General features: G+C 52.3%; 5 protein-coding genes across 5 annotated transcripts; all 5 read left to right on the top strand.

Annotated features, from left to right (window-relative positions):
* The first annotated feature begins 12,075 nt into the window (after nt 1–12,075).
* CTU1 (cytosolic thiouridylase subunit 1) lies at nt 12,076–19,238 on the top strand. Its single transcript, XM_081216826.1, is given in 4 exon segments — nt 12,076–12,162; nt 15,852–16,396; nt 17,869–18,353; nt 18,356–19,238. Coding segments are annotated over 3 exon segments (1,050 nt in total). The 5' UTR covers nt 12,076–12,162; nt 15,852–15,888; the 3' UTR covers nt 18,413–19,238.
* A 12,431-nt stretch (nt 19,239–31,669) lies between these two features.
* On the top strand, nt 31,670–36,196 carry KLK14 (kallikrein related peptidase 14; the record flags this gene model as incomplete). The annotated part of the gene is made up of 6 exons (XM_081216073.1): nt 31,670–31,770; nt 31,907–31,968; nt 32,815–32,980; nt 34,534–34,787; nt 35,308–35,444; nt 36,041–36,196. The coding sequence occupies exons 2-6, from the start codon at nt 31,929–31,931 to the stop codon at nt 36,194–36,196; spliced, it is 753 nt and encodes a 250-aa protein (XP_081072199.1). The 5' UTR covers nt 31,670–31,770; nt 31,907–31,928.
* A 9,567-nt stretch (nt 36,197–45,763) lies between these two features.
* Nucleotides 45,764–54,255, top strand: LOC308605801 (kallikrein-12-like; the record flags this gene model as incomplete). The annotated part of the gene is made up of 7 exons (XM_081216072.1): nt 45,764–45,788; nt 46,220–46,306; nt 46,408–46,477; nt 50,135–50,299; nt 51,147–51,403; nt 53,040–53,173; nt 54,100–54,255. 7 exons carry the CDS (start codon nt 45,764–45,766, stop codon nt 54,253–54,255), a joined length of 894 nt encoding a protein of 297 aa, XP_081072198.1.
* Nucleotides 54,256–57,395: 3,140 nt separating this feature from the next.
* Nucleotides 57,396–59,965, top strand: KLK11 (kallikrein related peptidase 11; the record flags this gene model as incomplete). The annotated part of the gene is given in 8 exon segments (XM_081216243.1): nt 57,396–57,462; nt 57,897–58,057; nt 58,060; nt 58,430–58,455; nt 58,459–58,603; nt 58,606–58,683; nt 59,259–59,395; nt 59,813–59,965. Coding segments are annotated over 8 exon segments (741 nt in total). The 5' UTR covers nt 57,396–57,422.
* Nucleotides 59,966–62,812: 2,847 nt separating this feature from the next.
* On the top strand, nt 62,813–65,826 carry KLK10 (kallikrein related peptidase 10; the record flags this gene model as incomplete). Its single annotated transcript, XM_081216238.1, has 5 exons — nt 62,813–62,903; nt 63,609–63,792; nt 64,507–64,778; nt 64,966–65,099; nt 65,674–65,826. The coding sequence occupies 5 exons, from the start codon at nt 62,813–62,815 to the stop codon at nt 65,824–65,826; spliced, it is 834 nt and encodes a 277-aa protein (XP_081072364.1).
* Nucleotides 65,827–68,233: the final 2,407 nt, after the last annotated feature.

Genomic DNA, 68,233 nt, shown 5'->3' with positions numbered 1-68,233 from the left:
TTCTATTCATATTTTTTCACTATCAGCTGCTTCCTGATGCCTAGTTCCCACCCTATCACTCAGGGGCTAATCTATCTCAAGATTTATAGTCTCACTACATAGGTATGATAAATAGGAAATAATAACATTATTATTACTGTTATTATTAACAGTGCTATTGTTTTTTAAATTTTTTATTTATTTATTTTTGGCTGCATTGTGTCTTCGTTGCTGCGCATGGGCTTTCTCTAGCTGTGGCGAGCGGGGGCTAATCTTCGTTGCAGTGCGCGGGCTTCTCATTGCGGTGGCTTCTCTTGTTGCTCTAGGCACGCGGGCTCAGTAGTGGTAGCTCGCGGGCTCTAGAGCGCAGGCTCAGTATTGTGGCGCATGGGCTTAGTTGCTCTGCGGCATGTAGGTACCTTCCGGGACCAGGGCTCAAACCCGTGTCCCCTGCATTGGCAGGCGGATTCTTAACCACTGCACCACCAGGGAAGCCCCGCTATTGTTAATCTTAATCTTATTACTATTTTCCCATTCCACTCCCTTCTTCTCTGGAAGCTGATAGGGGACCCTGACACTTACCCTCTCTATCCAGTTCTTACTGTACCCCCATGAGGATGTAGACCAAGAACGGCATTGCCGCCTTTCACAGCTCCATGGCTCCCCCTGGCGGTCGGATGCACTTGGGGTGATGGGGTTTGCCCAGGCTGGTCCACAAGGATGGGGGCTGGGGGTATTAGGACTCCACCTTGTTTACAGTTCCACAAAGATTCCGGGTTAATAGTCCTTGTGCTCTCCAGGCCTGATACATAGGTGGGAGTGGAAATTTATTAATGTCCATGCTGGCTACACCAAGCAGGACTTTGCCCTGGGCGGGGCTGTGACGTTTTGCTCTTCTGATAAGAAAGAACAAAGCTGGGCTCCAGAAAGCGATTAAGGTCTCTTCGAGACTGCTCCCCTGGCTGCCACCTGCTCCCAGGTGAGCCCTGGGGCTGGCTAAGGGGAGCTATACCTGGTATTAGCGTGTCTTTCCGGAGGGAATCAATTCCCCAACATCGGTCAGACTTCTCTGATTCCGGATGTTCAGGGGCTGATGATGTAGGAAATCTCATGCTCTTGACTAGGGTTCAGACAAGATGCTCCAAGTGATAGGGAATCCAGGATGGAAGGGGCCAGGGCCAGCTCCGGCGTCTGCTTGAAGGCAGGGGAGTGAGTCTCTGGAGGCCGGGAGGTGTTCCAAGCCTGCAGTCACCTCCCGAGGGTCTCATTGCATTAAACTCTCAGGTTCGTGCGATGAACCGGAACTGGGCTCTGAATGAAACCGGTTCTATCTATCTTGGTTCCGACTCATCGGACCAGTCATCGCTGATCATGTACAGTCTGAATAAAAGGGAGGGACATTTCCCTGCAATAATTTGGCACAAAACTCTATCTAATGGGGCTGCTCCATGTCGGATGTCGCCAAAGAGGTCCGGTCAGAAGCTCTCTGTGAGAGAGGTTGCTGGTCTCCTCCTATTATCCCCCACTTGCCTTTAGTAATAAAGACCCCCTCCCCACCCCACCCCCCACCATGGACACCTGTTCCTTCCCACCCCTTTTGCATGTAACGTTCAAGATGACCCAGGGGCAGGATTCTGATAGCATCACAACGTGTGGGAGTTCGGTGAAACTCAACGTGAATCAAGGTAAGTGTGTTCCAGCAGGAGAGGTGTTAGCTCTTCTCTAAATGTTTGGTAGAATTCGCCTGTGAAGCCATCTGGTGGCATGGACATATATACACTACGAAACATAAAATCGATAGCTAGCGGGAAGCAGCCGCTAGCACAGGGAGATCCGCTCGGTGCTTTGTGTCCACCTAGAGGGGTGGGATAGGGAGGCTGGGAGGGAGACGCAAGAGAGAGGAGATATGGGGACATATGTATATGTGTAACTGATTCACTTCGTTACAAAGCAGAAAATAATACACCATTGTAAAGCAATTATGCTCCAATAAAGATGTTTAAAAAATATAAATAAATAAATAAATAACTCATGTAGAAGAAAAAAAAAGGTAAGTGTGTTCTAAGACTGAAAAAGTGGGGGGAGTGATAATGCCCCCCAGAAAGGCTATGCTTTTCATCCAAGTCAGAACTTGCTTTGAACGCAGGAAGAAGGCAATGACATTCTAAGAAACACAAAAGACTGAAGAATTCTATGACATCCTTTCTTATCACATTAGTTCCCTGCCTTAGCCAACAACTTACACTGAAAATGATGCCCTCGGAGGAAACGGAAAGACAGGGCCCCGGAGTTCTTCCCCTTCTCATCCTTCCTTTACTCATCAGGAAGCGGAAGGCAGAGCGCGTGGGCAGAACGTGCCTGTATCCGGAAGTGACATAAAAACAACGGAGGGCTTCCCTGGTGACGCAGTGGTTGAGAGTCCGCCTGCCGATGCAGGAGACGCGGGTTTGTGCCCCGGTCCGGGAAGATCCCACATGCCGCGGAGTGGCTGGGCCTGTGAGCCATGGCCGCTGAGCCTGCGCGTCCGGAGCCTGTGCTCCGCAACGGGAGGGGCCACAACAGTGAGAGGCCCGCGTACCACAAAAAAACAAACAAAAAAACCCAGCTGAGGTAACAGGGAATGTTATGAACCTACTGTTTCCCCCCAACTAAATTCATACGTTGAAGTCCCAGTCAGGACCTTTAGAGACATCATTAAATCAAAATGAGGTCATTAGGGTGGGTCCTAGTCCAATGTGCCTGGTGCCCATATAAGAAGAGGAGATTAGGGCACGGTCACACCAAGAGGCAAGACCCTATGAAGACAGCAAGAAGACCGCCGTGCACAAGTCAAGGAGAGATGATGCCTCAGAAGGCACCAACCCTGCAGACACCTTGATCTTGGACTTCTAGCCTCCAGAACAATGAGGAAATAAATGTCTGTTGTTTAAACCACCCAGTCTGTGGTACTGTGGTACGGCAGGCTGAGAAGACTAACACAAAACATTATTGTATAATACGTGCAGATTTCCAGTTTCAGAAGATGAAAAAGGTTTGGAGAGTGATGGTGGTGACGGTGCACGACAATGTGAATGTACTCAAGGCCACGGCACTGTATATCACTTAAAAATGGTTAAAAGAGTCAATTTTATGCTGCGTATACTTTGCCACACACACACAAATCTGAATTAGTGCAGTGCAGTGTTTCCACTATTCTGTTAAGAACAAAATACATACACCTGTACCACTGACAAATTAGGAATCGTGCAAACTCCAGGATTTCATAGATGAGTTAAATGTTCTTGTATTCAAAACTGGCATTGCACAGTATAAGACGAATGGTAAACTAATGCTAATAGTTTAAATTTTAATTTTTCTTGGAGCGACATTAAATAGAAAATATAAATCACCACGATGAGTCAAGAGAAGCACAGCAGAAAGAAAAGGAAAAGATTTATATTTTAGTACGCTTAATGACACCTTTCCCCTGATTTTTGAACAAGGAGCCTGTATTTTGATCTTGCACTGGGCCCCACAAATTATATAGCTGGACTTCCACCCATGTACATGTCTATTTATTGGGATTACTTTAAATCAATATGGAGAAAACTGACATCTTTCCAATCCTTAAACATGATATATTTTTTCATTCATTTGAATCGTCTTTAATTTCTCTCAGCAATGTTCTGTATTTTTCAGTGTGGAAGTATTGCATATATATATATTTTAAAGCTGCTCCTTTATGGGTTTTGGTGCTATTATAAATGGGCTGGGGTCCACTTTTAGGACCAAGTTGATCTGCACTGAGGGTGGAAAAGTTTACAGGAGTAAAATCTTATCAGAGCACCTGGCACCAAGTGTTTGCTGAACACAGGCTGGATCCCTGAGCTTTGAACAGAAAGGTCCTACTGGGAATTTCTCCTGACTCTGGAGAAAACCAGCATCAGACCTCAGTCCTTGCATGTTGGGTCCCTCCTGGAAATGCCCACCCACCTGGCCTTCACCTGCCTCTGTCTTTGAAAGCCGAACTCAAGAGGTGGCTTTAGTGCCTCATCCAGTTCTTTGATTTCTTTCCACCAAGGCTACTTTATGAAGTGATTGCTGTGATATATCCGTTTCTTCGCGTTGGTGCTATAGGTGAATTTGGGGATCATGTTGTTTCATTCATCAGATGGACGTGTGATCACTTGGGAACCTTCCTCAGTCATTTGGTTTGTCTCTATAAGGGGGGAGATCATGAGCTGCTGCTTGATCCCCATCTCAACCCAGAAACCCACCTCTGACTCCCGTTAACTTGTCCACCCTCAGTGCAGATCAACTTGACCAGATCTCTCTAAATTGGATCATATGAAGCAGCAACCATTTTGCTTTTAGGAACTTATCCCACAGACATACACACACACACATGTGAAAGTAGACACAGGATTATTCCTTGCAGTGTTTCTGTTAGTAGATTAAATGAATCCCATGATTTTCCGCTAACAGACAATACATACAAAATCAGAATCCATCCACGTGACGGAATACTCCACAGCCATGGAGAAGAAGGAGGCCAGCCTTACTACTGGTATCCATGACCTATTAGCTTTTAGGTGAAAAAACCAAGGCTCAGAGCAGCATATGGACCCTGGTTAGTTCCCGCGAGGGGACTGTGCTTCTGAGGACAGACTCTGCTGAGCATTTTGAATTTTGCGTGCTCAAAGGTACTTAAATAAACAATTGTGGGCTTCCCTGGTGGCGCAGTGGTTGAGAGTCCGCCTGCCGATGCAGGGGACACGGGTTCGTGCCCCGGTCCGGGAGGATCCCACATGCCTTGGAGTGGCTGGGCCCGTGAGCCATGGCCGCTGAGCCTGCGCGTCCGGAGCCTGTGCTCCGCAACGGGAGAGGCCACAACAGTGAGAGGCCCGCGTACCACAAAAAAAAAAAAAAAAAAAGAAAAGAAAGTTAGAGGTGCAGCCCTGAGAGAAGCCTCAGGCTTGGGTCCAGCTACTCCCTCTGAGCCCCCACCTGCTTTACCCCAACCCCCATCTCAGGAGGAGTGTCTCATCCCAGCCCTACCCAGGGACCTCTAAGGCCTTCCCCTGTGACCTCTCCTGGATCCTACCCGTTATCCATCACATACAAGGAGACCAGGTTAGACGTGAATTCCATTTCATTCTTCCTCTCTCTATCCTAAAAAAAGTATTTTCCATTGTCCCTCTCCTGTCATCTCTGATGTCCAGGGAGCAGTTGGTCTGGGGGTCCCCAAGGAGGAGGATTCAGCCCTGAGTTTCCTCCTGTAGTTTATGATCTGGATTGTCTGTGGCCACTGAAGCCTCCCAGTCTGTATCTTGGAACCAGTAGCCATGAACTGGGGCAGAGTCAGTCTAGCATCTCCTGGGACAGTAGAAGGAGAGGGCACATGGACACACAGGCCCTCCTGCACCGTCACCAGCCCCTGCACCTGCAGCATGTTATCCTTCCTGGACTCCCTCTGGCCCTCGCCCCCTCCCTCTACCAGAGCAGGGCCACCAGCAGCAGCAGAAGCATGTCCGGGGTTGACCGTGCCAGGGTCCCCCAGGGAAAGTTTGTTTCTCAGGGTTCGTCTTTCAGAAACTAAACATTGCAAGATTTAGAGGAGGCCCCAGCAGGAAGATGTGGGTGAGGTCAGAACAGTGAGCCTCCTCAGAGGAGGAACTTCACAGCCAAAGACTGTTGACACCAGGAGAGCCCTTAGAGATCAACCACGCACCACCCCACGTCCACTCCTGGGGACACTGGACCAGGGAAGGTGAGGGACTTGCCCAAATTCACACTCCACGCTGGGCCTGAGCTCCATTTCCTGCCTCCCTGTCAATGCCCTTCCCCTCAGGGGCCATTTTCTGCAAAGTGAAAGTTGGCCCCTTCTGGCCAGACCCCTCGAGTCGCAGGGTGTAGTCTGTGGAGGTCGGTCCAGCCAGGGTGGGACGTAGGGACATGGGAGGTGGAGGGTGACCTCCCTCAGTGTCCAGGTGATGGGCATCCCCTCTCTGCTCATGAGGTCACACACCAGACCTAGACGCTGTCCCTTGAGTCACTGTCCAGTGGGGAGACAATAGATGTCCTAGCACCTGGAGCTGTGATGGGGGATGCACAGCGGGGTAGGGTGTCGCTGTCCCCACAGGGCTGGAAGTTGAGTGTCAGGAGGACTGGGTAGAAGGGAATCTCGGGCAGTGGAGTTGAGGATTCTGGGTATTAACACACATGGAAGACTTGGAGAGGAGGTGGGCTTTCAGGATGCCTGAGAAACAGAGCACGGTTCTCTGTACGGATTTCGAAAGGGATGGAAACTAGCCCATGTGTTGTGGCTGTCCAGGCGCCAGGATTATTTCTTCACTTCTGGTCTGTCTCATGACCACACTTCTCTTTATTACTCTGGAGTGTGGTGGGGTCTGTCAGCCTCTGGGGCTTTGCCCACGCAGGTTCTGCCCCCAGAAGTACAGGTGTGCAGGAGACCTGGAGCGAGGAACACCAGCCTGGCAGGTGCCCACCCTCGGGGATGGTGAGGATTTCATGAGAGGAGAGACATGCACTGAACTGACTGAAGATTATTTTTAACTGTGTGGCTGGGAGGAAGTGGTGGGAAGGCATGGCAAGCGGTGACTCCTCAGAGCCACGCTGGGTTTTTTTGAAATATTATTGGGGAGAGATTTAAGACAACTTAGTGATTCATCACAAAACGAACACCCTCCAAGAAATAGAACGCTGCCAGTCCCCCAGGATCTCCCTCTTGTTTCTCCTCCCCATTCCCACACCCCACTCCTTCAGTAAGCCTCTAGCCTCACTTTAGTGCTATTTGGTTCCTTGCTTTTCTCTGTAGTTTTAACATCTGAGCATGCTGCCTTTAGTACTATGGCTTTACACTTGTTTTTCTTAAGACTTCGTATAAAGAGAGAAAACTGCCATCTGTTTTCTTCCATTCAGCTTCATGAATCTGCCCGTCCTATATCATCCCCTTCCTGGAACCATTACCCATAACACGGGGTAGCGTCGGTGCTGGGATAATTGAGAAGGGAAGGTGCAGGGTCTAAGCATGCATGGCACACGCACGCCATCACCAACTCCTGCATTTTCAGCTGGTATCTCATCCTGCAGCCCTATTCCCCTCCTGTGCTCCCCCCCCCCGCATCCTGGCCAACTCACTGTCTCCTAGCAGGGGCAGTTACAGCATCTCTGTGCTCAGAGGGGCTGGGCTATGCCCAGACTATTTCCCATGGTCCTCAATTTGCAAAGAAAAGCAGAATAATTGGAGGAGAGACACAGGGAAGCCACAGAGAATCTAACAGTGTGCGAAAGAGGAACTTATGACCACAGGACATCAGAGCTAGGAGGACTTTTAGCCCCACTTATTCAATTCTCGGAAGAATACACTAAGGTCCAGAGTGGGCAAGTGAATTGTCCAAATCACACAGGAGCGCTGTCTCATGCACCATTGACTGCACAGGGAGACACTTCATCAATCTTTGCCCAGGGTTCATTGGCTGGGTGATAAGAAGTGTATGTTAATATGAGAAGGAAGAATTGTCAACTCTTACAACGAGGCGAGGGAAGAAATTTCAGTCATTCATCAACCATCCACACTGTGCCTTTAGGTTTCTAGTAAAGATTCAGCTCTTGCTCTTGAGGAAAGCAGCATCTGATTGGGGGACAGGTTACCTGACAATTTCAGTGCCATGGGGTAAACGCCTGTGATGGGGGAAACAAAGGCAGGTGATGGGTGGGGCTCTTGTTCTTCTGGACTAGAAGGTGAGTGCCCAGAGAGGAATAGGCCAGGTAGACATAGTAGGGACTTTGAGGCACTCACAGGGTGCGTGTGAATTCTGCAGATGGTCCTGCACTCTCAGGTACTATGTTCTCAATCCCACTTACTCTCCCACTGTGCTGGGGATCCTTCACCAGCTGCCAAGTTCTGTGCTCTGTTTGTGACCACCCCCACCTCTGTCCCAGCAGGGGTCGGGCCTCTGCCCAAGACTTGCTCCTAGGGATCCTGGGGACCCCTGGGAAAGGGCGATGTCGCTGTCCGTGGTGCTGATTCAGAGTCGAGTGCTGACTCAAGATGTCTGCAGCTCTGGGGCAGAGGAGGGGGAGCTGATCACAAAGAACAGGGACCCTAGGTCTGTATTCAGGAGGGTCAATATGTCAGATGTGCTGGAAAGGGTCCAGGTCTACCTGGGAGGAAGCGCTCCGGGGAAAGGAAGACCTCTGTTTCTCCTCCTTGACCTTCTGGCAACCCTCAGGAATGTCCTACGGACACTCAACAACATAGGCTGTTGACACCGGCCCAAGCTCAGGGAAGGTGAAAGCTTTGTGCTACCCTTTTACAGATATGGTCCCATTTCATTTTCTGAACACCCCTGACAGAAAGGGGTAATCCCCCCAACAGATAGAGGGTGCAGGTGACAGACGGATGAGTAGCTGTAGGTACTAGTCTCCAAAGACCACTCCAAACGATCCTACCCCTGCCTTATGTAAACATGGCTATCCTTTTATTACATAATGGAATTTATTATGTCTTCCTCTCGAATCTGGATTAGGCCCATGACTGCTTTTCCCAATAAAATGTGGAGGACAAGACGTCCTGAGATTTGTATGACTCAGATTTTAAGAAGGCCTGGCAGCTTCTGTTCCTGCCTCATGGATCCCTGGGTATCTGTGTAAGCAATCCAGGGGACTCTGATGGAAAGAGATGCTACACAGAGAAACCCTGAGGGGTTAGACCTTCATCCCCAGCCCCAGCAATCATTTCAACATGACTGCCTGAAAGAGCCCGAGGAAAAACTAGAAGTGAAACTGCCCACCTGGTCTCTGGCCAATTCATAGCACCATGAGATGGAATTAAATGATTGTTTGGGCCATTGAGTTTTGGGGTGGTTTGCTGTGCAGAAATACATAACCAAGATAGTAGCCCACACGAATTATAGCGAATAGGGGAAAAGTGAAATTGGAGGCTTACTCACCACCAATTTTCTCACGTACTGTATGTAAGTATGTATGTATGTACGTATGTATTTATTTATTTGCTGCAATGCACGGCTTGCGGGATCTTAGTTCCCTGACCAGGGATGGAACACGGGCCATGGCAGTGAAAGCGCCGAGTCCTAACTACTGGACAGCCAGGGAATTCCCCCACATACTGTATTTAAAGGATGACTTTTAAATGGTAACTTGAAGCCTTCAGTGAAGATAACCTGTGGAATCTTTGTCAGGCTGGTGAGCTCCAAGCAACAGGATGGCGCTGCCCGTGGTGCTGAAATAGAGCCAGGTCCTGAGCTCAAAAATCACCCAGCTCCAGGAGGGGTCTGATCCCTCAAGCATGGGATCCAAGACTCAGGCCAGGAAGGCAGCCATATAACCTGGAGTGGTGAAAAGATAAGGTCTTCTTAACAGAAAAGGATTGGGGGACAAGAAGACCCTCTTATCAGTGGGCTGGGGTTCTCGTATTTTTCTCTCTGCTTCCTAGTTCATCCTCAGGGATGCTTCTGCATGTCTGCCTGTCCTAATTGCTTAAGGGAATAGAGGACAGTGAGTCTACAGGAAAGACCATGGGGCCTAAGGTTGAGGACACTAATGGGGACCAGAGAGAGAAGGATTACAGGAGAGTATTGGGCCTTATGTAGGGAGATTGAGAAATGAAACGATAGGAACTCATCGGGGAGAGACCGTCAGTTTCAGCAAGTAATTATAATAACAGTGAGAAGTATTCATAATCCTCATTAACTGACTATTATATTTCAGGAAAAATGTTAAAATACGTTTTCTCATAAGACCTTACTAGGTATGATTTGTACTTATTAAATAGAATGTTTAGATCTAGGCTTTGGAGGGGCCAGCTGACTTTCCCTCATTCTTGAATGTTGATTGAACACCTACTCTATGCAAAGCACCATCCCACACATGAGGTTAAATGGAGTCACGGTATGGTCTATAACATCATCAACACCAGGTCCAGCTTCCCAGAGCCAACGACATTTGATTACCACCTTGGTAGACTTCCTTCTTTTTTTTCTGGGCATTCGTTTTCTCTATTATATGTCCTATTGGAAGTATGATTTTATGTTGTTCTATTTTATTTTTCTGGGCAATTACCTAGTCTTCTAAATTCAATTCTCACTTTAAAAAAATATTTATTCATTTAGTTGCACCAGGTCTTAGATGTGGCAGGCAGGCTCCTTAGTTGTGGCATGCGAACTCTTATTTGAGGTACGCATGTGGGATCTAGTTCTCTGACCAGGGATCGAACCCCGGCCCCCTGCATTGGGAGCGCAAAGTCTTAACCACTGCGCCACCAGGGAAGTCCCCTCACTGTTTTTTTAAAAAAGAGGAAATGTGCTATATTTAATAAAACTTTCAAATGAGGTTGGGCATTTATTTTGCTTCCACTTTATCTTGAGTGAAAGTGCTTTTCTTTTCTTTTCTTTTTTTGGCTGTGCCATGCAGCTTGTGGGATCTCAGTTCCCCGACTAGGGATCGAACCTGTGCCTCCTGCAGTGGAAGCGCAGAGTCTTAGCCTCTGGACCTCCAAGGGAAGTGCCCCAAAATGCTTTAAATTCACCACCTCTGGAGATTCATTTTACCAGTTCTTTCTAATTTGGCAACTGGAATAAACTTTCTAGAGCACAAACCACTCTTTGTAGGTGTTGTTAATTCAATTTGACTTCACATAAACCCTTTAAGGCAGGTATTGCTATTATCATCCCCATTCTACAGATGAGCAAACAGACAGTGCATGGAAAGTGCTAAGCACACTGTCTAATAACTTCTGCTTGAATTTTCCCCCGATGCCCTGGCTAGCAGTGATTGAGGCTCAGCTTCCAGAGTTCCTAACACCCACGTCAAGCTTTGCCACCTGTATTAACTATGTCTCTCTCACCCCCACCAGGCAGAGGGCTCAGAGGACTGTGACTTCGCTTGTGTCACCAGAACCTAGCACAGGGCCAGCCTGGCACAAGGAGACCTCAGGAAATGTCCATTCAACAAATGAACCAACGAGCTAGTGATGACAAGAACTGGCCCTTGATGGTGACTTCACGGAGGCCATCTCATCTTAAACTAAGACATCATGGCTCCCCTGTCATGAGGAAAACATGGCCTCCACAGTGCCTGTCAAGTCACTCGTGACATCACTCACCACAGACCCGCACACCCTGGGGCTGTGCACCTCTGTCCTGGGATCCCTGAGGCTCTGGTCCCTTCATCGTGAGGACCTTTGAGCACTAGTTTTGGGGGGATCTGGTTTGGGGACCCTGGGTCTCAGCCTCTGAGGCCCAGGATCTCTGGTCTTCTGCGTCTAAGAGATCTGAATCTTTGGTCTTCTTTGGCCCCCAGATTTCAGTTTCGAGGGCCTGGGGGGTGAAGTCTCCAGGTCTCTGGGCTTTGGTTGGGGAGAGTTGTCTCTGGAGTCCTGGTTCTCTCGGCTGCTTGAAGTCTCAGGGGTCTGGGTCTCTGGGTCACAGGAACTCCGACTCTCTATGACACTTAGCCTAGGGACTAGTGAGTTTCAGGGATCTGAGTCTTTGGAATCCTCAGTCTCAGAAGTCAGAGGCTCTAGGGCTGACGCACGCGCAGAGACCTCAGCTTACCCACACACTGCTCCCTCTCCCCACCCTACACGTCCACACGCACCATTACCACCCCTGCAGGCCATGCCTAGATCCATTCCGAACCCCCACCCTCAGGCTCTCTGCGCTGCGCATGCGCTGTCTCCTTTTACACCCACGACCAAACCCCGCACTCCCACCTTCAATTCCCACCCGCAGCCCCACCTCAAAGGGTGAAAATAATATGCTCTATAATCCTTCTAAAAGCCTATAATAATCCCACAAAAGCAGATAATCCGAATACAGCCATTTCGCCTTTTAAGCCTCCTGCATGGTAACAGATTACTACCACAGCGAACAGTACACGCCCCACCTCCCTGGCCCGTGCGCAGGCGCAGAAGGAAACAAGGCAGTGCATTTTGGGAGTGGTAGGCAGAGCGAAACAACGGGCCGCAGGGACTGCTGGGAGGTGAAGGCCGAGGGCCCAGTAACCACAGGTGCTTCGGGTGGAGCTGTTGCATGGGGTTCTGGGAGTCGTAGGCAAGACAGCCCCCAAGGCCTTGTGGTAGTCGTAGTCTCTGGAGCCACTTCCGCGCCGGAGTTTCGCGTGTTCGGCAGTTTGGACCGTCCAGCACCGCGTTCTACTCAGGTATTTCCTCACCAGCTGGTCGGCTCGTGAGCGCGCGCTCTTTGTTGCGGTGCCGTGTGAGGGTTGAGGGTCTCTCTGGGGTGATGACACTCGCCTTTGATTTCCCAACGCTTGTATCCCAGAGGCCTTCTGACCGGGATCCCCACCTTGGGCACTGCGGTCCGGCCTCTTGCTCGCCCATCCCCTCCCCCAGGTTGCAATTCGACCATTTCCCTGCCCCCGCCTCCAACTGGGTACGTCCGGGAGGTCCCTACTCTGCCGTCCTTCCGACAAGGCTGCGATTCGGAGGCATCCCTGGGGGTCTGGGTCTCGTCTTCCGGGCGCATTTATTATTCCCTCAGCCTACAGATCTTTCCTGAGCACCGACCCTGTGCCAAATCCCGTGCGAGGCAGGGGAAGTCAGTGGTGGCCGAAGCAGACCCTGTCCCTGCCTTTAGTGAGCTCACAGTACAACGGGGGAGACAGGCCTATCACCATGAAGGATACCGTCATGATCCGGTTGGGATGGGGGCATACATGGGGCTCTGCGAGCCCAGAGGAGGCGCCTGACCCAGCCTGGGGTCTATAAAGTCTTCGAGGGGAAGATGCTTAACAGACACTTCAAATCTGACATGTCCAAATGGAATTCTGGTCAGCGTCCCCTCTAAGTGGTCCCATCATCCTCCCAGGTGCTCAGGCCCAAACCTCCAAGTCATGCTTCTTTCCTCTTTCCTCATGACCGCACCCTCCACCCCAATCCAAGTCCTGTGCAAAGTCCCGTGGGCCCTACCTTCAAAATAGATACAAAATCCCACCTTTTCTTGTCATTTCCACTGCCAGCACCCCAGTCCAGGCCACCATCATCTCACTGACTATTGCCATAGCCTCTTCCCTGGCCTCACTGCCGCTGATCCTGTCTGCCACGGCCTGTTCCCCACACGGCAGCCAAAGGGAAACTTTTAAAACCTAAGTCAGATCGTATCCCTTCTTCGCGCAAAACCCTCCCATGGCTCCCATCTCTCTCTGAATAAAATTAAAACTCTATCATGGGGCTTCCCTGGTGGCGCAGTGGTTGAGAATCTGCCTGCCGATGAAGGGGATACGGGTTCGTGCCCCGGTCCGGGAACATCCCACATGCCGCGGAGCAGCTAGGCCCGTGAGCCATGGCCGCTGAGCCTGCGCATCCGGAGCCTGTGCTCCACAATGGGAGAGGCCACAACAGTGAGAGGCCCGCATACTGCAAAAAAAAAAAAAAAAAAACCCAAAAAAAACAAAACTCTATCATGACTTAGGAGCCTCTGACAATCTGCACAGACTCATCGCCTGCCAGGGTCTTCCTCACTCAGGAGGTAGACCCCTAGGACCGAGTGACCATAGATTTAGGGGGAGAAGAGAGATGAGTCCAGGGTGACTTTATGTCTTGTCCTGGGGAGGAGCTGGAAGGAAGTGGCAGTCCTCTCAGGAGACAGGGAACAGCTGGGCAAGAACAGGTTTCTCCCTGTGGGGAGCAGGGTGATTGGTCAGTTTGGGCACCTAGGATCCCAGAGGACCAACGGGGATCCTCAGTGGGGCATTTGGAGGACCAGCCCGATGGACGTCATTATTCAGAGTCACCCACAAGGAAAATGAGCTGGGCAGGACCTGAGAACCATAAAGAGGGCTCTCCAAAAGAGACTGGAGGCTGAGCAGGAAGCAGACCAGGAGAGCGAGGGAGAATCACGTCAAAGCCGGGGGTGGGATGGGGGGGGTGGAAAGATTTCAAGGGGGCGTTGCTCAGCTGTGACGGATGTGCCGAATGGTCATGGCCAATGGGTCCTGAGGGCTGCTTACTGGGCCCAGTGGCAAGGAAGAGTACTTGGGCAGAGGGAAGAGCAGTGCTAACACTTTCCTGGGTAGGTGTTTCCTGGGGTGTTGGAGAGGAGAGGCCAGAGTGGCTGAAGGAGAGTGGAATGTGAGGTCAGAGACAAAGGGAGCCTCATCAGCCATAAGCTTTTACGAAAGTGAGATGAGATACATGGGAGAATGCAGAGAAGACACTGGGCAGGACCCCACTGGCTGTTTTGTGGAGAATTGTGTGTGTAGAGGAGGGGAGGGTGGGGCAGAGAGACCAAGGAGGAGCCTCCTGCAGTCAGAGACATGGCTCAGCTCAGACTAGGGTCGCAGTTGTGGAGATGCTAAGGAGTGTTGGGCTTCTGGATCCGTTTTGAAGCTACAAACAGGATTTGCTCCATTCTGGTTGGGCATATGGGGTTTGAGGTCTGAGGAGGATGCCCCAGGTGCATCTTCAGTGGCGCACTTGGAGGAAAGGCTGGGACTTGACATTGCAGTTGGGAGTCACCCACAGGGAGAGTGAGAAGAAAGAGCAGGCTGGGTCCTGGACCACAAGGCTCCTGCCCTGAGTAGCTGGAGGGATGGAGCTGCCCTTTACCGCGAGAGAAGCAGGTTTGGGAAGGGGAATCAGGAGTCTAGGTTTTGAGATGCCTGTCAGACGTCTGGCTTGCACTGGTCCTTAATTGGTGTTACAGGCAGTAAGCATACAAGTCACATAAAATGATTCCACACATTGTGGTAAATCCTGGAAACAGGGTGACCTGCTCAGGGGCTACTACACTAGTTCAGCCTGGAGATGATGGTGGCTTGGGGAGGAGGGGCTCAGTCTGGTGGGTTTTTATGGGTTCCCCAAGCAGGTGGGTCCAAGGAGAGAGGGTTGGAATTTTTGGCTGGGTGGGGAGGGATGAGGTGGGGGGGAACAGAAATGAGTCAAAGCTGGGCTGATCCAGGTCTTGGTAAGGCCACAGAAGCTTTCGGGAGATTCTGAGACCACATCAATCCTGGAGCACCCCCCCGCCCCCCAAACAGAAGCCGCCACAGTTGATCTCCTTGGAGGTACGACCCATGCTGCCTCTGTGTCTCCCTGGAGGAGATGACTGCCCTGCCCTTCAGAGGGTACAATCGGGACCAATGCCTGGAGACAGTATCCCACCCCCACCAAAGTGAAATCCAGTTGGTCTTTTCTGTTCATCCCCCTTCCCCTAACAGGGCTGCAGTTCCCTTGACTCCCTCTGTTCTTAGATCACTGACCCCTCCCAAGCTCTCTGAACAGCCCTGGAAGCCCAGGTCAGTGATAACCACCCTGTCCTCTGATCAGGGTTGTAAAAGGACTGGCCTCCCTGGAGACTGTGCAACCGGTCCTTAATAGGCACCTCCGTCCCTCCAAACAGAATGCGACCTAATTCTGGGTGTAACTTGCCTGTCTCTCCCCTTCCCCTCCACCTCTCCCAACCAGCTCCTTCTCTTCTTGGTGTGTAATGGGTGTAATCCAAGAAGCCTTCCTGGAGGCACTAGCTTCCTTAAACTAGAATACAGTTGACCCTTGAACAACGTGAGGTTGAACTGCGCTGGTCCCCTAATACTCTGATTTTTTTTTTTCAATAAATACATACAGTACTACACCATCCGCAGTTTGGTTGAATCCGCGGATGCGGAACCAGGAAGGCCGACTGTAAAGTTATGCGGATTTTGGCCGCGTCCCTGGCCCCCGTGTTGTTCAAGGGTCAACTGTCTACGTATAACCCTCCCTTACTCTGGAAAAGGCGTACTCGGCCTTCACTAATCCTGGCAGAGACACTACGCAAGCAGCCTCTCTGTAGGCAAGGACTCCTGCAATCCGGAATCCACGTGTAACCCGCCTCCTCTCTCCACCCATCCAGGAGAAGCCGACCCCTCCCGCCTCGCCAGGAACCCGCGATGCCCGCCCCGCAGTGCGCCTCCTGCCACAAAGCGCGAGCCGCCCTCCGCCGTCCGCGCTCGGGCCAGGCGCTGTGCGCCACCTGCTTCTGCGCCACCTTCGAGGCCGAGGTGCTGCACACGGTGGTCGCGGGCCGCCTGCTGCCGCCCGGCGCCGTGGTGGCCGTGGGCGCCTCGGGCGGCAAGGACTCCACTGTGCTGGCGCACGTGCTGCGCGAGCTGGCCCCGCGCCTGGGCATCTCGCTGCACCTCGTGGCCGTGGACGAGGGCATCGGCGGCTACCGGGACGCGGCGCTGGCGGCCGTGCGGCGGCAAGCAGCACGCTGGGAGCTCCCGCTCACCGTCGTGGCCTACGCAGAGCTCTTCGGGGGCTGGACGATGGACGCCGTGGCCCGCAGCACGGCCGGCTCCGGCCGCAGCCGCTCCTGTTGCACCTTCTGCGGGGTGCTGCGACGCCGGGCGCTAGAGGAAGGGGCGCGCCGCGTGGGAGCCACGCACGTCGTGACGGGTGAGCGCAGGCGCGGCACAGAGGGGCGTGGTGGGAGGAACGGGCGCATGCGCGGGCGAGGGGCGGACACTGTAAGGCCACTGAGGCGCATGCCGCAGAGGTCGTAAAGGAGACTGCGTGTATCCTAATTGGGAACTTTAAACAGGGAGGGGGGGGTGTGCATGCACACTGAAGGTTCATAGCATGTGCGTGTCCTGAGGAGGGGCATGGTGAGCTTTTGAGTCACTGCCATCAGCTTTGTACACACACGCTGGCAGATAGAGCGGTGACAGGGTACTCTCTAGGGGCTAGGGCTGTGGTTCTCTGCACTTTTTTTTTTAATGACACTGTGTCCCTTGTCACAAAAGGAGGAGTATGAAGGGGCATCTCCCATCAGAAGCATCTGTAGTCTGAACGCAACTGTGTCCTTTCCCCTATTCGCTTCTCCTCTCTGATAACACTTTCTCTGTACCAAATTGGTAATTACCAAATACCAATCATTTGTACCAAACAAATAATTGTTGACCATTTATTGTGTGCCAGATGCAAGCTATATGGCCTAGAACAAACTACCTAACCTTGGCTTCCTCTTTTATATAATGGGGATATTAATACTATCTAGGTCCTAGAGTTACTGGGAATTAGACGAATTATGGGAATTATGTATGAAGCACTTAGACAAGACACTGAGAAACAGTCAACATATAAATGTTTGCCGTTATGATGATGCACAAGACAGTCTCTGCTCCTGTCCGTTTCTCACATACGTAATTATAACCTGATTATAATTATTTCCTGTGCCACTAAGGAAAGTGACACAGGAGGACCTAGTGAAGGGAGAAACGGGGGGGGGGGTAAGGAGGCGTTTCCTGAGTGAGCGGAGACCTGAAGCCGAGTGGGTAACTAGGTGAAGGACAAAAAGGGGGTGGGAGAGGTTCTGAGCAGAGGAAACAGCTTATGCAAAGGCCCTGAGGAGGGGAAGTATGGCCGACTTGAGAAGCCCTAAGACCTGTGTTTTACTATAGACTCAAGTATATGACAAGTTGCAGAATAAGTAGAGATTTAGCTTCAAATTTATGGTGACTGTTGTGTAAATATACACTTACTTTCTCCCTGGTCCTTCTAAATACCATAATCTGCATTCCCAGAGGCACTTGTGTCAACAGCCCACTTGAGCATCTCCATCAAATGCCATTTTGATGTCTGTGCAGTCTAAAGTACACTTTTCACTAAGACTGAAATTATATGTGTAGCGTAAAGCGGTTTTACTCACTACCTGAAAGGGCACCGAGCACAGAGCCTGGTTTGCAATACGAGGGGGGCAAACGAGGGCACCCCAAGTTGCTCCACGGGAGCCTGGAGTGTTCCCCTCTCCTTTCTCGCGGGGTCCACCCGCAGCCTCCCCCTGGCCGCCCCACGGTACCGCGGGGTCTTCTCCCGCGGACCCGCCGGCCCCCGCGCCCCCTCCTCACCGGCTCGCGTCTCTCCCCCAGGACACAACGCCGACGACATGGCGGAGACGGTGCTCATGAACTTCCTGCGGGGCGACGCGGGCCGGCTGGCGCGGGGCGGGGGCCTGGGCTCTCCGGGCGAGGGGGGCTCCCTGCCGCGCTGCCGCCCGCTGCAGCTGGCCTCGCAGAAGGAGGTGGTGCTGTACGCGCACTTCCGCCGCCTGGACTACTTCTCCGAGGAGTGCGTGTACGCGCCCGAGGCCTTCCGCGGCCACGCGCGCGACCTGCTCAAGCTGCTGGAGGCGGCGCGGCCGTCGGCGGTGCTGGACCTCGTGCACTCGGCCGAGCGCCTGGCGCTGGCCCCGGCCGCGCGGCCCCCGCCCCCCGGCGCCTGCTCCCGCTGCGGGGCGCTGGCCAGCCGCGCGCTGTGCCAGGCCTGCGCCCTCCTGGACGGCCTGAACCGCGGCCGGCCCCGCCTGGCCATCGGCAAGGGCCGCCGGGGGCTGGACGAGGAGGGGCCGCCGGGTCTCCGCGGGAGACACAGCCGTCCGGACCCCCGACTTCGGAGCCCATCCCCGGCTTCTAGAGACTCCAGTTCTCCCCTGGGATCCGACGACGTGGGAGTGCGGGGCCGCCTGTAAATGACCCTGTGAAGGAACCCGAGTTACCTTAGCCCGGGCTTCGGCGTGAGGTTGGGAAGGGGTCGGAACCCCTTACCTGTGGTCCTGCAGAAGCTGGGGCTCTGGGCTCCTGGGGCTGCGGAGGACTCCTGGGTGTCTGGGGGACCCCTGGGCCTCAGAGAGGAGAGAACTAAACAAGTTTCCATTCCTGAGCGAGTGGGAATTAGGGGGCCGCTTGCCTGTACCTCTGTGGGGCTCTGGGCATGCTCAGATAGTCCTAACCCTTCTTGAGCGCCTACTGTGTGCCTGATGTTTCATGTTTGCGTGTAGTGGGATAAGCAAAACCGTGTAACTTGATGGGCACATCAGGTACAGCAATCGTGATGCTTCTGTGTGAGCGCTGTGTACAGGGCAGGCGCTGGATCATCTCATTTCATCTGCACCACGATCTCATTGGCTGTAGCCTGAGCCTCATAACTGGCCTGAGGTCACCTCGCTGGAGCCCCAACTGGGGGCTCACACCCAGGTCTGCCTGGGGCTCCTCAAGACAGTGTATTTAGCCCTTACCCCCCCCCCGCCCACCACCACCTGAATCTCTGTGTGATGGGTGGGTAGCCGCTGGGTGAGCTCCCCAGCCCTCAGATTTCTGGAGGCAGAGCTGGGTGAGCCTGGGTCAGTGACTTAACCTCTCTGGTCTTCCATTTCCTCCTCTGAGAATGGAATCAAAGCCTCCCACTGAAGCACTGTTGTGAATATTTGATAAAGTACTCAATAAATGGTGTCCGACTTGGTTGTTCGTATTAAAGTTTGGCCCCCCGGGGGGCTCTGGGTTGCAGGGTTGCCTCCCTGCCGGTCCAGACAGGTGTGAGGCTCAGAAACTTCCTGCCTGACCCCTGGGAAGACTTGGTGTCCTCAGTCCCACCTCCAAGCTGTGCTGGGCTGGTTCCCTGTCAGGAGTGCCTTCCTTTCCCATCTTCCAGCTCACAACCTCCAGGGGCCTCCTGGAAGCATCCCTGATTCTCTCCTCCCACCCTGCCCAGCCCGGGACATTAGGACTCTCCCAAACCCCAGCCCCTGGGTCCTGTCCTCCAGCCATCCACACTCTTTGGGGCTCGCTTTTCCTAATTAGATTGGGCTGGAGGGCAGGGACCAGAGGCCCCGCCTCCTCTGTGAGTTAATTGAGCATCAGGATAATTATTCATTTGACAAACGTTTATTGAGCACCTCATCTGTGGCCCATGTGCCAAGTGCTAGAATACTGCAGTGAGCAAAAGACAAAAGCCCCTGCCCCCATGAAGTTCACAATCTGGGGGAAAGACAATAAGTCAATAAAAATAAAATGTCAGATAGTGATTAATGCAACAAGTAAAAATAAAGCAGGATAAAGAGAGAGGGAGACAGCAAGAGCCAGTGTCCATAGGCGTCAGGGCAGGGCCTCTTTGAGGAGGTGGCATTTGAGCCGAGACCTGAATAAAGCAAAGGAGTGAATTATAAAGCCATCTTGGGGGAGAGCTTTCCAGGCAGAGGGAACTGCCGATGCAAAAGCCCAGAGGTGGGAATAAAGTTGGTAAGTCCAGGGAACAGCAAGGAAGTGTGGTCAGGGCAGAGCGGGCAGGGAGAAGAGCAAGAGTTGAGAGCAGGTGGTAGCCAGGGCTGGTCCTGCAACATCTCGCAGAGGCAGGAGCCCATCTCCGTTTTCTAAAAATCCCTGCAGCTGCGGTGGAGAGAACGGGCTCTAGGGGGCGCAAGATGATCACGGTCAATTGGAATGATTCTAGCGCACCAGGCACTGCGGAACGCTCCTTCCTTGCGTTTTGATCCCCAGTTTTACAAAGGGTAAATTTTTGACTCAGAGGGGTGAAGTGACTTTCCCAAGGTCACACAGCAGCAAATCAGTGATGCAGCTAGGGCTCTTGAACCTTTTTGCTATGCCGCCTGCTGGAAGCAAGAGGACCTGGGCCCTTGTTGCAGGTCAGCCACTGATTCACCCTGTGGTTTGGGGCAAGGGACTTTTCTGTAACCGAGTTTCTCCCGTCACACCTTCACACCTTCACACCAGGAGGTGGGTGGTTGGTTAGATTTCTCTTGTGGTTTAGAGTAGCACTATCCAATAGGAATATAATGTGAGCCATATGTGTAATTTCAAAACTATGAGTAGCCATAATTTTTAAGGGGGGAGGGGAAATTTTAATGTATTTTATTTGACCCACTACATCCAAAATATTACTATTTTAACATGTGATCAATATTTTAAAACCTTGAGGATGGGACTTCCTGGTGGCTCCGTGGTTAAGAATCCGCCTGCCAATGCAGGGGACACGGTTTTATCCCTGGTCTGGAAAGATCCCACATGCCGCGGAGCAAGTAAGTCTGTGTGCCACAGCTACTGAGCCTGCGCTCTAGAGCCTCCGAACTACAACTGCTGAAGCCCACGCGCCTAGAACCGGTGCTCCGCAACAAGAGAAGCCACAGAAATGAGAAGCCCGCGCACCACAAGGAAGAGTAGACCAGAGAAAGCCCGCGCCCAGCAACGAAGACCCAGCACAGCCAAAAATAAATAAATTAATTAAAACCTTGAGGATATTTTACCTTTTTTTGGTACTAAGTTTTCAAAATCCGGTGTGTATGTTACACTTACAGCCCGTCTCTATTCAGATTCAACCACAGTTCTGTGGCAAACGTGACAAGAGGGCCTCAAGTGGGAGCTGAGGAAAATGCTGTTCTCAGCTCCAGCCACAGGGGGATCACTGTGACCACACCTTGCATCAGGTGGCCATTGCCTGAAGAGCAAAGTCTTTCTTTCTGCTGCCTGGCTGGGGAGCTTTGCACTCTCCTCCCACCTCCCCACCGGTCCCCCTGGCCTGAGCCAGCCTCCAAGGGCGAGAGACACAGTCTGGCAGAAACCTGAAGGTCCCCTGTGAACACTGGAAACCTTCCATGACCTCAAGATCCATGTGTACATTCATTCATTCATTCATTCTGCAAATATTTATTGAGCACTCAATTTGTGACAGCAATGAGCAAAACAAAAACCTGCCCTCATGGGAGAGGCCCAAAAAGGAGGAAAATAAGTAGAATATGTAGTGTGTCAGATGGTGATACATTGATTAATCGGAGGATGGGAAGCATGCCACACATTTAAGTAGGGTGGATAGGGCAGCCCTCGAGGAGAAGTTGACATTTGAGCAGAGACCCACACAAGGTGAGGCATGGGCTCTGCAGATTTGTGGGAAGGGCGATGCTGGCCAGGGAACAGCATGTGCACACGCCAAGGGAGGCAGGCGAGTGGTGGAGCGGGTAAGTGGAGGAGAGAGGTAAGAGGGGCCAGACTGCACGGACGCAGCTGTGATTTTGAGGCGGAAGCCACGGAGATTTTGTAGCAGAGGAGAGATAGGGATCATCCCTTTATTCACGAAGCCAACATTTGCTGGCGCCTCTCAGGAGCCAGGCCCTGCACGGGGCACTGGGGAAACAGAGCTGGGTCAGCCCCAGTCCCTGCCCTCAATGGGCTCTCTGTCTGATGGGGGAGGCGGCACGGACCGACACTGGCAAATCAAGACCCAAAGGGATACGTGTCACGGCGGAGGTTAGTAAGGTCACAGGGGAGCCCAGAGGTGGGGCGACCAACTTAGCGTGGGGCGTCATAGAACGCTTTCTGAAGGAGGTAGTGTTTAAACAAGGCCCCAGAAGATGAGTAAGAATGAGCACGGGGAAAAGGGTGGAGGAGGACAAGTGCACCTGCGGCCCAGAGAACAGCAGGTGGAAGGGCCTGCAGGGAAGGACACACTGTGAACCGGGCGGAATGGTTGCTTCTGGTGCAGGACGCCTGGGTAGGAGCTGGTGAGGGCGGCCAGCGTCCCCCCAGCCCACCCCCAAGAGGGTCAGAATGCCATTGCACAAGACAGATTTCCCGCTGGGGTGATGGGGCACCAGGAAGGGTTTAGAGCAGACAGGCCTCGCCCCGGGTGTCAGAAAGAGCCTTCTGGGTCTGTGTCTAGGAGGACTGTGGGGTGGGGATGGAGGAGGGGGACTTAAAGGCCATGGAGGAGGGGGACTTAAAGGCCAGGAGGCCAGGGAGAAGCCAAAACCATAAGGGGGTGGGAATGGTGGGAACAGAGATGAGGGCTATTTAAGAAGTCTGGAAATCCTACTAAACTCTAGGGTGTGCTTTGTAAGTGTTAAGAGCTCCTGCCTAAACCCCCAAAACTGTAAATACAAGAGAAACCTCTCCTAGACAGGCTGAACAAAAATAAAGATGTTTGCCACTTAGGCAGACGGCCGTGGTGAACACGGGAGAGTCTTTCTGAGGGAGAAAGTCATGGTAAACAAGGAGGGTGGGGCACGGGTGTTGCCCAGGCAAGAAGCAAGCCTAGTCATCATGGAGCAGGGCTTTGGCTGAGGCGGAGGTCACGAGATTTTTGAGCAAAGGAGTGATAAGGAACATCCCTTTATTCACGAAGCCAACATTTGCTGGCACCTCCCAGGAGCCAGGCCCTGCACGGGGCACTGGGGAAACAGAGCTGGGTCAGCCCCAGCCCCTGCCCTCAGTGGGCTCTCTGTCTGGGAGCCCATGGGCCTTGGTGAAGGCAGCCCTTACCTAAACACAAGGGGTCCTTTATATTTATCGAATGTCTGTGAAAGGACCAGGACTGATGAGGCAGGAATCCCCACGCCTTAAGGTACCATCCCCTGGAGTCAGAAGCCTTCGTCCATGCAAGGATTTGGAACCTAATCTCAGAAAGATGGGCTTCTCCATCTTCCCCCTGTGTGTGCTCTCCCAGGCCTGGGTAATTCGAGATTCCTGTCAGGTCTGAAGCTGTAGAGGTGTTGGGTGCAGAGATTCTGGGGAGAGGAAGGCTCTCAATAATCTCACTCTCATTCAGCCTGTTTTCATAGAGCCCCTGCACATGCCAGGTACCAGAGTGGGCTCCAGGGATTCAGCAGTGAACACCTTAGACAAGGTTCCTGCCCTCATGAAGCCTCAGTCTGAGTGAGAGAAATGTTTCTTCATTCCATACATGTTTACTGAGCACCTACTATGTGCCAGGGAACAGAAGCCAAGAAAGCAGGCAAAACCCCCTGCCCTGTCAGAGATGGCACTCAAGTTGTGGGAGATAGACTACACAGAAAAGGAGATAAATAAAACACGAGGGACATCCAATGGTGATAAATGCCATAGAGAAACAACAACAACAACAATAAAAAAGGAAGCAAACACATAAAGCAGTTATAGATTGAAAGGAGTCATAGAAAGGAAACCAACAAAGGGCTGAGATAGAAACTAGAAGGGAACGTCTACTCTAGAGAAGGTGATCAAGGGGAGAGTGATGGGACACGTGTCCCAGGCAGAGGGAACAGCAAAAAGACAGGCCCTGAGGTGGGAAGGCACCTACCATGTCAGGAAAGTCAAGGAAGTCCTGGGTGTTTGAGGCACAGTGCAGGACGGAATGGTGAGGCTGGAGAGGCGGACATAAAGGCAGACACAGAGTGCCTTGGAGGTGTTTAGGCTTTATTACAATTGCAGTGGGAAATCATAGATGGGCTTTAAGCAGCGTTTAATATGATACTCTTTTATATTTTAAGAACACATTGGCTGCCAAGTGGAGAATGAACTTAGTGTGGGGTAGGAGTGGGGGGAGGTGGGAACGGGGTTGAATGTGGAAGCAGGGAGACTAGCTTGGATGCTCTTGCACCTGTCCAGGTGAGACATAAGGGTAGCTTGGACAAGGGTGAGTGAGAGGAAGTAAGTGGGTGGATTCAGTGTCTATTTGGGCACTAAGGTGACATGAATTGCCCAAGTAGGAAGTGGGAGTGAGGGAGGGATGAAGGATCACTCCCAGCTTTTGACAGAAGCAACTGGGGAGAGGATGGTGGCACCACCAACAAAGGGAAATAAGAGATTGATGATGGAGAGGGAGGGAGGTGGGGCAGAGATGTTCGCTGGCTGTTGACGGGGCATCAGGGACACCCAGGTGTGTATGCAGAAGCTGCCTGGCATGTAGCAGGTTCAGGTGCTGACTCAGAGCCATCTAAGAGATTACCCAGAGAGAGTCTGGGTAATCAAAGAGACACATGAAATCAGCAGCAGAGAAGCATGGAGTCAGATGCACTGGGGTTCCAGTCCAAGCTCCACCACTTGCTTGTTGGGCAATTGGCCTCATTTCTCTCCGTTTCCGCATCTGTAGAATGGGTGTGATTGTGTGCACCTCACAGGGCCAATGGGGGAATTAAGCAAGACGTGACACTTAGGAGGTACTAGAGAAATTGCCAACCAAGAGCTGCTGGGGGACAGAAGACACAGGTGAGGGTCCGTTGGTTTTTTGTTTGTTTTGTTTTGGGGTTTTTTTTTGTTTGTTTGTTTGTTTTGTTTTTGCAGCCTGCGGGATCTTAGTTCCCTGACCAGGGATCGAACCCATGCCCCCTGCAGTGGAAGGGTGGAGTCCTAACCACTGGACCGCCAGGAAATTCCCAAGGTGAGGGTCCATTTGCACACACCAGAAACATTCTTTGCACAAACTCTCAGACACTGGGGCTGTTCCAGAAGACGAAGATCCAGCAGAGAACTCCCCGCCCTCGATGGCATGGAGACAGATTTGGAGGCAGAATGGCATGGCATTTAACAGCCAGAGGACCCAGGTTCCAATCCCGGCAAATGCCATTTGCACAAGTGACTTCTGCCTGAGACCTGGTTTCCTCATCTCTAGTGGGGTACTAACCCTAACCCTAACCCTAACCTCATAAAGCTCTTGTGAGGATTAAATGTGATAATGTATGGAAAGTCCTTGACAACCTGCCAGATTTGTATTATAAATGGAGATAGAGACAGGCATTTGCTGACAGGGAGTCAGGAACCCCCAGGAGAGAGGACCCCCTGGCTTCACAGTCCCTCAGCCTCCAGGTGGCCGGAGACCACCTCCCCCATCACCCATTCCCACAGGTACACCCTGGCCCCTATATCCATCAGAAGAGCTCCACCTCTAAAATCACAAAATCCCACATCCCACTCCCTGACCACAGCCTCCCATGCATCCAGAGCTCTGCCATACCTGTTCTTCCACCTCAAAGACACCCTGACCCTCTTTGTGCAGCCCTCCCTCCACCAAGGCCCTTCCTTCTGCACTTCCTTTACCCCTACCTTCCGCCCCTTTACCACACCCCCTCCCACTGTCCTTTGCTGGAGGAAAACAAAACAAAATCATCCAGCTGCTCAGAGGACGCCTCTTTAAATTCCTGATCACCAACCTCACCTGGGAACTTGCTTGCCATCCTCACCTCCCCAAACAGGTGCCCGTTGAGATGAGTTGGCCTGGGCCTCCTAGTCTCCCTGGCCCAGCCCTCCCTCCACTTCTGGCCACCCGACCCACACCCCACGTGCAAACTCCCCCACCCTTTCCTTCTTCCTTCCTGAGCAGGGGAAGAGGTGTCTTTCCTTTGGCCTGGGGCTAAACCCACCACTCGGCTGGGCAGTTGCACCATGCACACCTTTGTTTTCGGGCATCCCTGAGGTTGTTAAGAGCTCTCTGCCTGGGTCTGTATCATGGTGCCACCACTCAGCTTTGTGTAACCTTGGATGGGCGTCTCCACTTCTCCTTCTGCACGTGGAGAATAATAAGTGTACCTTTCTCACCAGACCCTAGGAAGGGTTGGATGAGTTAACTTACGAAAAATGTGTTAAAACAGTGTTGGACACACAAATTAGTGCTCAGATGGAACTGAGGCTCAGATCACCTTGGAAGATCATAGAGAGGATTCAGAGAGTCCAGGAGTTTGTACGCTTCCTCCTGCGCTTACCAGCTGGATGACCTTGGACAAGCCACTTCCCCCTTCCCCCAGCCTCCGTTTCTCAGACTGTAAAATGGGCCCAAGATAGTCCCTAGCCCATGGAGCCTGGACTTTCCACGACCTCACCACCCTCGTTTCCTTCTATTTTCTTCCCTGGCTTATGCTGCACCAGCCACACTGGCCTCCTCACTGGTCCCCAGACACATCAGACCTCCTTCCACCTCAGGGCCTTTGCACGTGCTGCTCTCTCTGTCTGGAACAGTCTTCCCCCAGTATCCCTGACAATCTGCAGGTCTTTGCTCAAAGATCCCCTCAATCAGGCCTTCCCCGGACACTGACCTCCTCCCTGCTTTCTTATTCTTCTTAGCACTCATAACTTGTAATCGTGTACATTGTATTTATTTAACTTTCTTTTGCTTGGTTGCCTTTCCTTCCACAATGGAAGCATCAAGAGGGTAGGGATCTCCGTCTATTTTGTTTACTGCTATATCCTCAGCACTTACAACCATGCCTGATACCTAGTAGGTGCTCAAGAAATATTTGTTGAATGGAAGGAAGGATAGGGAGAAAGGGAGAGAGGAAGGGAGGGAGGGAAGGAGGAATGAAAGAAGCTAACCCACATAAAGAAGTTACCTGGATACACAAATTATGGCGTATCCATACGGTGTTGTATGATCCAGCCTTAAAAAGGAAGGAAATTCTTGGGACTTCCCTGGTGGTCCAGTGGTTAAGAATCTGCGCTTCCACTGTAGAGGGTGCAGGTTCGATTCCTGGTCCGGAAAATAAGGTTCTGCATACCGCATGATGCAGTAAAACAAAGTATTAAAAAAAGGAAGGAAATTCTGACATGAACCTTGAGAATATTACGCTCAGGGAAATAAGTCAGACACACAAAACATAATCACACAATTACTACATGATGGCACTTATATGAAATACCTAGAGTAGTCAAATTCATAGAGACAGAAAGTAGGATGAAGGTTACCAGGGCCTGGGGGAGGGAGGATGGGAAGCCCGTGTTTCACAGGGACAGAGTTGCAGTTGGGGAAGATGAAAAGGGTTTGGAGTCGGATGGTGATGGTGGCACAACCAAGTGAATGTGCTTCATGCCATTTAAAAATGTTTTAAGGGGCTTCCCTGGTGGCGCAGTGATTAAGAATCCACCTGCCAATGCAGGGGACACGGGTATGATCCCTGATCCCGGAAGATCCCACATGCCGCGGAGCAACTAAGCCCGTGCGCCACAACTACTGAGCCTGCGTTCTAGAGCCCGTGGGCCACAACTACTGAAGCCCACGTGCCTAGAGCCCATGCTCTGCAACAAGAGAAGCCACTGCAATGAGAAGACCGTGCACCGCAACGGAGAGTAGCCCCTGCTCACCGCAACTAGAGAAAAGCCCGAGCACATCAATGAAGGCCCAACGCAGCCAAAAATAAATAAATAAATTAAAAATTTTGTTTTAAAAAATGTTTTAAATGGTAAGTTTTATGTTATGTATTTATTATATTTATGTATTTATTATATTATGTATGTATTATACTTCACCACAGTAAAAAATTTTATTTTTAAAAAAGTTTTGAACATTAAAAAAAAAGCAGAAAGAAGAACATAACACAGCACCTGGCTGAACCAAGACCTCAGTAGACATGTGGGTTTTGTTTTTGGTTTTGTTTTTTGACAATTTAAAGCTGGAAATTCTTTTTTTTTAACTTTTAATTTTGTATTGGAGTATAGTTGATTAAAAGTGTTGTATTACAATGTTCATTGCAGCTCTATTTACAGTAGCCAGGACATGGAAGCAACGACACATATATACAATGGAATATTACTCAGCCATAAAAAGAAACGAAATTGAATTATTTGTAGTGAGGTGGATGGACCTAGAGTCTGTCATACAGAGTGAAGTAAGTCAGAAAGAGAAAAACAAATACCGTAAGCTAACACATATATATGGAATCTAAGAAAAAAAAAAAAAAAAAAAAAGGTCATGAAGAACCTAGGGGCAGGATGGGAATAAAGATGCAGACCTACTAGAGAATGGACTTGAGGACACAAGGAGGGGGAAGGGTAAGCTGGGACAAAGTGAGAGAGCGGCATGGACCAAATGTAAAACAGATAGCTAGTGGGAAGCAGCCGCATAGCACAGGGAGGTCAGCTGGGTGCTTTGTGACCATCTAGAGGGGTGGGATAGGGAGGGTGGGAGGGAGGGAGATGCAAGAGGGAAGAGATACGGGGATATACGTATATGTATAACTGATTTACTTTGTTATAAAGCAGAAACTAACACACCATTGTAAAGCAATTATACTCCAATAAAGATGTTTAAAACAAACAAACAAACAAACAACAAAAAAAATGTTATGTTAGTTTAAGGTGTACAGCAAAGTGACCCAGTTATACATATACATGCATTTTCAAATTCTTTTCCCATTTAGGTTGTTTTATAATATTGAGCCGCGGTACCCAGCTTAGACAGACCGCCCTCTGGAAACACTGTCCCCGCCCCTGGGGCTTCATCAGGCCCTTCAACACTGCCACCCCACCCCACACCACACCCCCATTAGAGCACACATCACACCAGCCTGAGTTGCCTGTTGCCTTTAAGGCCTTTCCTGCCAGACGTGAGTTTCTTGAAGGCAAGGACTGTGGCCGTATGTTCCTTCATTCATTCATCATCAAATATTTTTTGAGGACCCCTGTCATGGCAAACAGTACTGTGGCGGGTGGAGTAGGGAGCAAGGCAGCCCAGAGTGGAGTCTGACGGGAGGGGAATGAATAGCCTGGCAGTGACCCTGAGGGAACTGGGGGCTGGGACGGGGAGGATAAGGCAGTTAACTGAGCACTCCCTGGGGTTTGCCGGGGCCTTCTGCTTAAGCCAAGTGCTCTTTCTAGGAAGAGGGAGATCTCAGGGTTACCTAGGCCTTCTAGCTCAGCAGAGGGTCCCCATGAGTCCCCCAAATCACAGCCTTCTGCTCAAATGGAGGGGGGCAGGGCTTGCGCTTACCAGGAATTTGCTTTGTTGTTAATTCTTTATTTTGAAATGATAGACTCACAGGAAGTTGCACAGAGAGTACAGAGTCCCAATACCCTTCCCCCAGCTTCCCCCAGTCGTGACAGCTCAGATAACTGCAGTCCAAAATCAGAGTCGGGAAATTGACGAGGGTACCATGCTACTGACCAGACTACAGGTCTCATTCGGTGTTCATTGTTTACGCGCATATATTTGCCTGTGCACGTATGTGCACGTGTGTTTCTGTGTAATTTTATCCCAAGTGTAGATCCGCGTTACCACAATGGCATCAAGATGCAGAACTGAACGCTCACAGAGCGGCTGCCTGTGCCACCCCACGCCTTCAGAGGGGTTTCTGTTTGTGCATCTCGCCCTTCTGGTTTACCAGGGCCTGAGCCAAGACCTTCAGTTCAAAGCAGCGACGCCCCTCAGCAGAGCCAGTTCACGGGAAACAGACACGCACAGGGGGCTAGGTGGGCATGTGGATTCAGAGGCACAGAGGAACTCCCTAGGGGTAGAGACCAGCCCAGGGGGAAAGGGGAGGAAAGTGGTTTGGCAGCAAGCACCGGGGTTGGTGAGGGAGGGAGAGCGCAGAGACGTGGCCTCCTGAGTCGCTGCATGATGGTCCAGATGGGCTGCCCAAGCTCAGAGACAGATGCAGTCATTAGGGAATTTAAGAGGCTGGGGGAGGGGCTGAGGCCAGCGAGGCCTGCCCAAAGTTAGGATGAGTCCCCCAAACCCAGGCCCTCCTCTGTCTGCCTGGAACCATTCCCCACCTCATCACTCTGTCTCTCCTGCTCTCTCTGGGTCCCTGTCCCCTTCTCTGGGTCCCTGTCCCCCTTCTCTGGGTCCCTGCCCTCCTCTCTCTGGGTCCCTGTCCCCCTCTCTCTAACTCCTGGTCCCCCTCTCTCTGGGTCCCTGTCTCCCTCTCTCTGGGTCCCTGTCCCCCTCTCTCTGGGTCCCTGTCCCCCTCTCCCTGGGTCCCTGTCCCCCTTCTCTGGGTCCCTGTCCCCCTCTCTCTGGGTCCCTGTCCCCCTCTCCCTGGGTCCCTGTCCCCCTTCTCTGGGTCCCTGTCCCCCTCTCTCTGGGTCCCTGTCCCCCTTCTCTGGGTCCCTGTCCCCCTCTCTCTGGGTCCCTGTCCCCCTCTCTCTGGGCCCCTGTCCCCCTCTCCCTCGGTCCCTGTCCCCCTTCTCTGGGTCCCTGTCCCCCTCTCTCTGGGTCCCAGTCCCCCTCTATCTGGGTCTCTGTCCCCCTCTCTCTGGGTCCCTGTCCCCCTTCTCTGGGTCCCTGTCCTCCTCTCTCTGGGTCCCTGTCCCCCTCTCTCTAACTCCTGGTCCCCCTCTCTCCGGGTCTCTGTCCCCCTCTCTCTGGGTCCCTGTATCCCACTCTCCCCTGACCTCTCTGCAGAGCCTGAGTTGGGGGGCACAAGTTCTGCCCTGAGCCCCCGCCCTCACTCCCTGCCGGGGCCCTTGCTCCCCCACCTTTCAGGACTGTGAGGACCACAAAGTGAGAAGGCCTAGGAGACAGGACCACCTGGCACCAGTTGCCTCCAGCATCTCCAGTCTCCTGCCGGCTCCCGCCCCCACCCCCTTCTCTCTTCCTCTGCGGCTGTGTGTCCTCTGTGTCCCCTCTCCGTCCATCTCCCCATTGTCCTCTGCCTGGGCCTGCATCTCCGCCGCACTGTTCCCCGTATCACCACTTCCTTACTTGTCATCTCTTGGCCTCCTTTCCTCATCACCGCTATTATTCTGGGCGGGTGCATTTGGAGTTGGGGTACCTCTGCCTCTCTTCTCTCTCTCCACTTTTTTCTCTTTCTCTGTGTTTCTATTCTGCCTTCCCTTCTTCCCTCTGTTTTTCTGTTTCTGTCTCTCACTTTTCCACACTCACCTCTCCATGAGTGTCTGTCCCTGGGCCCTGCCCCCATCTGTTTTGTCTTTTTCTATCTGCCTCCCTTCCCCACCTGTATTCATCTCCTGCTCTTTCTCCACCTCCCTAAATTCTCTCTGCCTCTGACTCTTCTCTCTCTAGCCTGTATTTCTCTTACTCTTTCTCTGCCTCTCTACCTTCATATGCTACTTCTCTCAGATTTCCTAGACTCTCTCTCCTCCCATGGCAGCCCCTCTCTCCGCCTCTGTCCCTCCCTCTCTCAGACCCTCTCCCACCCCCACCCCGTCCACCCAGCCCTGGGGTCCCCCTCCCTGGATTCCTTCCAGATTACAACACCTTCACCTACCAGGCAGGCAGGTTCTCATTAACAATTGTGACTACTTCTCTGGTGAGAAGAGAGAGGGAAGAGATGGGACATGGATCCTGGAATGGGTCGTAGGCAATTAAAAAAAAAAAAAAAAAAAAGTCAGAAGGGTGGAGGAGAAGCGCCATCTACTCAGACCAGAGATAAAAGGCCTCCGTGAGTGACAAGGAAGCAAGACATCTTCCCCACTCCTCCAGACAGGAGACATCAAGGCAGGACCTGAACCCTTCTCAGCATCCTCTCTCCAGCCACCAAGGAGCCCCCGGACCCTGCCCTCCTGGTCTCTGGCCTCTATTCTGTCCCTCATCCATGTCCCTAAGGGTCTTAGTCTCCATCTAAGACGCTCTCTCTGCCTCTGACCTATAACTTCTGGGTCTCTCGCAGCCTCCTTAACCCTCACTTTCTGCATCGGCCAGAATCCAGCTCCCGACCCTCAGAATGTTCCTCCTGCTGACCGCACTTCAGATCTTGGCTGTAGGTAAGACAGCAGTGGGGCCTGGACTCTGAGAAGAGATGGGGAAGGGTCCTGGGGACCCGATGTGCTCACAGATGACCTGGTGAGAAGGGGCAGGGAGTCGTCTGGGGACCATGGCTGAGGAGCGTGCTGGAGGGGGCGCCTAAGTTCTAAGTTGTGGAGGTATTAGGAGATTGCGGGGTCCAGGGGGTGGTAGGAGGTGGGGAGAAATAAAAGAGGAATTGAGCAGAACTATCAGGTCTTGACTGGGTCTTATTAGAAAGGACAGCAGGACACTTCTTGATTGTGTTAGGGAAGAACTAACACGGGAAAGACAACGTGTTGCCAGAAATGATGGTGGGAATGACGGTGGGGTGGTGAGGTCCTGGCAGGGAGGTTGGTGTGGCACGCAGAGTGGGTGTGGGGAGAGATCGTGGATCCTGGGGGGTCACATTGAGTGAGAAGTTTGCGGAAGGGACAGGGAGCTCCCTGAAGGTGTTGGAGGATTACTGGCTGGAATTGTGCTGTATTGTGACAAGTGATGACAGAAAGTATTCATGGAAAAGCAGAGTCAAGCATAGTAGCTGTATCAGGACCCTGGATGAGGTGGCCCTGGGATCCAATAATAGATACTATGGAGGTGCCTGGGCATGAGGCGGTGTCAGAAAACTCCCTAGTTATGTTGGGACAATAATGGGGGCAGTGTTGGGCATATCTCATACAGAGTGGGGTAGATAAAGGTGGGTGGTTTAAGGATTAGGCAAAAAAGGGGGGATTTGTGGATTCCAGATGTCCTAGAGAGTTGGGGGTAGATGGTGAGCATTTGTTCATCTACTTTCCCCACTCCACCTCACCCTTGCCTTCTCCTAGCCATGGCACAGAACCAAGGGAACAAGATAATTGGTGGCTACAGATGCATCCGGAACTCCCAACCATGGCAGGCAGCCTTACTGGCAGGTCCCTGCCGTAGTTTTCTCTGTGGAGGGTCCCTGCTGTCCGACCAATGGGTCATCACTGCTGCTCACTGTGCCCGTCCGTGAGTGACCCCCTCTTTATTCTTCTGCCAAGTGAATTCCAGAGTCTAGCCCTGTGTAGAACCCAGTGTAGTAGCTGGACCCTGGTTTGGGGTCTAGATAAGAGCTTAGAACAACAGACCCGGCTCAGAACATGGAACCCAGCCATAAATCTTGAACTCAGTTTAGATTCTAAAAGCAGATCAACCATTTAGAACCCATACACAAGCTTAGAGTCCCACACAGAATCTAGAATCTAACACATAACCTGAGATCCATCCAGAGGCCAAGCTCTACATAGAGACTAAGATTAGGAGTCTGCTCCAGAGTAGTGGTTGAATTCTGCACACAGTCTACCTTCAGAAATTCAGGACCCCCCTCAGAACACTGCCTGGAATCCAGAGTCAGGTTCAGAACCCACAGTCCAGCCATAAATCCAGAAACCTGCTTACAGCTCAGAGCATAAGATAAAGACAGAAGCTGAAGCTTGTTCTAGATCCAGCATTTAATCCAGAGTCTAGTCTACAGCTCCTCTCTGAGCAGCCTAGAACCCAGACCTCAACCCGCCATCTACATCCCAGAATGAAGACCATGATCTAAAGCTTCATATCGAACCCAGAGCCCTTCTCAGATTCTAGACTGAAACCTGGACCTCAGACCCCGGACTAGAAGTCAAAGTCCAGATAAAAGCTCATCCAGTGCCCATAAACCAGATCTAATGCCAAAAACTAAAGTTCAGTGTAGAACCTAGGGCCCAGAGTCTAGAATGGAAACCAACATCTAGAACATGGGATCCTGACCATAACCTGGAGCTCCATCTAGAACCCAGGGCCTGGCCTGAGGTCAAGGGCTCAGACCAGAGTCTAGAACCTAGAGCCCAGGCTATCACCTGTAATTTGATCTAAGACAGAACCCAACCTAGAATCAAGAATGCAGACCAGTGTTTAGAGCCCTGAGCCCAGCTGGAGCACAGAGCTCAAACCGTTGTCTACAACCCAGGTCATACACCAGAGCTTAATCAAGAACCCAGAACTCAACCTAGAAACTGGAGCTCACACCGGCATCTAGAAGTATGCTATCATCCAGATTCAATCTAGAACACAGCTCCTAGCTTAGAGTCAAAAGTGCAGGATGTTTAGAGTCCAAAGGCCAGGCTAGAACTGGAATGGAGCCTCCCTGAAGCAATGGAGTAACTGGAATGGATACTCCAGAATATCAATTCTGATCTAGAGCCTAAAGCCACAGCCCAGAGTCTCACTTAGAACTCAGAGTATTGATCCAGGTGCAGACCCTAGGACAGAGCCACGACCGTTCTCAACCAACCATCACCTTATACCCAAGTCAGAAGGCAAAGTGCAGCCCACAAGGGGAAGGGGAGAATGGTAAGATGGGGTCCAGAGAGAAAGCCCAGGCTGGGGGAAAGTGTACAGGATGCCAGGAAACACTCAGCCTGCAGTTAGAGGGAGGGTTAGACTTGAGGAAAACTCATCACCAGGGAAGGGAGCATCGCTGGAGGGTGGGGAGAGGTCTCCAGGTCAGATCCTGAGCAGCGCTACTCTCGGGGGTCGTGGGCCAGGATCCTTCGAGTAGCCCTGGGCAAGCACAACCTGAGGATTTGGGAGGGCACACAGCAGGTGCTGCGTGTGGTCCGCCAGGTGCCACACCCCCAGTACAACTCCCGGACCATCGAAAACGACCTGATGCTGCTGCAGCTGGAGCGGCCTGCTCGACTGTGGAGGGCAGTGAAGCCCATCACCATGGCCAGCTCCTGTGCCAGCGCAGGGACTCCCTGCCTTGTGTCGGGCTGGGGCACAATATCCAGTCCCACAGGTGAGAGTCCTGCATCAGGAAAGAGAGTCTGAGTCCTGTGTCTGAGGGAGGAAGGGCTAGGGGCCTGGACCCCTGCGTCTGAAGGGGGAGGGCCTGGGGTCTGGATCCTGGGTCTGAGGGAGGAGGGGCCGGGGGCCTGGACCCCTGGGTCTGAGCGGGGAGGGGCTGGGGGCCTGGATCCTGGGTCTGAGGGAGGAGGGGCTGGGCGCCTGGATCCTGGGTCTGAGGGAGGAGGGGCCGGGGGCCTGGATCCTGGGTCTGAGGGGGGAGGGGCTGGAGGCCTGGATCCTGGGTCTGAGGGAGGAGGGGCCGGGGGTCTGGATCCTGGGTCTGAGGGGGGAGGGCCTGGGGTCTGGATCCTGGGTCTGAGGGAGGAGGGGCCGGGGGCCTGGACCCCTGGGTCTGAGGGGGGAGGGGCTGGGGGCCTGGATCCTGGGTCTGAGGGAGGAGGGGCTCAGGCCCTGACTCCTGGGTCTTGTTGGAGGGTAGACTCCATTGTAACCCCTCAGTGCCCCTGCAGCCAGGTTCCCTAACTTTCTGCAATGCGTGAACATCAGCATCTCCTCGGATCAGGAGTGTCAGTCGGCCTATTCTGGAGCCGTCACTGCTGGCATGGTCTGTGCAGGGGTCCCCCAAGGTGGGAAGGACTCTTGTCAGGTGAGGCCCAGGGAAAGCATGGGCAGGGGGATTGTTTGGAGCAGGGACTTAGGTACAAAAGGACCGCAGGAACATGACGATCAGGGGAGCCCCACCCCTCCACACACACAGAGAACGAGAGAGGTTGTAACAGCCAGGCTGCCTCCACGCTGTTCGCCCTTGGGTATTGGACCTCAGTTTTCTCATCTGTCCCATGGGGGTAGCAGGTCTTAGTCGGTGGAATGAGATGAGATAGTCCATGGAAAGAGCACAGAGCTCTGATCACCACTGTCATTGCCATCATCACATACGGGTACCTGGAAAGCCCGGCTCAGGTCCTCTAGAGATCTTAATCCATCCCTGAGCAATGGCTCCAGAGACAGGGGATGTGGAAACACACACATAGTTTTCTAGAGACAGAGCTAAGATGAAGAGGGGCCCAAGGGACAGAGACAGAGTGGGAACCAGTGACCCCAACGCCCAGGGGCTGAGATCTCCAGAGCCCCTGCCCAGGGGTCTCAGCCCACCCCCATCCCATCTTTGCCTCTTGGGTTCTCCATGCCCACGGCTCTGGTCATCTGTCTGTGGATGTCTCCATCTCTGTCTCTCCCCCTCAGGGTGACTCCGGGGGACCCCTGGTGTGCAGAGGAGAGCTCCAGGGCCTCGTGTCCTGGGGGATGGAGAACTGTGCCCAGCCTGGTTACCCCGGCGTCTATACCAACCTGTGCAAGTACCAAACCTGGATCCAGGAGACCATACAGAGCAGACCATAGCCGATATTACAGAATATCACCTGCCCACATGCTCCCCAAAACCCTGCTCTTCTTTCCCAGAGCAGTGCCTTCAGGGGTTCTCTCTGCACCCCACAACATCCCCGTCATTATTCAAGGTGCCCCTGAGACACACAGAGCAGGAGCGTGAAGGCAAAGGCGCTGCACTGGCACCATATTCCAAAGAAGACAATTTTCAAGACTCATAGTGTCTGTAAAAACCAGACTAATAAAACTTTAACAATCCTAAATTCCATTCTCCATTCATTTAGTTCACCCAACAGATATGCACACAGAGGTCCAATCATGCCCAGCCAGGAGCCAAGCTCCAAAGTGCATGGTGTCCCCTGGGGGTCTGCCCCCTCACCATCCACTGTACTTGGTGTGGTAGAAGGAAGCGCCCCAGCCTTGCGCTGCGACCCTGAGCAGGGACTGCTGAGGTCCCGGACAGGGAGGGCAAAGACCTACCTTGTTTCCTGGAAGACACTATGGAAGTGGAGATGCTCTTTTCCCTGATCAGATCTCAGGTGAGGAGAGTTGAGTTAATCACACTCAGGTCCTGACAGAGCTCTGCTCTCGCTTTATTTATTTCCATTTGTCATCCCTGGCTCTGGTTGCCCTCCCTCCCCAAAGGCATCAACACAGATGGCCTTGAATACCCTGTATCCTTGGAACACATGCATTGTCACATTGTGTTGCTTCTAATTTACACAAAATCATTGTGTTATGAATCTCATTCTTACTTTCATTCAAGAACGATTATCAGGCACCTACTGTGTGCAAGGCATTGGTCTACTTATTGCACACCTACTATGCGCCAGGCATTGGTCTATTTACTGGGTACCTACTATGTGCCAGGCATGGTTCTAGGTACTGGAGGTAGGGCTGCGAATGAGCCAGACAAATCTAAATGCTTCTCGTCACAGAGCTTGCATTCTAGCAGGAGGTCACAGACAAGAAACAGTAAACATAATTTAAAAGCAAAGTAGAGAGTCCCTATGAATAAAAAAAAATCATTAAACTTGGGCTGGGTGGCAGCTCTTTTGCATGTGCCAGAGCCAGTTCATACCAGCCCATAAGAGCCTCTTGGCAAATTTTCAGGAATTTTGAGAGCCGGTTGCTAAACACAGCCATTATTAAAAATTAAATTACATAAACTTACAATTAAGTAATTTATACTTTTTAAAAGTCAATACTCAAAACTCATCAATTCCTAATTATTTTTACTGATATCTCTGCTTGGAGGCTGTTTATGTCTGTCACATTCCATCTGTAATGGTGAGCATCTGGGCATCCCTTCCCGATTCCATGTCCATCTTCTCGTGGTTCTGTGCCTGGGTACCGCAGAGCTCAGATACGGTTCACCTGCCACATGTGTTCACCTCCTCTGTTGGGGAAAGCCCAGGATCAGAGAGTTCTGAGGTGGCAGGTCTGGAACCCGCCTTACTACAATAGCTCAAAAGCTTGCTGAGGTGAGGGCTTCCCTGGTGGCGCAGTGGTTGAGAGTCCGCCTGCCGATACAGGGGACACGGGTTCGTTCCCCAGTCTGGGAAGATCCCACATGCTGTGGAGCGGCTGGGCCCCTGAGCCATGGCTGCTGAGCCTGCGCGTCCGGGGCCTGTGCTCCGCAACGGGAGAGGCCACAACAGTGAGAGGCCCGTGTACCGCAAAAAAAAAAAAAAAAAATTGCTGGGGTGAATATAGCCAATATTTTATAAAACTATAAATGGAGCATAACCTTTAAAAATTGTGAATCACTATATTGTATACCTGGAAATTATATAATATTTTACAGCAACTATACTTCAATTAAGAAAAAGAAAAAAGAGGTGAAAACAAGATTGCTGGGGGGACTCCCCTGGTGGCACAGTGGTTAAAAATCTGCCTGCCAATGCAGGAGACACGGATTCGATGCCTGAGCCGGGAAGATCCTACATGCCGCAGAGCAACGAAGCCCCAGGGCCACAACTACTGAGCCTGAGCTCTAGAGCCACGATCTACAACTATTGAAGCCCACATGCCTAGAGCCCGTGCTTTGCAACAAGAGAAGCCACGGCAATGAGAAGCCCACGCACCGCAATGAAGAGTAGCCCCTGCTCGCCACAACTAGAGAAAGCCCAGGCGCAGCAACAAAGACCCAACGCAGCATTAAAAAAACAAAAAGAGGATTGCTGGGAAGTGGAGACTCTGCACCTTTTGTCATGGTGATACAGACACACCTTGGCTCTCCTGTGTGGCAACCACACGAGCTCTGTGGAGGAAAGGAGTTGAAGCAGCTGCGTACCTGAGTAGCTCTGAGCCCCCAGAGAGATGAAGACACGGACCATCCTGTAATTCTTGGCCTGCATCCTACTATAAAGCTAAGTAAAAATAGTTTAGATTAAAGTAATCTTTAATCTGATTTCCAACTCATATTCCCAGCTGTGATGGTTACGTACCCTATTTTGTTGCTTCTTAGATGCACATCCCTCTCCCATTTTTACAACCTCCGTAAGTGGGAGGCATCTTATAATTAGCTGATGGTGTTATGTCTTAGCATTATGCCCTAATTTCATCGATGGCTCCTTTTTCTTTCTCAGTGGTATACAAAACAATAGTGCCAATACAACTGAGGCATTTTAGATTGATGAAATAGGGTATGCAGGCAGGTGGGTGTGGGTGAGGAGTCAGGTTTCAGTATTAAATAGGCGATCTTATTCCACCAAAGATGGTGTGACGTTATTTCACACCAAAATACTGTGTTAACAGCCTATACATGTTACTGTCTGCCCATCTGGTTTATTACTGCTCACTGCCACGGTGTTGGTGTTTTTTCAACCTGTGTTGTCCAAGATGGTAACCACTAGCCACATGTGGTCATTTAATTTTTTTTTTTTTCTTTTGCGGTACGCGGGCCTCTCACCGATGTGGCCCCTCCCATTGCGGAGCACAGGCTCCGGACGCGCAGGCTCAGCGGCCATGGCTCACGGGCCCAGCCGCTCCGCAGCATGTGAGATCTTCCCGGACCGGGGCACGAACCCGTGTCCCCTGCATTGGCAGGCAGACCCCCAACCACTGCGCCACCAGGGAAGCCCCTGGTCATTTAATTTTTAAACTAAAATTATCTACATTGAATATGCATTACAATTCCATTCCTCAGTCACACTCGCCACATTTCTGATGCTCTATAACCGTGTGTGGCTGGTGGCTGCCATATTGGACAGCACAGATAAATAGATTTCCATCATTGCAGAAAGTTCTGTTGGATAGGACTGCTTGAGTCTATACCCTTGCTCCTAGTGTGGTCCAGGGGACAGCAGTATCAGAATTATCTGGGGCTTATTAGAACTCAGAGTCTTGGACCCCACCCCAGACCAACTGAACCGGAATCTGCATTTTAACAAGACCCCCAGGGGACTCAATGCTTATTAGAGTTTGAGAAGCACCACTCCATGGTATACATCCACCAGGTTTAAGGACCCAGTCCCCCAGTGGTGGACACCTAGTTTCCTTCTACTACCCAAGCAATACTGCAATGACCATTTGGGGTCAGGCCCCTTATATAACTATAGAAGACTTCTCTGGAATATCACAGGAGCAGGAGCACTGGGCCAAAAGCCTTACTTTTAATCAATTTCACCAAGTACTGGCAAGTTTTTGCCCGGATAAGAAGGATTCATATCTCTCCACACCCTCAAAAATGCCTGTAGTTCATTCATTCATTCAGCAAATATTTACTGAATCCTATTATGTGCCAGTTACTGCTCTAGGAACAAAGCAGCTAATATTGTTGCCCTCGGGGAACTCACTTCTGGAGGTGAGGCAAACAAGGGACAAATAAATGAGTAAAACATGAAATATTGGGAATTTCCTGGCAGTCCAGTGGTTAGGACCCAGCACTTTCACTGCCATGGCCCAGGTTCGATCCCTGGTCGGGGAACTAAGATCCTGCAAGCCTCACGGCACTGCCAAAAAAAAAAAAAAAAACCATTAAATATTACAGATGGGAGTAAGTGCTTTGGAGAAAAATAAAGCAGAGTAAGGGGATAGAGAATGTCAGAGGAAGGTTATAATTTTAAGTGGGTTATACAGTGGGTGGTTAACTCAGCAGGGCTATGTTGTCCAAACCCTGCACATTACAAAAAAAAAGTTAGGCCCTTGCCTAACATCTGGGAGATAACCTCTAAACCTTTGTAATATTCTGCCTCATAACAGTGTCTTTCTTTACCTGGGGACCTTGGGCCATGCCAGATAGTCTATCCTAATAGGATGATTTGTGATGGAGGTCTTGGGGCATATTTGACCTGAGGAGGAGCTGGAGACTAAGGTCAGCCATGCAGGCAGACAGCCATGTGCCTATGTGACTGACCCCCAATAAAAAACATAGACACCAAGGCTCAGGTGGACTTTCCTGGTGGGCAATCCTTTGTACGTGTTGTCACACGTTGTTGCTGGGCAAAGTAAGTGCTGTCTATACGACTTCTCTGGGAGAGGACAACTGGAAGCTCGTGCCTGGTCTCTCCTGGACTTGGCCCCCTGTGTCTTTTTACTTTGCTGTAATAAACCAAAATCATGAGTGCAGGAGCTTTTCCGAGTTCTGTGAGCCCTTCTAGTGATTCCCTGAACCCATCTCAGGGATCTCCAACTACAATGGTCAAGGAAGTCTTCATGGAGAGGATGATAAGAATGGAAGAAACCAGGCAGACATCTGGTTTGGAAGAGGGGTCCAGGAGTGGGAATTAAAGTACTAAAGTTCTGAGATGGGATTGTGCCTGGCATGAGAGGGGCAGGAGAAGAGGAAGTGGTAGGTGACATCAGAGGACTACTGGGGCCAGATGGTCTAGAGCCCTGTTGGCCACCATAAGGAAACCTGACTTTCACTCTGAGTGAGGTGGGAGGCACTGCGGGCTTTCCAGAAGAGGCGTGGCCTGCCCTGACTTACATTTTATAATAAAAGGTCACTCTGGCTGCTGTGTGTAAACAGTGTAAGCAGACAAGGACAGAAACAGGGAGACCAGATAAGAAACTTGCAATAATCCAGATGAGAGATGATGGTGGCTGGGAGGGACCGGGGTGGCGAGGATGGAAGATGTTGAGAAACGGTCCGATTCTGGATCTCTTTTGAAGGTAGCACTGGCAGGGTTTGGTAACAAAATGGATGTGTGGTGTGTGAGAAAAGGAATTCAAGGGCGAGACTGAGGTTTTGGCTGAGGAATGAAAGGACGAAGAAACTATTTACTGAGAAGATCAAGCCCATCTGGAACATGAGAGAGGTGAAGGACAAGAGTTTGGTTTTGAACGTGAATCTATTGAGTAGGCAGTTGGATGTCAAGTCGAGAGTTTAAGAGCGAGGTCTGGCTGGAGACATAAAATTTGGGAGTCATCAGCATGTAGATGGTATTTAAAGCCACAGGAGCAGGTGAGATCACCAGGGGAGTGAGCATAGACAGAGCAAAGGAGAGGGCCAAATGCTCCAGCATGTAGAGATCGGGGACGTGAGTAGGAAACAACACCAGTCACGAACGAGAAGCAGTCAGTGAGTTATGAGGACGACCAGGAGGAAGGGAGTGTCTCAGAAGCTGAGGACAAGTGAACCGCTTGTTAAATGCTGCTGATAACTAAGATGAATCCCAAAGGGCTAGCCACTGAGTTCAGCAACATGGACCTTATTGGTGCCCTTAAAAGAGGCAGAGTTGGTGGAGCGGTGGGCGTGGAAGCCTGCATGGAGTGGGCTCAAGAGAACAGGAGGAGAGGAACGCCAGACAGGACGTGTAGCCCACATTTTGGAGTATTGCAGTCCAAGGGGGCAAAACGTGGGTCAGGGGCTGAAGGAGAGCACAAAGGTTGAGAGAAGGTTTTTAAAAAATTCTTTTCACGGAACATGGGAGAAATGGTAGCATGTTTGTATGTTAATGGAGAAGGAAAAAATGGATGATGCAGGCAAGGCGGCAGAGGGCTGCTGGCTGGAACAGTGTCCTCGAGGAGGTGAGAGGGCAGGGGGCACCTCGCACGAGTGGAGGTGTCTTTCTTAGACGGAGGTGAAGATTGCTCATCTGTAGAAATGGGAGAGGAGGCGGAGCCCGTGGGCACAGATGCAGGTGGGTGGCAAGACTGACCTTTCTTTCTAGCGTTGTTATTCTGATGGGTGAAAAGTGGTATTTCGTTGATGTGTGAGAAAGATGATGACTGGGACCAGCATCCTTCATAACATGGATCCAGCTCTAAAGAAGAAGTCACGTGTCTCAATTTCTTGTGCATCTTTCTCTCCAAAAGATCATGTCTGATTTCTCCCCAGGCGTCTCTCTTTCCACCTCTTACGTCGTCTTGCCTTTGTCTCTCCCTGCATTTCCTCTGCTCTCTCCCATCCACCTTGTTTTTCTGTCTCTGTTATTTATCCCTTTGGGTCTTTCTAAGTCTCCCCATCCCTTCACATTTGCATCAGGGCCTCTGCTCTGGGCATGGGTGTAGGACTAACTTTCTCATCCCAGCCAGCACTTCCAACCAGAACTTCCAGTTCCTGCTTGACAAAGTACCTCATTTTGAAGCCAAGCTATAGGGTGGGGCCCCCGGGAACCTCAGACTGCCTCCATCTCCAGCTTTACTTATTTAACAAGCATGTTTGTGGCCTTTGGCTCGTGTCAAACTCTCCTCTAAGCATCTTCAAATATTAGCTCATTTAACCCTGCTCTATGAGGCGGGTGCTATCGATAGTGCCATTTTACGGGGGCACAGAGTGGCCATGTCACTTGAACTCAGTTCTGAACCACTAGGAACACTGTCTCTTTTTCTAGTCCTTTTTCTTTCTTTCTCTAGCCCTTCTCTCTGAGGGGGACAGACCCTGACCTATGAGACAGTACCCCTGGATTTGGTCTACCTGGCATGTGACTTTCAGCTGCTCACTGAACTCCTTGGGCTCCAGTTGCCTTACTGATCAAGTGGGGAGGTAGAATACCCCCAATTCTTGGTGGGTCCATGACCTCACTTCAACAAGAGTCGGCCAGTCATAAACCCTAATATCAGTGTTGACCTGGCACTCACCCCTCAGCAAATACCAAAGACAGCCACCCCACTCCAAGTTCCAGCCATTGCCAAGGGGGACAGGCTTTTTCTTGTGGACCTGGGCCACAAGAGAGCCCAGGTACCCCGACTTCCCACACACACCTGTGACCTCACTTAAGCCACATCCTCCCTCCTGCCACTCAGCCTGAACACAACTCAACTCAAAAAGAGTGACCTCGGTCCCTACTCTGGGTCCAGTCCTGGGAAGTGGGGTAATTCCAAGGTGGGGAAGGACAGGAGCCTTTCTGACACCTTGAGAGGCACTCACATCTATGACCCAGCCCACTCCGACCAAAACCCTAGTCTGACACAGATACTCGACCTCACATCTAGTGTTCATTATCAGTGTCAACGCACACCACCAACTCAACTGTATTTCAACACCTCCCCATCCAAATACTCAATCTTGGCCTCATCTCCAGCCCCAACCCAACTGGACTCTGTCAACAACATTATCTCCAGATCCCTCCCATCTATAACTTAATTCTATCCCCCAAACTAACTCCAACCCCATCCTCAGCCTAGGTCCATTCTCTTCCCCAAACTCACCTGCATTCCCAGTGCAGTCATCAGAGCCCCTCCCCCAACACCAACCACCATCTTAAACCCGACCACAAACTTTTCTTCCTAGTGTAGGGAAAAACTGTGAAAGACTTTAAGATGGACCCAACAGAGGTCATCAATGGAAAACGAGGTGGGTTATCTGATTCTATGGGGTCTCAGCTTCCTTTACTGTCTTTGAGCTACTTTACAACTCTGTAAATGATAAATAGTGGATAGTAGTGCAAATAATTCTTGTCCATAACCCTGCAAATGAGTTGTGTCAGGTGGAAGTACAATTCTCTCCCCTCCATATAGAATAAGCCAGTTTTGCATCTATTTGTTAATTCATGTTAGCGCTTCTTATCGCCTATACATGTGTGGTTCTTTGTAACATCTTGCTAGCTCCATCGCTTATTAACAAATCCAAATAACATCTTTGACATATGTTCAGTTTATAGATGCAGGGGAGTCACGGTTAGATACTTTAAAAAATAAATTATGGGCTTCCCTGGTGGCGCAGTGGTTGAGAGTCCACCTGCCGATGCAGGGGACACGGGTTCGTGCCCCAGTCCGGAAAGATCCTACATGCCGCCGAGCGGCTGGGCCCGTGAGCCATGGCAGCTGAGCCTGCGTGTCCGGAGCCTGTGCTCCGCAACGGGAGAGGCCACAACAGTGAGAGGCCCGTGTACTGAAAAAATATATATATATATATCTTTTAACGCTAGATTTGACCCTTATATCCAAACTTTAACTCCCCGATATGGACCACACCAGTTTTGAGATGAATCCTCACTCCATCCATCTCAACCCCTTCTCCTTATCACGACACCATGGCTGTCTCTCTTTCCAAATATCATCTGGTCCCCATTTCTGGCTTTCTTTCAAATTCTGACCCCACCTCTGTCCTCTCTAATCCCTAGTCCTACCCCCCTCCACCCCCTAGGATTAGCTCATGTCCCCACCCAGTCACAGTTCCAGGAGACGCCTACTCATTCCTAAAACACTCTTCCTCCTTCTTCTTCCTCATCGTCTTGTCCCCAGAGCTTCCTGACTCCTGCTTCTCCCTCCTCACCTAGGTCCCCATGGACTACCTCACCCCATCTGGCCCTGCTCTTAAAAGGCCATTTATCCAAAATATTGCTTTCCCAGGTCCAACCCCTGCCCACAGCCAAGTCTAAGTTGACTTTCTATCCACCTATCTGAAGATTCCTTTCTTGTGCCTGACTGGGGGAGGAGGGAAGGGTAGAATAAATTTGGGCATCCCTGTGTTTTCCAGAAGAAATAGGGCTGGAGATGGAGTTGGAGCTGGAGATGAGGCTGAGAACTGGAACTTAGATGTGTTGAGTTTGCTGTAGAGAGATAAACTTGAGATAAGGCTGTTGATGGGAATGGGTCTGAGGGATAGGCTGACGGTAAGGGGAACCGTTAAAATTAGCTGGGAGGTGGGAATAGAGTGGAAGATGGCCAACCAGGAGCTGATGTATATTAAGAATATGTATAGGGTTGGAGGGGGGATGAGAGAGCGGCATAAAAAATGGGTTGACGTTAGGGAGGGCCCTAGGGATTTGGGGTGGGCCTGGAGAAGGGATTGGGCTTCTCCCTTCCCTCCAGGTGGGTCTTGCTGCCTGACAGTTCACAGTGGGTTCAACTTGAGCTTGGGTGGAGCCAGATCTGAGTCCTGGCTTGTCCTGGTAGCTCTGCGCCATACGACGGGCCAAGCCCAGGCGGGGGTGGTGGTGGGGTGCATGGCGACAGCCAGCTGAGCCATTGGGGGTGGAGAGGGGACGGCCAGCACCAGGGAAATGCTGAAGGCGCTAGGGGGAGGGAGTTCAGGGGTTAAAAGCCATGGGTCGAGGCTGAAGTTTGAGGCAGCTGGCCGTGGAAGCTCTTCACCGGGGCCCTTACCCAGGAAGGGTGAGCCTAAGGTAGGGGCAGGAGCATTGGGAGCGGGGAGGGTAGGGGAAAGAGGGAGGCTGCTGAGTCAAGGAGATGGAGCCGGAAGCTGGAGGCTCAGGTATAGAGACAGAATCTGCGGAGATGTTGAGAGGGGAAGCAGCTGAAAGATAAGATGCTCAGTTTTAGACCAGGCGCCTGGGGCCCACCCTGAGAGGGGAGAAAGGACACGGGGAGGGTAGAGAGGGGCGGGAGGGTGCACCAGGGGCCTAGCTCGCTGGAGGGCAGGGATGGAGGGACTAGCCCCCTCATGTGAACGGCTGCAAGCCAGAGCCCCGGCGGGGGGAGGTGTGCAAGCTGCCCCGCCCACCACGTTCCTGGGACTCGCCCCCCACCCCACCAAGAATGGACCTTGGGGAGGGGCTTGCAGATTCCAGCGTCAAGGTTTTCAGAGTAAAGGAGAGGACATTCAAGATTGGGAAACAGGGTGGGTAGGGAGTGTCCAGAGATGGGAGTTCAGGCCAGCTCTTAACACCCTGTTCAACTTCTCAGGCTCCGCCCGCCCTGCCCCCCACCACAAAGTCACCACGTGGCCCCTGGCCCCCGCAATCGCTTTCCTGACGGTGGCGTTGTCAGAAGGTAAGCATGCGCGGGGGTGGAGGCCGGGTGGCCACTCCAGACCATGGTAGGAGGGGTGGGAGGGGGCGTGGGAACCGTGAGCTCCGCCCCCCGCCCACTAGGGGGCCGGGTCCCACCGGGACACATGAGAGCTTCCTGCTTGTCCCTGCGTGACCTGGTGTCCCAGTTGGGGTCAGTCCACTCTCCCCACCGACCCCAGACCCTCTCCCAGCTCAGATGGGCTCGCCCTATTTTTTTTTTTTTTTTTTTGCGGTATGCGGTCCTCTCACTGTTGTGGCCTCTCCCATTGCGGAGCATGCGAACCGATGTCCCCTGCATCGGCAGGCAGACTCTCAACCACTGCGCCACCAGGGAAGCCCTGAACCATACACTTTAAATGGTTAAGTGTACAACATGTAAATTTCAACTTAATTTTCTGAAAAAGCTATATGATAATAAATACAGTAGCAAAAGATACACAACAATAAAGATAATTAAAGGATACACAATAACAAAAATAATAGCAAAGGATACACAATAATAAAGCAACAGCAAAAGATACATAGTAACAGAAATAATAGCAAAAGATATACAATAATAAAGACAACAGCAGAAGGAAATGAAGGTAAAAGGAAATAAAATAAAGAAGGAAAACAAAAGAAGGGCCTTGGGCTTCCCTGGTGGCGCAGTGGTTGAGAATCCGCCTGCCAATGCAGGGGACACAAGTTTGATCCCTGGTCCGGGAAGATTCCACATGCTGCGGAGCTGCGGAGCAACTAAGCCTGTGCGCCACAACTACTGATGAGCCTGCACGCCTAGAGCCTGTGCTCGGCCACAAGAGAAGCCACCGCAATGAGAAGCCCGCGCACCGCAAGGAAGAGTAGCCCCTGCTCGCCGCAACTAGAGAAAGCCCGCGTGCAGCGACGAAGACCCAAGGCAGCCAAAAGTATATAAATTAATTTTTAAAAAATAAGAAGAAAGGCCTTGTGCTGATGATAAGGTGCCACCAACGAATTCAGTTCCCTCCATCTGAGGATTAAGAAGTCTCTCAGTAAATTAATAAACTTAAAAAAAATAGAACCTACTTCAGAGGGCTCTTGGAAGGATCGAGGTAATACGTGAGAGTGCTCCCTGAGAAGAACACCTGGTACTGAGTGAATGCTTACTAAGTGGTGGCTGTCATTAGTATTATTGTTGTTCTTTTTTTTTTTTTTTTGCGGTACGCGGGCCTCTCACTGTTGTGGCCTCTCCGGGCGCGCAGGCTCAGCGGCCATGGCTTGCGGGCCCAGCCGCTCCGTGGCATGTGGGATCCTCCCGGACCGGGGCATGAACCCGTGTCCCCTGCATCGGCAGGCGGACTCTCAACCACTGCGCCACCAGGGAAGCCCTCAGTTAGTCATTGTTTTGTTCATTCACATATTTGGAGAATGATGAACAATACAAGTTCTGGAGCCTGTCTGCCTCAGTTCAAACTCCAGTTCTGCCTCTTACCAGCTGTGTGACTTTGGGCAAGTGGCTCCATCTAGCTGTGTCTCAGTTTCCACACCTATGATGGTATCCATGCCCTGAGACATCACCCCATGTGTTGGGATGCCTGAGTTGTCTTTAGGGAATGGGCTTCATAGTGAGCTTATGATGACGCCCAAGAGTAAAGCATGAGGTACAGGGACTTGAGCGCTCCAGGGGCTCCCTGGATGAGGTGGCAAAGGTGCTCAGAGCTTTTTCTGAAAGCAGGAGGTCTGTTGTCTTTGGGTCCCCAGCTACAAAAAGGGATTGACTTTATCCAGAAGCCACAAGCTGCAAGTCTGTGTGTCAAAAGAGAACCACTAAGCAGTCATTCCCCAGCCCCACTCCCTGCCGCCCCAGGCAATCACTAACCCGCTGTCTCCACCAATTTGCCTTTTCTGGATATTTCATATAAATGGGATCATACAGTTTGTGGGCCTTTGTGACTGGCTTCTTTCACTCCACATAGTGTTTTCAAGGTTCATCCATGTGTAGCACACATCAGTACTTTGTTCCTTTTATAGCTGAATAGTAGTCCATAGCATGGATAGACCACCTTTTATTTGTCCATTCATCATTTGATAAACATCAGTTTAACGGGTATGGGGTCTCCTTTGGGGGTGACAAAAATGTTCTGGAATTAGCTGGTGGTGATGGTAGCATAACATTTTGAGTGCAGTGGAGTTCACGGCACTGGAGACCTTAAAATGGTTCGAAGGCTGGATCTTATGTTATATAAATTTTACTTCAAAAACAAAAACAAAAAGATAAGAGGAGAAAGAGAGAGATTCTGTCCTGAATCTCTTTCACTCTCCCTCTCTCTGTTTCCTGTCCCCTGTCTCTTTCTTTCTCAGTGGAAGTCCCTATGCAAAAAAACTTTCATGGAGTTAGATAAATCGACCTCATATATAATAAGACCTGTGCTCTGAAAGCGGGCAACAGAGTTGATCGTGCATTTAAAAACTTCAATTAGAACCAGGCTTCCTTAGATCCCAGTTTGGAAACTCCTCTGTCTCCCCTATTTTGGAACCTCTTCCCTTTCCTCCTCTTCTTTCTCAGGCTCTCTCTGTCCTTGGTTTCCTTGACTCTCACTTCCACCCTCTTGCCCCTTCCATGAAACGCTCAGGGAAGAGTCCCAGGTGTCTACCTGCCCCACCTCCCTGAGGCTTCATTACTGGAGTTGGGGAAGATCTCAGATCACCTTGAGTCATTGGCCTCAGGGCTGCGGGCTAGTTTGCAGAGGACAGGAGAAGGAGAGGGCCTGGGTCTTCCCTCCAGAGCCATACTGCGCCCCCCCCCCCATTTAACTGTAAATCTCATTAAGTGTCATTAGCCAAGAAGAGTTTCTACGGGATTAGAGGGTGCCCCGACCCATGTCTACCTTGTCTCCTTCCCTCAACCCATAAATCGCATGAGCTGGGACAAAGAGAGTTAAAAGCTGTATCAGCTGCTGGTCTGGGACAGACAGACGGGAGGAAGAAGACAGGTGGTGCAGCATGACAGGTGGCTGAGAGGCCAGGTGAACAGTAGGAGAGCTGACTGGCAGGGTGGCTGGCAGATGAAAAGACTAGCAGGCAGGTGGCCAGACAGATAGCGGAGAGACCGACAGGCCGAGACTGCAACAGTTAGTTACATGGAGGAACCGGAAGGCGGAGAAACAAGGTGAGGAGAGGGCAGGCCATCACCAGTGAGGGGGTAACACTCGGGGGATGGGCACAGAGAGGGATGGGCCTGTGGACCATCCTCTCCTCGTGGAATTGCTGGTGGAAGGGGAGGAGAAAGGGAGGGTCCACTTGACAGGGAAAAGGAGGGTCCAGTTGCCATCTCTGAGATGCCTCACCTTTTCCCCAGAATCTGGAAGTGGACCACCATGGTGTCCAGCATCTTTTTTCTCCTGTGTTTTATTGGTGAGCTCCCCAGAAGGCAAGGAACCCTCATGAGGATGCCTGACCCTGAGGAGGGGAGGGAGGCTGGCTGACTCTATGCCTCCGTTCACCTCCATCTCCAGGGGTCCTATGCACCTCTCTCTCCCTGTATCTTACGATCCATCTCCCCTCTGTCTCTCCCTGTCACTATGTCTCTGTCCTTTCTCTCTCTGGATCTCTGTTTCGCTTATCTTTAAGCATCTCTCTTCCTCTTTGTGTCCTTTGGGTGTTTCACTGTGTCTTTGTATATCACTGGGTCTGTGTCTCCCTGCCTGTGACTCTCTCTCTCTCTCTCTCTCTCTCTCTCTCGGTTTCTTTCTCTTGCCTCTTTCTTGCTCTTTCTGTATCTTTCTTTCTATCTGATCCACAGTCTCTAGGTTCCTGACTCTGTCTCTCTGGCCCATGCCATTGTCCTCAGGGCTCAGCCACGAGGACACACACAGAAGATTTTTAAAGGCACAGAGTGTATCCCTCACTCTCAGCCTTGGCAGGTGGGGCTGTTTGAAGGTACACAGCTGCGCTGTGGGGGTGTCCTCATTGACCACAGGTGGATTCTCACAGCTGCTCACTGCAGCAGCAGAAGGTAAGCCCCCCACTTGGGTCCCTGCCTACTCAGGGTGGGAAGGGAGGGTGATGGGGAGGGTAGCACTGGGGGGGAGGGGGCTCACAGGAGTAAGGAGATGGTCCTGCAACAAGAGGGTCTGAGGTTAGACAAGAAGTAGGACTTCTTCACAATGGGCCTGGGGTGGACTTGGGTGGGGGTCGGTGGGGTGGAGGGCAGGGGAGGGTTCTGGGATCTGCCCCCCCAATGTTCCCTCATGTCCCTCTTCCTTCCCATATGGTGTCACCAGTCCAGCATCCCCTGACCCAGTCTGAGCTGTGGACCCATGTCTGACCCAAACTCTTTGTGCAACTTCAAAGGTTACATCTGGTACCTCTCTGGGCCTCAGTGGCCCCATCTGTAAAATGAGGGGATTGGGCTTTGTAGGTCTGATGCTCTGGATTTTTTTTTTTTTTCCAAAAGGGAAGTTTCAGACATGGAGAGACAGAGATATTTGGGGACAGAGAGGGACACCAGCAGGACAGAGTCCACTCATTATTCCCCCATTCATTTAGTTGACAGTGTTGATGGCCCAGGCCACCTTCTGGGTGGTGGGAACAGGGCAGTGAATAGGACTAATGGATGTCCCTGCCCCCATGGGCATCACCAGCTAAGAGAATCAGAAAGTGACACAGATGCAGTAGCATGGAGAGGAAAAATAGGACCAACGCTAGAAATGGAAAGATGGTAATGGAAATAGAGACCAAGAGATGGGAAGAGACAAAGAGAATGAGAGCAAGGGACTGAACAGCCATCAGAGAGGCAGGCGGGTCTGGGAGCCCCAGGCCAGCCCACCCTGCCCCTGCTGAGCCTCTGTGACCCCCAGCAGGTACTGGTTGAGCCTGGGGGAACACAGCCTCAGCCAGATGGACTGGACCGAACAGATCCTGCACAGTGGTCTCTCCGTGACCCACCCTGGCTACCAGGCAGCCCTGCAGAACCATGACAATGACCTCCGGCTTCTGCAACTGGGCATCCCTGTCCTCTTGACCCGCAGCATCCAGCCCCTGCCCCTGCCCGCGACCTGTGCAGTGGCTGGCACCAAGTGCCACACCTCAGGCTGGGGCACCACCAACCACCCAGGGAGTAAGGGGGTCCCGAGGTCAGGGGTCAGGATTGGCAAAAGTTTGCAGTATAGGGTGAGAGGTCAGGAGTCATGCCACCTCAGAGGAAGGATGGGTAAAGTGTCACACATCAGGATTCATGCTTTGGGGTCTGAGATCATGGTGCGTCGGGGTCTTGGGAGTTAAAGAGGTTAAGTGGCTGTGTATGGAGTTAGGAGTCATGGGTCAGGGATGTGGTTAGAGGTCAGAGTGATGTTATCGGACTGGATGGAGCAAAAGACATATGTAAACAGGATCTTGGGGTCATGGGTCAGGTACCCTGATGTTAGTCATTGTAATCTTTTTTTTTTTTTTTTTTTGTGGTACGCGGGCCTCTCACTGTTGTGGCTTCTCCCGTTGTGGAGCACAGGCTCCAGACACGCAGGCTCAGCAGCCGTGGCTCACGGGCCCAGCCACTCCGCGGCATGTGGGATCTTCCCGGACCGGGGCACGAACCCGCGTCCCCTGCATCGGCAGGCGGGCTCTCAACCACTGCACCACCAGGGAAGCCCTGATGTTAGTCATTGTAGAGTTGAGGTCATGGGATCCAGATGCTGGCCACAATCCGAGGATGGAAATTGGCATTCAATCAAGGATCACTGGTCTGGTACAGGAAGCCACAGGGCTTGGTGTGTGGAGCTAGAGGTTAGGGGTCATGGAGTCTGGAGTCAAATAAACTAGGATCAGAGGTCACTTTGGAGGATTCAGAGCTGAGGTTGGAGGTTAAGGTGAAGACAAGGAACACGGGGCCAAGAGACAGAGAGAAGACATGAGGCCAAGTTGGGATCAAAGGGCAATAAGATTGAAGGTCAAAGGTCACAGTAGCTGGGATTGAAGGAGAAAGTCGGGTCTGGATTCATTGTGTCTGAGTCGTAGGCTAAAGGTCAGGGAGACTGGGCCAATGAATTGAAATCAAGAGCTACTGTGTTCCTGTTTTACCCCTAGGTTCTTCATGACATTTTTTTTCTTAAATTCCATATATATGTGTTAGCATACGGTATTTGTCTTTCTCTTTCTGACTTACTTCACTCTGTATGACAGACTCTAGGTCTATCCACCTCATTACAAATAGCTCAGTTTCGTTTCTTTTTATGGCTGAGTAATATTCCATTGTATATATGTGCCACATCTTCTTTATCCAGGAATAAAGACACAGACCTACTTGAGAATGGACTTGAGGATATGGGGAGGGGGAAGGGTAAGCTGTGACAAAGCGCGGAGAGGCATGGACATATATACAGTACCAAACGTAAGGTAGATAGATAGTGGGAAGCAGCCGCAGAGCACAGGGAGATCAGCTCGGTGCTTTGTGACCGCCTGGAGGGGTGGGATAGGGAGGGTGGGAGGGAGGGAGACGCAAGAGGGAAGGGATGTGGGAACAGATGTATATGTATGACTGATTCACTTTGTTATAAAGCAGAACCTAAAAAAAAAAAAAAGAGCTACTGTGTAGTCAAGTCATAATCTGAAATTTAGAGCTTGGAGGATTGTAGTGGAGGTCACAGGGAGGGGGTGGGGTATAGACATGTATTGGGTTTCCTTGAGAAGAGGGATGTGGCCTCTTTGGGGAGATGAGGGAAGCTTCGGGGGATCCTGCAGCATCCATCTTCCATCCCCAGACCAGTTGTCAGACCGACTCCAATGCCTTAACCTCTCTATCGTCTCTAATGCCACCTGCCGGGCAGCGTTCCCCGGGAGAATCACGGACAACATGGTGTGTGCTGGCGGCGTCGCTGGGGAGGATGCCTGCCAGGTGAGCGACTGCAGGCAACATCCAGGACAGAAAGTAGGGGAGGGAGAACTGGGGAGGTGGGAAGGAGGAGAAGGCAAGTCAGGGAAAGGAGATGGGGAGAGAGATGAGGTCAGGAAGAAGGAGAGGCACAGAATGCGGGAGGAGAGCCAGGGAGTGGAGAACGGGGCGGGGGGGTGCAGAAACAGAGAAGGAAAGATGGGCGGGGCACAAAGGGAGGGAGAGGGAGAGACAAAGACGACGGGGGAGGGAAAGAGGCAGCGGGCATTTGGAGCTCAGGCAGGTAACCGGCTGTCTCTCCAGTTCTGAGTTTCCCCATACCATCCAGCTGGTGCTGGCCCAAGTAAGAGTGAGACATTCCAGGATGGAGGAGGAAAGGGGGCTGGAGGACTCTCTCACCCTGTAATTCTGCTACCTTATCCTCTTGGTCCTTCACAGAGGAGGCTGCCCCTCCCTACTGGCCAGGGCCCCAGCCACTGTCTTGGAGAGAACTCTTAAGGAGTCCCGCCCTCCTTCTCTAGGATTGGTCACTGGTACAGGTGCTCTCTTCCCTCATTGGTCAGGGCCCCAGCCATTTTCCTTGACACGGAGTCCCGTCCTCCTTCGCTGGGATTGGTCATTGGTGCCTGTGCTCTCTTCCCCCATTGGTCAGGGCCCACCCATTGTCCTTGAGGGAACCCTCTACCCAGCATAGAGTCCCGCCCGCCTTCCCTGGGCTTGGCCCCTAGGGACAGTGTGTTCTTCTCTATTAGTTAGTCATTGCTGTTGTCCTCTGGGAACTTGTGTGTTCTTTTTTCTCTGCTGACGAGGCTTGGAGCCACGGTCCTCAAGGCCCAGGAATGGGTGAGGGGGCAGGAGGCTGTGGAGAGGAAAACTGGAAAAGGATTTCTCCCATATTCAGACCATGCTCCTTCTCCTCTGCCTTCCAGGGTGACTCTGGGGGTCCCCTAGTATGCGGAGGAGTCCTTCAGGGTCTGGTGTCCTGGGGATCCGTGGAGCCTTGTGGGCAAGAAGGCATCCCAGGGGTCTACACCAATATTTGCAAATACGTGGACTGGATCCGGATGGTCATGAGGAACAGCTGACCTGCTCCCTCCACCTTCATGCCTCAGCTTGGGGGCCACTTTGACCCTCAGAGCGCCAATACCTCCTCTATCTTCACCCCCAGCTCCCACTCTTCTTGGACTGGGGATCTTCTTCCTGGAACTCCAACTCCAGCCAGCCCTTCTAAGACCCATGGTTGGGAGAGGAGGGAGTATGCGACTATCTGGAATAAATATAACTGGAGGAGGGGCTGTGTCTGTCTGTTTGATCCCCCTGCTGGTTGAGATTGGAGGGAGAGTTACCCATCAGTTACCCTACCCACAGGTGTAGAAATAGAGATCAGAGAGTGTGAGGGTTTTCCCTCAGGGGCCACACAGGAATGGACTAGAGAAAGTTACTTATAACAGTAAAAAATTAAGGCCGTTTTTCTCCATCTGCCGCAACAGGAACACTGCCTAGAGCTTATAAGCTGAAATGGGGGAGGGGTGTGTGTGGACAGGATTGTTGGCTCCAAAATACCAAATGAAAACTGCAAAATCAAAATCCACTACCATTTACTTAAGTGTCTATAAAACGTAACATTCTTCCAACTAGCCGACTGCAACTTGGCTCAGCTGGAGTTGAGCACGTGTTATATTTAATGTGGGTGCGGGTTTGTTTTAATACATCTGCAATGATGGAGGGTGGGGTGCAGCCTTGGAAGGCAAGAGGACCCAGCCTAGGTCTTAAAATAGTTCTGCCCACCTCTCAGGTTCTGTCTTCACAGCTTCTCCAGGAATTGGAAAGAGAATGTCTTCTCCGCAATGAATGGAAGGGAACTTTGAGGTGGGAGAGGGTGAGGGGTGACTATGGCAGCTGTGGGAGCATTTGCTGACTGCCTATTGTACTTGGCTCTCCTGGAGTCCTCATCCCAACCCCCTGAGGCACGGCTGTCACCCCCATCTCACAGATGAAGAAACTGAGCCTCGCCGGGGTGGAGTCTCTCGTCCCACATCACTGTGGTAGGAAGAGGCAGTGCCAGGGTTTGGGGCCAGGGCTGGCTGCTGTCAGAACCCAGGCCTACCCCGTAGTCTTTTTTTTTTTTTTTGCGGTACGCGGGCCTCTCACTGTTGTGGCCTCTCCCGTTGCGGAGCACAGGCTCCAGATACGCAGGCTCAGCGGCCATGGCTCACGGGCTTAGTTGCTCCGCGGCACGTGGGATCTTCCCGGACCGGGGCACGAACCCGTGTGCCCTGCATCGGCAGGCGGACTCTCAACGACTGCGCCACCAGGGAAGCCCCTACCCCATAGTCTTGCTTCACATCTCGTTAGGGGAGAGAGGAGGGTAAGACAGAGGGAGAACTAACTGATAACAAACAAGCTGGGAGAAGTAGGGATCGTCACTTGAGTTTTGCAGACGAGGAAATTGAGTTGGCTCAGATTTGGGAAGTCATCGGACCTACGTCACAGAGCAAGTAAGTGCCACAGTGGGATTCTGAGGACCCTGGGGTTCCTGGCAGCCTAAGAGGCTGGCAGAAGGGAGCGGAGGGAAGGGTCGGCAGAGAAGTGAAGCCCCAGAGGAACGCTGGGGGTTGTGGTACCTGCCCAGGGCTGACTTCCCTTTCCTGGGCCTTGAATCCCACAGGCCCCAACCTGCCTTCCCCACCCTCCTGCCTGCCCCTTCAGCGGGCAGCAGCCCCACCTGTGTGACGTCGCAGTTCCCCAACCCTGCTCCTTGGAATGATGAAGGGAGGGGCCCAGAAGGAGCCAGGGTCCCACCTGGGCTCGGGCTGTGGGGACGGAGGGGCTGGGACAAGAGATACAGAGAGACTGGGAGATGAGGAGGATGGAGAGGGATTTAGACACAGAAGTGGAGGGAGGGAGAGAAAGAGACAGGGATGGAGGCAGGCGAGACAGAGACACAAAGAAAGATATAAAGAATTAGAGGAGATGTGCAGAGAGACACTGGGAGAGAACAGAGTTAGACAAAGAGAAAAAGGCCCAGAGATACATAGGAACAGAAAGAAAAACGATACACACACACATACACACAAGGAATTATAGAAATGTGGGAGAGGTAAAGAGAGACAGGGAAGGATGCAGACAGACGGACGGACACAGAGGTGGGGGGAAACAGAGAAGCAGAGAGAAGAGGGGCTTGGGGAGGTGACAGTGACAGGTGGGCAGCACCTCCAAGGCCCAGGGCTGGCCTGGGGAGGGCTCCCACACATCCCGCCCCCAGGGCAATAAGGCAGGGTTGGGAAGCCCAGTCATCCTGGGCCTGCTGGGGAGGGGGTGTGTGTGGTGAGGGGGCAACCCTGCCTGCTCGCCTTCCTGGTGCCTCCCGCTCCGAAACCCAGCCTGCCGCATCTGCAACCGCTGCCAGGCCCCCAGAGCCCGTGAGTCCAGAAGGGAAGGGAGGGCTCCCCTCCAGGCACCTGCCCTGCTGAGTGTGCCAGGCCTCTGCCCCGGCATCATTTCTCCTTCTGCTCTGTACTTCTTGGGGTGGGGGGATTGTGTCTCTCTGCCTTGATCTGCATCTCCAGCAGCTGTCCCCCAACCTCAGTGTCCTCCACCCCCACCTTCGGTCACTGAGTCCAACCCTCCAGCCCCACTCCCGCTGGCCAGGGCAGCTAAGGGCACTGGCCCTTCAAGGGACCAGCCCTGCCCTGCTCTTCCTCACTGTTCTTCAAAGGGGCAGGGGTTCAGCAGGGTGGGGACCAGAATGATGTCCCAGGCTGAGCCCCCTAATGTACCCCAGGTAGCCTTCAAAGGGCTCCTATCACCCTGGCGTGGTTACTGAATGGACCCTTGTTCCTTTATCCTCCCACCCCAAGTTGCTGGGCCCCAGGTCTCAGGTGGGCAAGAAGGAAAACATTCTCCAAACCGCACCTTACGAGGTCCCGTGGCTGACTTAAACAGAGCCAGCCTGTCGCTTGCCCTGGGCAATGCCTTCCCAGCAGCTTGGGCATGAGAGGTTCTAACTGGGATTAGGCCCCTGCAAGGCCACCCTCCATACCAAAGATTTATTTTAAAAGTTTGGAGGTTGGATGCTGTGTGAACCAAGGGATTCCTCACACCTGGCTGTTTCTCCCTGGGGGGAGCCAGAGCAGGCATGGGGGAGAGAGAGGGCGTGAACCAGCCCTAAATCTCCCCAGGGAGTGATTTGGCCCCTTGTCCCTCCTTGCTCCCAGAAGAACCTGGGGCGCGCCCTCCCCCCTTCCAGGCCATGGTGATTCTGCAATTAATCACGTTTGCTCTGGTGACAGGTACGGTGGAAGACGGGGATGGGCAGGGATCTCCCTCCCAAATCTCTAGGATTCCCAACCCTCTATGTCTAGACAATGACGGGGCTGATATTAAAAATATAGAACAACCATAGGGCATCTGAATGGATATGTGAGCCATAACAAGGTCCTGGATGCCCCTTGCCTTCTAAAGGTGTAATCTCTTTAGAGTTAGAATGGGGAGAGGTCAAAGAGGGTCCCAGAGGAGAGGCTGGGGCAGCTGGGGTGGTGTGGGAGGCATTCAGAGAGCTCAGAAAAGTGGCTACTGACTAACGGGTGTGGAAGGGTTTCAGTCATTTAATCCCCAGCCTGTCCATTCAGTGCATCCCCATAGGACACCAGGCTATGGTCCTCCTCCCCCATTTCTGGGAGCCGTCTCATGCCCGAGCCCCCTCTTTTGCCCTCACCCTCCCTAGGGCATGTAGGGGGAGAGACCAGGATCAACAAAGGATATGAGTTCTCTCCTCATTCCCAGCCACCCTGGCAGGCAGATTTGTTCCAGAAGACAAGGCTGCTCTGTGGGGCAACCCTCATCGCCCTCAAATGGCTACTGACAGCAGCCCACTGCCACAAGCCATGAGTGCAGGGGCAGGGGCGGGGCTGGGAGGGGGCTGGAGATGGAGAGGTGGATAGAGAAGGGCTTGGGGATGGGGAGAATGTGTATGGGGTGGGGAAAGTGGGGTCAGAGATGGGCACTGATGATGGGGATTGGGTTGGGATTGAAGATGGAAGGATGAATGATGTTGGAACTGGCATGGTGTTGGGAATGGGGTTGGATTGGGCTGGGGATAAGGTTTTGGTGGGAGATGGGGATGAGTTTGGAAGTGGAGCTATGTTTCTTCATTCTCTTCATCTCGCCCCTTCCCCCCCCCATGTCACTCTCCATTTCCTGTCTCTCCTTCCCCTTCCATCTCTGACCACCACCTCTCTCACTTCAACTGATATGTAGCTCATCTGGGAGAACACAACCTCCAGTGACGGGATGGCTGTGAGCGCACCCGAGCAGCCACTGAGTCCTTCCTCCACCCAGACTTCAACAGTAGCCTGCCCAGCAAAGCCCACTGCAATGACATCATGCTGCTGAATATGGTGGCCCCAGCCTTCATTATCTGGGCTGTGCGACCCACAGGGTGTCATCACACTGTGTCACTGCTGGCACCCGCTGCCTCATTTCCGACTGGGGCACCACGTCCATCCCCCAGTGTAGGGGCTCCGGAGAGGAGTATGATGGGGGGTGGGGTGGGGGAAGGTGTTTATGATTGTGGAAGGAAATAGGGAACCAGAGGAACCTTCAAAGATGATATTCATAGTGATACAAGAGGGCGCTACCTGGAGGTATCAATAGTGGGATAAGTTGAAAGGAAGAGTGGAAAAGTAAGGGCTGGGGAGGGCGGAGACCAAAGTTTGGGCCTTGGATTCAGGCAGACGTGAGGTGCAATTTCAGATCCACAACCTGCTCGTTGTAGGTCCTTAGGCAAGTGGCTTCACCTCTCTGAACCTTGGTTTTCTTCTCTATAAAATGAGAATAATCACATCCACCTACTAGAGCTGGATTAGACATAATGTTTATAGAGCAACTGGCATAAAGAATTTTACTTGATAGCGTTACTGTTGCTATGGTTACAAGCAGAGAGGTGAGTAGACTGCAAGCAAGAAGGACAGGAACTGGATTTAGAGCAAGGTCCCTGGTTCTCTGCTGGGTTCAGAGTAAGCCCTGCAGTGTGGGGAAGGGGAACAAAGGGATCTAATTTTCTGTATCCCCTCAGTCATTTCTACAGTGCACCTTCCCCACACCTGGCGATGTCCCAACATCACCACCGTCGAGCACAAGGAGTGTGAGGTCGCCTACCCTGGGAACATCACAGACACCGTGGGATGTGCCGGCGGTCGGGAAGAGGGCAAGGACTCCTGCCAGGTCACAGGGCAGGGCCTGGGTCTCCAAACACATTTCCACTCCCATCTCCAACCTCAACTGTGTCTTCACCTACATCCACAATCTCATCCCCAACCTCAACACCACTTCCCCCTGCAACGCCCAATCCGTCTCCACTCCCAGGTCCCATGTCTAACAGAAACACAATCCCCAGCTCCATTCCCAGTCTCACCCCTATTTCCAACCCTAACCATCCCCAAATCAATTTTCGACCCTAGCGCCATCTTTGTTCTCACCCAAAACTCTAACCTCATCCTCAATCCCATTGCCAACCCCATCTTCAACCTCCACCTCACTTCCAACACATTCCCCCCTCCTCCCTAACACCATGTCCAACCCTTTCCCCTCTCCTGAGGCCTCCCCTCCTCTCTGACTGGTTCTCTTCCTCCCCATCTCCAGGGTGATTCTGGGGGCCCACTGGTCTATAATGGGTCTCTTCAAGGCATCATCTCCTGGGGCCAGGATCCATGTGCTGTCAGCAGAAAGCCCAGGGTTTACACAAAGGTCTGCAAATATGTGGACCGGAGCCAGAAGCCTATAGAGAACAATTAGCCAGGACCAGCTCACCACGGCCCAATCCCCTGATCCCTACTTGGTGCTGTGGTACCTGTTCATTCTGTTAATAATGAAGCCTGAGCCAGGACCCCTTTATATACTTTTCTGGGGGCCTTGTTGACTATGAGAGATGCTGTACCTTAATAATCAATTTGGAGTTTGGAGTTAGGAGACCTGGGTTCTACTCCTGCCTCCTGCTAACTTGTGACTCTGGGAGTGAAAATAGTCGTTTGGTTCACTGTTGTACTTCCAGTCTCAAACACAATTCCTGGCACACACCAAGGTTTCAATAAATATTTACTAAACAAATGAATCTTTTGAATGCTTACTACGTGGCAGACCCTGGTCCAAGGGCTTTTAAATGTATCGACTGACATAATCTTCACAAAACCCTACAAGGTTGGTACTATTATTATTATACCCATTTTGCAGCTGAGGAAACTGAGGCGCAGAGAAACGAAGTCACCCGTTCACGATCACACAGCCAGCAAGTAGAAGAGCGAGGAATCTGAAGCAAGGTGACTTCTTCACTGACAAGCAATACTGCCTTGATTAAGGCTCCTTTCCTTGGGACTTCCGTGGTGGCGCAGTGGTTAAGAATCTGCCTGCCAATGCTAGGGGACACGGGTTCGAGCCCGGGTCCGAGAAGATCCCACATGCTGTGGAGCAACTAAGCCCGTGTGACACAACTACTGAAGCCCGCATGCCACAACTACTGAAATGGGCGCGCCTAGAGAGAGAAGCCACCGCAACGAGAAGCCCGCACACCACTGCGAAGAGTAGACCCTGCTTGCCGCAACTGGAAAAAGCCCATGCATAGTAATGGAGACCCAACGCAGCCAAAAATAAATAAATAAATTTTTTTTTTTAAAAAGACTCCTTTCCTTATCTGTAAAATCGTGCATGCAAAAGTACGATAGCACACAAAGTCAGTCAGCCTGCCCATAGCCAAGACCCAATAAAAGGGAGCTATCATTGTTTTCTTTCCAACCTCTGCAATAGGTAATAGGTAGTTCATCAAGACCTGAGCAGGTCAATACAGTAGCCACTAACCACATGTGGCTATTTAACTTAAAACTGCCTAAAATCAGAAATGTAATTCTTCATCTAGAGGGGTGGGATAGGGAGGGTGGGACGGAGACGCAAGAGGGAGTGGATTTGGGGATATATGTATATGTACAGTTGATTCACTTTGTTATACAGTAGAAACTAACACACCATTGTAAAGTAACTAAACTCCAATAACGATGTTCAAAAAAACTTTTTAATTCAAAAAAATGTAATTCCTCAGTTGCACTCGCCACATATCAAAAGCTCTATAGCCACATGTGGCTGGTGGCTACCGTGTTGGATAGCACAAACAGAGCATTTCCATCACGGCGAAAAGTTCAACTGAACGGCGCTGTGCTGGACAACCTCTAGAGTTAACTGCCTTCTCGCTGGAGAAGATGCTTCACAAATAGTTCAGAACTCAGGGTCTCTTCTGATGTTCTGCTCACCTTGCAGGGCAGGTAGTTGGCATGAGCAGAGCTGGAACTGGGCCTCTGGGTTGGGAAATGGACTTGCTGTGTGACCTCCTGTGAGGCACTGCCCTCTCTGAGCCTGCCATCCCTCACCTGAAATGAGGGAGCTGGCTGAAGTGACACTGATGCCCCTTGTAGCTTTTGGCCTCCTGTGATTCACGGGCCTGTGTGTCACCTGGAGACATGCAGAGGGCAGGAAGTATGTGAAGTGACCACACACGGGCTAGTTGCTGGGACACACAGGACGCTGCTCTGGCCGTGGATGAGGGCTCAAGCACAGAGCATCCCTCTGGGTCTGCATCTGCTGCTTCCCTCTCTGTGTTTTCTTTCCCTGGTTTGTGCGCATCTCTTGCTCCTACTCTTTCCTTCCGTCTGTCTTATCTCTCTGCCTCCCTCTTTCAGGGTCAGCATTCTGGCTTTTCTCATTATGCCACTCTAGGTATGCACGTCCCTGTTTATTTTCCTCTCTCTCGCTTACAGTCATCTGTCTCCGACACTATCCCCGCGATCCCCACGGCCCCTGGGGATGTGGCACCCTCTTTCCTCATCTGCGAAGACTTCTTGGAACAGGGACCTGGGGAATCTCCATGAAATCCATCTCTAAAAAGGGTGTTTCGGGCACTGGGAGAAGCCTGTATTCCCGGGCCCCTCCCAGAGCAGGAATCTGGGGCCCAGGTTGGGTGCCAGCCTCTCCCAGGGTATAATTAGGAAGAGGGAAAGGGAGGAGGTAAATCCCTGGGGGGAGGGTGGGGAAACGGGCTCTTCGGCGTTAAAAGGGAGGGCCCGGAAGGGGTCCCTGGGCAGAGGATTCCGGCGGCCCACACGGCAGGACTGAGGCACTTCTTCCCCTCCACGACTCCCAGGTGAGCGGCGTGCACCTCACCTTGGTTGGGGTGGGTCGCGAGAGCACAGGTGGGGACCGTCGGGTAGCGGGCAGGAGACTTGCTCCAGCCTTAGTTTCCTTACCTACGGGACGCACTTCGGAGCCTCGAATGCCCAGCCCACCTGTGAAGGTAGGCGAAACCCGAAGCGCTGAGAGGCTGGCAGCCGGGACAGCCCCGGCCAGGAGAGCGCTCCCCTCGGGCGTAGGGACAGCAGGAGGACGCCAGAGCGGCGTCATTAGGGTATTTGCGCCCATTACGCCTGTTCAGGCCCCGATCGCACGTCTGCCCACCCCTGCGTTTGTCGGCCGCAAGTTAAACGGGTCCCCGCGGGTTGGGGTGGCCCAGGATGGGCGGACGGGCGTGGCAGGCTGGGGTCTCTGACCCGGCAAGTGTTTTGAACCGTCCCCCGGCCCTCCCCCCCAGCCTAGATCCTGGCCATGAGACCCTCACACCTCCACCTCTCCGCCGCCTCCGGCCCTTGGGGCCTCGAGAACCTTCTGCTGCCGCTACTGATGGCGCAACTCTGGGGTAAGGCCGGGGACAGGGCCCGGCGGGAGGCGCCGGACACCGGGGGCGATGGCAGAGTGGGCTTTTATCACCAAGCCCCGCACACTTCTCCTCCCCTTGGGACCCCAGCACTCACCCACAGGTCCGGAGAAGCCCAGCCCCAAGTCAGACCCGCCCCTCTTCTAGCTCCGCCCTAGGTATCCCGCCCCCTTCACTCTTCCGGGATCCGTACTCCCACTTTCTCCTCGCCGCGTCCTTTCCTCGCCCCTTCTTACTTCGCCCGATTTTACCCCAAGTCTTGCCTTAGCGTCCTCTGCCCTCGCCCCTTCTTCCGGCGAGTTGCGTTATTCCCACCCCTACTTTCACCCACCAGGAGCTGCTTTCTATCCCCGCCCCTTTCCGCCCCGCCCGCCTTAGCCCCGCCCCCTTCTGCCCCGCCTTGTTGCCTTCCTGACCTCGTGAAGCTCTCTGCAGCGTCCCTGCTCCTCCAGACCTAACCTGTTAGGTCTCCTTACTCCATTCTTATCCCCGCCTCCTTGCCCTTTCACGCCGTTCTTCTCCGCCCACTTCCATTCGGTTCCTTCGGGATCCCCAGTTTCCACACACACCCTCGAGTTCAGGCTGTGCCCCCCCGAAGCCCCGTCCCATAGCCCCACTCGGATCCCACACCCAGTGCTTGCCCTGCTGTCCTGCCTGCTCTGATCTCCACCTCTTTTCTTTCTCCAGTCGCGGAGGCTCTGCTGCTCCCCGGAGCCGACACGCCCTCGAGCCCCCTGGCCTCCGGCGCCCCTTGCCCTCACAGGTCGCAGCCCTGGCAGGTGTCCCTCTTCGATGGCTTCTCGTTCCACTGCGCCGGCGTCCTAGTGGACAGGAGTTGGGTGCTCACGGCTGCGCACTGCGGGAACAATAAGTAGGAAGAGCTCCTCAGGGACGCTACGGAGGGGCTATGGAGGCAGGCCCCGGGGAGGGGGCAGGAAGGGCTGGGGTACTTGAGGGTATGGAACTGCCAGCTCGATGTGGGGTCGGTCCTGGAGGGCTTCCTGTAAGAGGAGAGGTGGGGTTGTGCTGTGGCCACGAGGGGGCAGTGTGGTCTTTCTCAGCGTTTCTGGGCCCATCCAGAGCCACTGACCAGCTGATTCTGCTAGGGTTCCATTTAGCTGTAGATAGTTGTGTGCAGCAGACAGAAGTCAGGATCTGGTGTGGTTAGGACTTCAGAACTGAAAGAAATTGTTCTTCTCGTGAGTCCCCACTGAGGGAGGAAGAAAAGGGTAGGTTTACCAAGGTAGACCCTCTGCCCTCAATTCCTGCAGAACTTAGGGACCCAAACACCTGATCGTTCTTCCCCATGTTCCCCCAGATCAGGTCTCCAGCTCCTTCTCCCCTACCCACTCCCCCCTCAGACCCAGGAGTCTGGGTCCCCAGCCCTCTCCTCGATCAGATCCAAGAATCTAGGCCTCCAGCCCCTCCTCCCTCAGACCCAGGAGTCCCAGCCCCCAGGTCCCTCCCCTGCCAGGACCCACGTGTCTATCCCCACCCCACTGCCTGTACCCTCCTTCCCAGGGACTCAGGCTTCAGTCTCAGTCCCAGTGAAGGCTTTGCATCCATAAGACTCTTCCCTCCCCAGGCCTCTGTGGGCTCGAGTTGGGGATGACCACCTGCTGCTTCTCCAGGGGGAGCAGCTCCGCAGGACCTCTCTTCCTATTATCCACCCCAAGTACAAGAGCTCGGGCCCCATCCTGCCCGGGCGAACAGATGAGCATGACCTCATGCTCCTGCATCTGACCTGGCCCGGTGTGCTGGGGTCTCGAATCCAGCCTCTACGCCTGCCCGATCGCTGTGCCCAGCCCGGAGACCAGTGCCAGGTCGCCGGCTGGGGCACCACAGCCTCCCGAAGAGGCAAGAGCTGGGGGCCCTGGGGCCTGTATCCTGGGGAAGGAGGACGAGGGGCCTGGACTCCTGGGCCTGAGGGAGGGGGGTTTGGGAACCTGAGGCCTGGGTTGGGGACAGTCTGGGTATCTGGGCTCCTGGATCCTGGAGGACTGGGGGCTGGACCCCAGGATTACCTGATGTTTTCTCCCATCAGTGAAGTACAACAAGAGCCTGAGTTGCTCCACGGTCACTGTCCTGAGCTCCAAAGAGTGTGAGGTCTTCTATCCTGGCGTGGTCACCAGCAACATGATATGTGCAGGACTCACCAGTGGTCAGGACCCCTGCGTGGTAGGAACTGGCCAGAGGGGGTCTCTGACTCATGGGAGCAGCATAGGGAGGTTATGGGAAAACAGACATCCCCAACCCCATAGCCACTCCCAGCCCAATTTCATCCCCACGTCCAGCACTATCCCATTCCTCCCCCAACATCAACCCCATGTCCAACTCTACCTCCTTGGGTCCACCTTCTCATGCCCAGCCCTGTCCCCAAGTCTACTCTCAAGCCAATCCCCAGCCCTAGACCCCCTTCCCACCCCATCCTCAACCACATTCCCATCCTCAAGCCATGCCTAAACCCCTACCCCAGCCCCATCTCTAGATCCAGCTCCATCCCTCACCTACCAAGAGCTACAATCCCAGCTCCATCGACTCTCCATTCTCATCCCCCACCCAATGCCCCCAAACCCCAAGTCCGCCTCCATCACACCCCCACGCCACCCCCAACCCCATCACAACCCCATCCCACCCCCAACCCAGCTCCAACCCTACCCAACACCCCCCTTCCCCATCACTACCCCAGACCCCCAAGTGGCAGCCTTTCCACTGGTGTATTTATTTGATCTCTCCTTCCTCCCACCCCCAGAGTGACTCAGGTGGCCCTCTGGTCTGTGATAAGACCCTTCAGGGCATCCTTTCATGGGGCGTTTACCCCTGCGGCTCTGCTCAGAAACCAGCTGTCTACACTGAGATCTGCAAATACCGCGACTGGATAGAGAAAACCATCCGCTCCAAGTGACCCAAAGGCCCTGCAACTGCTTCGCCATCTGCCCTCTTCCTCCTTCCTCCCCTCCTTCCCCCGCAGACAGCTGGACACTCCCCCTCCCCCACTCAAACTTCTGTCGCCCATCCACACCTATTAACATCTCTCGTCTTCCCTCATGCCTCCTGCCCACTGCTGTTCTCTGCCCGCGTTGAAGCCAAGATGCAGAAAGTGGTGGCAAAGTTTTGTTCATGAGAAACCAGGAAGCCGGTGGTCACTAGTCTCTGAGAGAAGTTATCAATCACCCAACCTGGCTTCCTCCACCACTCCCTGCTGTGTGACTTTGGGCTAGCCGAGCATCTTCTCTGAGCCTCAGTTTCCCCACCTGGAAAATGGGAGCAATGAAGTGTGTACCTCATAAACGTGTTATGAAGAGACTATAATGTGTGTGTAGATCGTTATGGTAATTGTCATGCAAAGTACTAACACAGTGGGTAGTGAGTTCTGATTAAATGGCAACAGGTCCTGGTGGGAATGTGTGTGATTTTGTGTCCTGGGGAGAAAAGCACAGGGGTACCCTACAATCCCAACCCCCCATACCATCCCCATCCCTCAGGGCTGATGGGAGAATTACATTCCTCACGCTCCTGTCAAGTTCCATGAAGCACCTCTTAACCACTTCCTTCTTCCCTCCCACTGTTTCCCATGTCTGGGTCTACCCAACATCTGTTCCTTCTGTCCCAGGAGGAACTGGGCTGTCTCTGAGTCATCTGGTACCTTCTGTGCCTTCCTGGGGCCACTGGAACTCAAGGGACCTCACCCTGCATCCATCTCAGCCTCTAAGACCAGAGCACCTCACCCCACTTCAGTTGCTAAGTTTATGCAAAGAAGCCCTCTGAAATTTAGAGGAAATATTTTGGTTTCTTTGTTAGATCCATCCCCATCCCCTCACCTACTACCGGCTCCAATTCCAGCTCTACCACATCTCCATTCTCATTCCCTGATCCAACACCCAGACACCCTAAGTCCAACTCCATCCCCACCCCCATCCCAAATTGGCTTTGAAATTTTGTCCTGAAAATTAGGAGGAGGGGTTCTTGTCCTCTCCCTGAAACTGTCCCTGTGTAAATATTCCCATGCTAGGGGCTATTATACACAGAATCCAGGCAAAGCTAACAGAAGTTTGAGTGGCTCCACTTAGCCCAGACTTTGGAGTGGTAACATAAGCAGAACACATGCACAGTAGAAATTTTCCATCCAGCACAGGTTGTTTTGTCCACTCGCCCCCGCCCCCACTTTTTTTTTTGGTGAGGCTTGTGGAATTTTAGTTCCCTGACCAGGGATCAAACCCGGGCCCTTGGCAGTGAGAGCGTGGGGTCCTAACTACTTCCCTGTTTCCCCTTTCAAACACCAATTCATTTATTTATTTTAAAATACAGTATTTCAGTTTCATTTTATTATTTTTATTTTTAAATATATATTTATTTATTTATTTATGGCTATGTTGGGTCTTCGTTTCTGTGTGGGGGCTTTCTCCAGTTGCTGTGAGCCGGGGCTACTCTTCGTTGCGCAGGCTTCTCATTGCAGTGGCTTCTCTTGTTGAGGAGCATGGGCTCTAGGCGCGTGGGCTTTAGTAGTTGTAGCTCGTGGGCTCAGTAGTTGTGGCACGTAGGCTTTAGAGTGCAGGCTCAGTAGTTGTGGCGCATGGGCGTAGTTGCTCTGTGGCATGTGGGATCTTCCCAGACCAAGGCTCGAACCCGTGTCCCTTGCACTGGCAGGTGGGTTCTTAACCATTGGGCCACCAGGGAAGCCCACACCAATTTATTGAGCACCTGTTGTATGGCAGGCCCGGTGCTGGGCACCGGGAACACAGTGGTGACCACAAGGTCCCTGCCCCACAGAGCCCACAGAAGACTGGGGCACAGGGTTTGAGCAGAGACTACACAGCTCTCTTCTGCTGACTATCCCCCCACTCCTATTAGCACACCCAGGAAACATCTATCAGGTTTATCAGCTGAGTTCATTATGCAAGAATCAGAAGTGAAGTAGGAACTTCACTAAGCGAAGTAGGAATTCAAAAACTCGATTCATTTTTAAAGGCAATTCACCCATTCCTTTAGTCACATCATAAATGTTTACTGAGTCATGTCCTATGCCAGGTCTTGGAGATGAATCAGAGTGAGCCCTACCTTCAAGAAGCTGCTAGTCAGGTCAGGAAGCCTTAAATTCTTGTCATTCGGGTCTCCATTTAAAGGTCACTTCTTCAAGGAGGACTTCCAGGATTGCCCTGGCTACAGGGGTCTCCCCCTGTACTCCTCCTCCATGGCCACTAATCCATTGCTCTGTTTATTTCTTTTGCAGCACTTGTTATAGCAAAAATGATCTCATTTATCTGTTTACTCCATAATGGTCTGTCCCCTACTTCCCCTCACCCAGTCAATGT

Source organism: Mesoplodon bidens, assembly GCF_964165515.1.
Source record: "Mesoplodon bidens genome assembly, chromosome: 18".
In the NCBI taxonomy this organism is placed as follows: Eukaryota; Metazoa; Chordata; class Mammalia; order Artiodactyla; family Ziphiidae; genus Mesoplodon; species Mesoplodon bidens.
Note: the sequence above shows the minus strand (reverse complement) of the source record. Positions and strands in the feature narration are given on the sequence as shown.